General features: G+C 35.8%; 6 protein-coding genes and 1 pseudogene across 9 annotated transcripts in view; 3 read left to right on the forward strand and 4 right to left on the reverse strand.

The window, feature by feature from the left end:
* Positions 1 to 7,941: 7,941 nt before the first annotated feature.
* LOC133310923 (uncharacterized) lies at positions 7,942 to 11,133 on the forward strand. The gene is made up of 7 exons (XM_061511924.1): positions 7,942 to 8,027; positions 8,789 to 8,931; positions 9,118 to 9,165; positions 9,392 to 9,452; positions 9,549 to 9,683; positions 10,128 to 10,295; positions 10,916 to 11,133. The coding sequence occupies exons 2-7, from the start codon at positions 8,852 to 8,854 to the stop codon at positions 11,045 to 11,047; spliced, it is 624 nt and encodes a 207-aa protein (XP_061367908.1). The 5' UTR covers positions 7,942 to 8,027; positions 8,789 to 8,851; the 3' UTR covers positions 11,048 to 11,133.
* Positions 11,118 to 26,464, reverse strand: LOC133310902 (protein translocase subunit SecA, chloroplastic). 3 transcript variants are annotated; one of them, XM_061511913.1, is made up of 20 exons: positions 25,947 to 26,464; positions 25,782 to 25,854; positions 25,406 to 25,612; positions 25,095 to 25,147; positions 24,758 to 24,937; positions 23,649 to 23,867; positions 22,798 to 22,911; positions 22,584 to 22,697; positions 22,110 to 22,277; positions 21,702 to 21,877; positions 20,635 to 20,701; positions 19,602 to 19,748; positions 19,350 to 19,445; positions 19,205 to 19,273; positions 18,855 to 18,956; positions 18,529 to 18,780; positions 18,383 to 18,450; positions 11,986 to 12,103; positions 11,526 to 11,765; positions 11,118 to 11,404 (listed from the first exon to the last, which is right to left on the reverse strand). In XM_061511913.1, exons 1-20 carry the CDS (start codon positions 26,328 to 26,330, stop codon positions 11,264 to 11,266), a joined length of 2,988 nt encoding a protein of 995 aa, XP_061367897.1. In that variant the 5' UTR covers positions 26,331 to 26,464; the 3' UTR covers positions 11,118 to 11,263. The 3 variants fall into 3 exon arrangements, with proteins under 3 accessions (XP_061367897.1, XP_061367889.1, XP_061367881.1); XM_061511905.1 differs by having other exon boundaries at positions 25,044 to 25,147; XM_061511897.1 differs by having other exon boundaries at positions 25,020 to 25,147.
* A 10,113-nt stretch (positions 26,465 to 36,577) lies between these two features.
* On the reverse strand, positions 36,578 to 41,390 carry LOC133311022 (protein transport protein SEC23 A). The gene is made up of 5 exons (XM_061512035.1): positions 40,535 to 41,390; positions 38,419 to 40,239; positions 37,250 to 37,366; positions 37,064 to 37,135; positions 36,578 to 36,943 (listed from the first exon to the last, which is right to left on the reverse strand). Exons 1-5 carry the CDS (start codon positions 40,976 to 40,978, stop codon positions 36,806 to 36,808), a joined length of 2,592 nt encoding a protein of 863 aa, XP_061368019.1. The 5' UTR covers positions 40,979 to 41,390; the 3' UTR covers positions 36,578 to 36,805.
* Positions 41,391 to 41,722: 332 nt separating this feature from the next.
* Positions 41,723 to 47,608, forward strand: LOC133311001 (L-cysteine desulfhydrase). Of its 2 annotated transcripts, XR_009751517.1 has the most exons (3): positions 41,723 to 43,236; positions 44,547 to 44,644; positions 47,463 to 47,608. XR_009751517.1 is itself a non-coding variant. In XM_061512005.1 (2 exons), the coding sequence occupies exon 1, from the start codon at positions 41,828 to 41,830 to the stop codon at positions 43,217 to 43,219; it is 1,392 nt and encodes a 463-aa protein (XP_061367989.1). In that variant the 5' UTR covers positions 41,723 to 41,827; the 3' UTR covers positions 43,220 to 43,236; positions 44,547 to 44,820. The 2 variants fall into 2 exon arrangements, 1 of the variants encoding a protein (XP_061367989.1); XM_061512005.1 differs by lacking the exon at positions 47,463 to 47,608 and having other exon boundaries at positions 44,547 to 44,820.
* A 3,716-nt stretch (positions 47,609 to 51,324) lies between these two features.
* LOC133310894 (ABC transporter B family member 21-like) lies at positions 51,325 to 57,989 on the reverse strand. Its single transcript, XM_061511889.1, has 13 exons — positions 57,856 to 57,989; positions 56,571 to 56,909; positions 56,375 to 56,429; positions 56,067 to 56,242; positions 55,742 to 55,963; positions 55,384 to 55,625; positions 54,750 to 55,275; positions 54,386 to 54,659; positions 53,301 to 54,169; positions 52,946 to 53,212; positions 52,574 to 52,837; positions 52,193 to 52,486; positions 51,325 to 51,905 (listed from the first exon to the last, which is right to left on the reverse strand). The coding sequence occupies exons 2-13, from the start codon at positions 56,880 to 56,882 to the stop codon at positions 51,549 to 51,551; spliced, it is 3,858 nt and encodes a 1,285-aa protein (XP_061367873.1). The 5' UTR covers positions 56,883 to 56,909; positions 57,856 to 57,989; the 3' UTR covers positions 51,325 to 51,548.
* An 8,399-nt stretch (positions 57,990 to 66,388) lies between these two features.
* LOC133310965 (3-ketoacyl-CoA synthase 10-like) lies at positions 66,389 to 67,577 on the reverse strand (annotated as a pseudogene).
* Positions 67,578 to 71,164: 3,587 nt separating this feature from the next.
* LOC133310973 (uncharacterized) overlaps positions 71,165 to 71,359 on the forward strand; it is a 1,689-nt gene continuing 1,494 nt past the window's right edge. The window contains exon 1 of the mRNA XM_061511975.1: positions 71,165 to 71,359. This exon is cut by the window's right edge and continues 1,494 nt beyond it. Within this exon, the coding sequence (XP_061367959.1) occupies positions 71,165 to 71,359 (195 nt within the window).

Below are 71,359 nucleotides of genomic sequence, written 5' to 3' on the forward strand. Positions count from 1 at the left end.
ATTACAGAGCCCAATTTATTCTTTAGAAGAAAAAAAATTGACTCGTGGTCCATCTGAAATTCAAAATAGACCCATGTTAGTCTTTTTGAGGGACTAACGTGAATCTTCTTTAAATTTCAAAGAGACCACAATTTCGATTAACTAGGTCTATTTTGGAATTCAGAAAAAATACGAGCCGACTTTTTTTTTTTAAGAAATTAAATTAGACCCCATAATTTTTATTTTGAACCCAAAAAGTACTTTATTTTTTTTCCCAAAAATTTGTGCCTGCACTTGCAGGAAGAGTGACCATTTTGCAACACTTGGCAAAAAAATTTACCAGACTGCCACGCCAACAATAAATTTTGCCAAAATGCCACGGTGCACCCATAGCCGTAGTTGAAGAAGTCTGAAAATATAACTAATTTGCATTATCTTATCTTAACTCTTAATTATTATCAGACTTCTTCAACGACGGCTAAGGGTGCAACGTGACATTTTGACAAAATTTATTGTTGGCGTGGCAGTCTGGTAAATTTTTTTACCTGCACTTGCACAAAGTTGCACAAGTGCAGGTCCGCCCTTGGTTCGATAGCCAATCTGCACAGTAACATTGTGTTAGGGCTTTATTTGGATATTTATTTTCATTTAAAAAAATATAACAATAAGCTATAAAAAATACAATTATATGCTATTATGAACACAACAAGTGCAGTAATTATACAAATAATAAGTGATAAATAAAAATATTGTTTCCACAAGTATTAATATTTCAATCATCGATTTGTTATCTTTGCTTAAATTGGATGAATCGTATTAAAAAGATTAAATGAAAAATTAAAATGAGTTGAAATAGAAAAGCAAGAATCAATCAATCTAAAACAAGAACGCAATGAATAAACCAAAGAGATTAATATTTAATTATTGTGTGCTAATATTTAATTAGCACACAATAATTTATCCCATCTTCACTTGAGTAACCTAACTAGTTCACAAAACAATTACCCAATTTAACATGGGAAAAGTGTGTGTTATTTTAAAGAATGTAAAGTTGTGTCATTTTAAGAGAGAGAAAGAGATAGATAAAGGAGGAGAGAGAGAGTTGACAAAAAAATAAAGGTGTGGGTCCCATTTTTTTGTGAGAGTGAAAGGATATAAGTTGTGTCATTTAAAAGGATAAACACTTTTCCCATTTAACATTATCAATTTATTCATCTAATTTATTTAAAACTCAATCTCTTCATATTATAATCCTTTGATCCCTATTACATTCCTATCACGAAACATAATCCTTTATTATCTCAAAAGAGAGGTCAAGTCTTGGAGATTAGTGAATTATCAAGATTGCATGTTTGACATATCTGTATCTAAATAATATACCAAACATATTGATCTATTTATATCTGATTCATATATCAATATTCCTATTGTCATACGTCAATATTCCTATTGTCATACATGATTTTAGCATCAATCAATAAGTGACTAATTCAAATAAGCATTAAACATAAAATAAAGCACACATTATTAAAAAAGATAAATTGTATTGAAAATCAAGAATCAAGTTAAAATAAAAAATGAAGTTATATAAATTCAAAAGGATTATTCAAAAGGAATAAATCTTTGGTACTACTGTTGTACCAAAGATTCAGTGCATCTTACCAATAAAAATATTACATGTCAGTTAAAAAAAAATTCTGTCAATTTTTTTTTCTTTTCTCTGATGTGTAATGCTCTCATTGATGAGATGCACTGAATCTAAGTACAGCAGTAGTATCAAAGATTTATTTATCAAAAAGGTCCACAACACCCATTTAAAAAAGAACATTTAATGAGTGCTGCAGGGTAATACACAAGTGAATGATGTGACAATGGTAATGATAAATTAGAATAATAGTGTAATGCTAACGACTAACTTGCTAGCTACGATGTAAATTATTGATGGAAGGAACATTTATGAGTTTCTTTTTCTTTTTACTTTGGACGACGTATTAAGTTTCAATATAAGAGAAGTATGTGCTCCGAAAGACCGATGAGACGCATGAAACAAGAAGAAAATAAACAGGGATTTCAGCGTGACCCATTTACACTCCATTTGAACATTATCATTATTAAATATAATAAAACCAAGACGAGGTACTGAAACGATATCAAAACAAGTAATTAATAAGGGAAGCGGCAATAAGAATGGAGTAGATAGTTGGATCCAAAGGCTTTTGTCCCTCTCTCTTTTTTTTATTTTATCTTTTTTCCCTCTGCGCTAAAGTCTCTAGTTCATGAAATAAATGATGATAGTTCAGTTGGTATTAGGGAATTGAATAAGTGAGATAAGAGTATGTGTTTGATCATTTCTAGTATCATTCTTGAGAGGGATTTAAAATCTTAATCCTGAGACCCTTTCTGAATCGAACTAGTCACGAAACAATGAACTGATTAGAATATCTCAATAAAAAAAAAGTCTCTAGCTCACAGCTTGCTCAGTCGGAGTTCCTTTTTAATGTATCGAATTCGATACACCTATTTACTTAAAAAGAAAAAGAAAATCCCATTTTTTAAAATAATTTCATATTCTACAACATGAAAAATATTAAATCCATTAAACATTCAATCTCTTAGATTGATGGTGTCAATTCCGTCTATCCCACTGGCCAATACATTAGTCGGGCTAGACTAAATGTGAGCTATATTATACAGCGATTAGCGAGCTAAGTATAATTTAATTTGAAAAAATTGTTGTTATTTGAGTGAATAAGTTGACACGTATTTTTGTTTTACAAAAAAAAAGTTGACACATATTTTTTTATTTATATGATTGAAGTCCAAAAAAATTAATTTTAAATAATTATTTAATTATCTTGCATTAAATTTTTCAGATTGATTTATATTAAAAACTAAAATTATTTACTACTTAAAATATATGAATATTTATTTTAAATAATATCAATTAAAATTTTAAAAAATCTTAATAATTGTGATAATTAAATATAATAATTCTAAACTTACTAGCCAGTCCAACCCACGTTGGGTCAAATTAGATTAGGCTGGGTCTGATCCTTAATATATATATATATATATATGTATGGTAAATATTTTTACAACTACTATTTATAATGATGTTCTCCCAGGAGAACATAGTTACAACATTAAAGTTGCATTTTTCTCTTTCTCTCCACGTCAGCAAACAAGATATGAAAAATAATTGAGGAGAGAGAAAAAAAATAACTTTAATGTTATAACTATGTTCTTCCGGAAGAACATAGTTATAAATGGTAGCTGTAGATAACCTTATCTAAAGTGGCTGTAGAAATTTCTTATATATATATATATGTGTGTGTGTGTATGTGTGTGTGAAAAATGTTTGTCATTTTAAATGAAATAAAATTATATCATTTCAAGAAGAGATAGACACAAGAAAATATTTTTTTATTTAAAATTTAAATTAAAAAAAACCACTCAATTTCTCTGTCATGATTTTCATTCCTTGTGTCTATCTCTCTCTTAAAATGACATAACTTATGTCATTTAAAATGACAAACATCAAACTTATATATATATACAGTGTTAGGATCATTTTGCACCGGTGTAAGTTACACTCTTAATCTTAACCGTAGATCCCACTTATATCCAAGGGCTCTAACTTTTTAGTAATATGAGTCATTGTATATATTGGCTTTGTAAATTTTTTTTTTGAAATATTAAAGCATGAGTAAACAATAATATAGTTTTTTGTTTGGCAATGAAATATGAAACTTTACATAGATGAAACTTTGTTGATGAGATGTGACTAGATTTTTTTTTTGGATTTAGTTGATGGGTAAATCGATTTTGGGTTTAGAATTTTTTGAGCTATGATTGAGGAAAGGTCCAAGTGGAATTAATACATTGGATCGGTTTGGATTGGATCGGTTTGGATTGGATCGGTTTTCATCAATCAATCCGAAAACCGATCCAATCCAATTAAATTTCGCGGTTTTTTTTCGATTTTCGGTTTTCAATTTATTCGGTTATCGATTTTTGATTCGGTCACTGCGATTTGAATCGATTTTGATCGGTTGATGAAAATTCTAGTCTCTGCACGTTTTTCGGGTTATTCGACTAATCTTTCTACCTGTACTTGATTGACCAGAAGAATAAAGAAACCAATTACGTATTATTCAATGTGCATCTCAACTGGTAGCCGTAGATGACACTACGGTGCAAGCTGTATTGGAGGTTGATAATATTTTCTTCTTTTTATACGGTGCCCTTAATTTATATTATACATCCATCTAACACATTTAATTTAACAAGGCATTTTTAAGCAGATGGATGCTCTCATCAAATTATGTTTTACTCTTCTTTTTTTATTACTGGAGGCATACATTTCTGTTTTAAGTTTCCTTAATAAACAGTTTTTTTTTCTTCATATTGAAGAGTTAGATCTTCTTGCTTTCAAGAATGCGGGTCAAGATCTATCTCTTAAAAAAAAAACTAAAGAGAGAGATACACAACGAATAATAAGATGTACTCTCGTAATATCCAACTCAGTGCATCATCTTTCTATATAAAGAAATTTTTATCTTATTTCAAATGTTTTTTTGCTATTTTCCTTTAAGTCCTTATTATTTTATTTTATTTTAGAGGGATATACCATACATTTATAGCACAGAAAAAGATCTCGTGCATTAGATGTATCCAACTGAATATATCTTTTTTCATATTTAAAAAAAAAATTCATCACTTTTAAAAAAAAATTCCCATCACATTAAAAAAAAATCTCTTTTTTTAAAAAAATATATATCTAATTAAATACATGTAATGCACCAAAATTTTATTCGTATCAAGATATTTTCTTGCCCTTGATGAAGGTCTAATCTGTAGACTCTAGCTAGCTAATCACAGTAACAGTAAGTAAGTTTTTATAGTATTCAACTATTCATTCAATAATACGACACATATGAAAAATACCAAGTGGTCAATCCATGCTTAACAGGGTATCGAATAATCTGACATTATTTGCCTTACCTAATGCGTAAGAGTTGGTTTCTTAATGAATGTGTTGTCACATGGCTATGCTTTGAAGATATGGAAAATTTTTAGGAAAATTTTATGTTGCAGTAAGAAATAAATATTATGTTGTAAAAAAAAATTTAGAACATGTCATAGAGACAACTAATTGTGGGGTCTATTATTTTTAAAATAAAAAAAGTAAAAGAATTGATTGACCCACTTTTATGTCTGTGTAGGAAAATTACTTGTATCATGTAAAAGGAGAAAAACATTACCCTTGAAGATATGTTTTAGTTTCACACTTGTTTTTTCTTTCGTTTTTTGAAATTCATTATTTTGCTATTAATTTTAAGCATTTTTTTAGATAATTATCCTGTTAAAGTGCAAATGATATGGATTTAGAATTCAGAATTTAAAATGTAGAAAACTGACGATGTCTCTATTTGAATTTGTGCAATTAACTATAAGGATGAAATTAAAAATAGTGAAATATGGAGCTACAACATTTGGGAAAGAATCAAGACTTCTATTGAATCCCATTCATCTTCACTAGCTGTATCTTCCTTGCATTTTCCGATCATTTCCATTACACTTACGTGGTTAAATCTGTACTTGCGAGTAAATCTTCTAACAAATACTTTATTAGAGTTAAGCTTTCTTCCTTCACTTAAGAGATTAAATCAGACTCACTCATTGACCAAGACGAGGGTAATGAGATATGAGTCAATGGTTCAACCAAATAGTCACTGATTAAATCAGTTGATCTAGGTAAATATATACAAATTTATATTTTATGCTTAAAAATTTAATGTAAATCCAAAATAAAGTGCTTTCACATTAGTTTCTATAAGAAAGTTGCCAAATTTATTATGTATCTTACGCATCAAATTTTATAAATTGTGCAAAACTTGGGAGGTTATTTGATTCAAGACACACTATTTTGATGTAGACAAGTTATAGGATAGTAATCTTGATTGGACAAATCTACACTTGGGAATTTGGAGTTTTTAAAATGAATATTTTAAAAATATTTTATTAAAAAGCCACACCTGAATTTTCTACTATTCAAGACAAGACAAACCAAAAAAATATTTTATTAAGGATTTTATTTTTAAAATGAAATTTGGAGTTTTTCTACATAAAAGTAAGGAAAATTAAATTGAAAAAATGAAAACCATGAACACTTGGTCATAGGCATTAAAGTGGTACTTGTATACAATGCGAAGAAAGTGATAGCGTTGGAATAAGGACGAGACTAAAAATACATTATTGTGGTTGGAAACAATCTTCAAGGCGGCAAGGTGAAGAGACTCGAGTTTAGAGCTATTTGCCTTGTGGAATAAAGAGAAGATGAGAATCAACGATTGGAGAGGGGAAGTGTTGGAGCCCGTGGCGGACCCAAACAATTTTATTTATGTCTGCACATTTACAGATGGAGTTCGGTGGCAACGCCCCCAAATTTTTTTTTAAAGATAGTTTTAAATATATTAAAAAACAAAAAGAATATAAATAAAAAAGGAAAGAAAACAGGAACTTACTATAAAAATAAAGTACATTTTGAGTCCTCAACAAAAATTACGGGACCCAATTTAATCCTTAAAAAAAATTGACTCGTGATCCCTTTGAATTTCAAAATAAATTCATGTTAGTCTTTTTGAGGGACTAATGTAGGTCTTCTTTGAATTTTAGAAAAATCACAATTTCGACTAACCGGGTCTATTTTGGAATTCAGAGGGACTGAGAGTCGTCTTTTTTTCTAAGAGATTAAATTGGGCCCTGTAATTTTAATTTTTGTTGAGAACACAGAATATACTCTCTCTCTTTTTTCCCCAAAAATTTACTTGCACCAATACAGGTCCGCCCCTAGTTGAAGCAAGTGATGGAACTATCAAATATGAGTAAGGGTTTCATTTTGGAGGAGTTTTGATTTTTCAAAATTTTGGGATCAAATTGACATATTTTTTTTTAATACATTACAAGTTGATTTTTTGGTGACTCGACCACGTCACCAATTCCATTACATAACCTGTTTATTACTTTGTTTGAATCGATTAGGTCACCAATTCACTTGATTTGGATCAATCTGGCCGATTCAAGCCGAATTTAATAACATTACTTAGGAGTGCAACTGACTTATTATCATATCTAATTATTGATATTAAATTCAGTTTTAATGTTGTGCTGCACTTATTAAAGTAGTTAATGCAATTAATTCAAATGTGAAGATATCGTTATAAATATAAATTGAAATTATTTTTAAAACTTTAGTTTTGTGTTAAAAAATTGATAGAGAGATTTTTGTTGACTAATTGAATAATTAATGAATCTGTGAAAAATAAATAATAAATAAATAATAATTATTTTAAAAAATGTATGGTATAATTATATTTTCAAATTAGTTAGACTAATGAAAATTTTTAAATCAGTATTCTACCATTAGTCAAAATATTAATTTGTTTTTTATTTTCTCAATATTAACTCCTTTTCCGTCTAACTTTACATTTTGCAACTAAATTTACCAAGCAAGTAAATTGCCAAAGTTTTCTCATGTCTATTAGTTTTTGTAACCAAATAGTGACAAATACAAGATTTTCATGCGAAACGAAGTGTAAAAACCGGAAATTGCCATGATGATGACTCGAATGAAGGAAAAGAAGAGCCCATTATTGTGCCCAAAGCCCAAAACAAAAATAAAAGAAAAAGCTTGGGAAACGAATGTGAGAGAGGTCAAACCGCCATAGACCATTAGTATCATACTCGGACTTTTTCTTTTTCTTTTTTGTAAATGGGCCATAATTTGCTTTTTCCATTAGGGACCATTATTTGTGGGCCATTCTGTGTTGCCATTCAAGGCCCAAACTTAGTCGGTTAGAAATTCATGAGCCTCTCAAAATTTTACGAAGCCCAAATCTGTATCATATGAATTATGAAACGCTACAAGAATGAAAATAGGGCTCTTTCTCTTTTCCATTGCTTCGGAATTCTGAATTCAACATTGAACTTATGAACCGTGAATCCGTGATCATAGGCTTTAGTTGAAGCTCCCATCTTCGACTCTGGTACATTCAATGTTATTTTACTTATCATTTTCTTTGCCGCAAGCTTTATAAGATTGCGATATTGAAATCTTTGGTTCTGTTACCTTTTTTTTCCCCGTTTTGTTTACACTGTTTTTGTTCTCTCTCTCTCTCTCTCTTTGTCGAATCTTTTTTTTTGTTTCGATTTTGTGATTTTTTTTTCTGAAGAATTTATCGAATGCATTTTTTTTTTCTGAACAGAATTTATTGAAGGCACTTGAGTTTAAGCTTCGTTGTTCAAACGGTTGTTAATTACTATGCTGCTTTATTATTAAGTCTTCACTGTTAATTGTATTGCCTAAATGGTGAAATAGAAAGTGAATTCGATTTTATTTTACTAAAGAATAGTGTATTTAGAAGGGCCAGCTTGGCTCAGCGGTAAGCTTGCTTGCCGTGGTGTGTCAGGTCGCGGATTCGAATCAGCCTCTCTGCAAAAAGCAGGGGAAAGACTGCCTAGAGTATTCCCTTCCCCAGACACTCACGAAGTGGGTATTTGAACTGGGTCGGCCCTTTAAAGAATAGTGTATTTGCTGAAAAGAGTAACGGATTTGTTGTCAACAGGGAAGCAGAGGTAATTGCTTGGAACAACAAATTGATGCAATGAATCAGTGATACTATGTTACTTAATTTTAATGGCTAGATTTGTTGGCGTATCTAAGTTAGTTTACTTGTAGATTTATTTGTTTTTTGTGATTTTGAATAAAACACATGCTTAACTGATGTCACTGTTTAACCATAATCAGCCTGTGACCGGTTCCCTTCTTCAATTCACTCAATACTGAATCTGGCAACTTAGAGTGTAGACCATGCACAGTAGAACTACTGCCAAAGCTCCAAAGAAGCATGGAAACGACTCAAAATCAAACTTTGCTTCTCTAGAAAATAAGTATGCAGCCCCCTTGTTTCTTTATATATATGTATATATGAATTTCCTATTGTATGTGGATCAACTTGCAAGTTGTAAATTGTTTCTGGCTTTTAGTCATTGTTCTGTTATTATTGATGTTGCTTTCTTATCTTATCATCGTTTTCTTGGAGTAAACTCTTGTTTCATCTTTGTTACTCTCTGCAGCTGCTATGAAGGAGGACGTCTCATCAATCTGCTCCAATCAATCCGTAGGTAAAATACAAATTTTTCATATATTTTGCTTCATGTTTTAATCAATCTTCCAACATGTTTTGTTCCATAATACTGTTTATCAAAGCTGAAATGGGGAGGCCTTGGTGAAGATTCATTTAACAGTTTAAAGAGTGAACCAGTGAACTACTTTCTGTTCAGTTGTGGATGTAATCAATAATTGTGTAGTTTCTCTCCTGATCTTACGGATGGTTATTCTAATTAACAGGGAGATCGAATCGGCAAGACATTCAGATGGAAGTTCCTTGCCAGAAAAGATATGGTTAAAGGTTGAACTTCAACTTGATTTATGGAACTATAAAACATACGGGTAAATTTAGTAGGAAGCTTATCTAGTCTTATGACCTTTCTGTGGTTCCTTGCAGCAACAATTTTCTATTGGGGTCAATGATGTAACTCGTGTCCTTGAGCGCATGGAACCGTGCTCTGAGTTGGGAAGGTCTGCTCAACGCCTCCCTTTAATCAGAAGCAATCATAGAACATCTATAGTTAAACTTCAGGTTGATTTCCTCTATTCTGCTATGTAGAATATTTAAATCTTTAGTTATTACATATTTAGTACCTGCTCCATTTCTTTTTAGTTCATCACTTTAAGTAAATCCTTCAATTTTCTTTTTAGTACCTTTACATGATGCTGCAGATAGCCAAATGCCATTAGTTAGGCTTTTCGTTTTTGCTGACCCTTGCAAATAATAAAAGGCGATAATGCACATATTGGCAGCTGAATTGTTTTTTCTCACATTGCTCACAATAGGTTTTCGCTTGTAACATATGGACAAGTTTGTAACAAATCAGAATTCCAAAATGAATGAATTCATTGTTTATATGCAACCGTTGTTTTGTTTGTGTTTAGTAGAAGTTATGTATGCCTTCTTTTGGTGTGGGCTTGTGGCTTTGTTTTATGTAGTCCTAAAGATACATTGTTTACATCTTATGTTATGCAGGCTGTGCTTGTAGCTTCAGACTGTAACCCACGATTGCTGACAAAGCATCTGCCAAGTTTGGCTTCATCAAGAGGGGTACCCCTTATATTTGTTAGAGATAATAAAGAAGGTTCTTTGAGATTAGGCGAACTTGTTAAATTGAAAACTGCCGTTGCTATTGGGATTAAGGTAAGCTCCTGACCTCTCACTAGATGTAGTAGTTTTATTTACGCGAGAGAAATTATTTGGCGAAATCAGAATAGCCTTCCTCGAGGAATGACCAATTTACATGGATTACTGTCCTAATTTTCAATATTACAATCAATGCTACTCTTGCTATTGAACTTACATTTCAAATTTCTTATTGTAGAATAATCATACTGGATTTGGATCCTCTCATGTGAAAAAAAATATGACACAATCATGTGGAGAATCATAACCATACAAAAGTGAATCAATAATAATAAAGGAAGAGAGAAAAAAAATATTATAATAAGTACTTACAAAATCATAATTGTTGATTTATCTTTTTATGGTTGTAATATTTCTGTGTGATCATATCATATTTTTGTTCCACATAGAGAATCTATTTCCAATCATACTTGAGGACATTTAATGGCAATTTCCCACAGGTTTGTAATGTAATAATAAATAGGAAGAGAACTTGTTGCATTGTTGGAAACAGGCAAGAAATCCATGTTAATTTGTCCCGGTCTCATATGTCTGTATTCTCTTTAAGTTATTTTGGGTTTACCTTACTCTCTTTTTTTTAAAGGATTTTAAAGTTATTCATTTTTCAATGAATGCAGGTCAAAGGAAACACCATTAATAAAATTGTGGAGGATATTATTCTAGGCGATGAATTTAAACCTGGACTTGATGGGCCTAATTCAGCTCGAATATCTGACGTGCAAAATTATTGTCATGACACTGACAGATAAAGTAACATACTGGATGTAATTTAATCTTGGCATCGCATTTTACTGGCGCTGTTCTCATTCCTTCTATTTATTTATTTATTTATTTATTTTGGTGGTGTGCAAAAATGATGTAGTTCTTTATTGTTGGCTGCCTTTACATTTTTAAATTTCTACGCATCTTGAGCATCATAATTACTGTTACAACCCCGGTCATATATATTCGCAACAATCGCTGTATTAGGAACTAGAACTTGATGTCGAAGGCTCAACAGTGCCAACCGGATTTGGGTTGCTATTAACCCGAGTGCGCGCATTACGTTTTTCCGACTTCTGATTTTCCTTTTTATCCTGATCTTGCTTTACAAGCACTGGTTGGAACTGCCAAAAGTTCAATTGCAAAGAAAAGAAAGAAAGAGGGAGGGGTTAAGACGAATGGAAATATCATATGCGGCCACCACAAAAATTATAACAATAGACAAGAATTAAGAATAATGCAAACCTGATATATAGAATATATAACATTTCTTCTTATTTGTGCCATCATCTCCAAGAAAAGATTATAGCCTTCAAGCTTATATTCGATAAGTGGATCCCGCTGTGCATATCCCCGTAAACCCACAGCTTGCTGGACAAATTTTATTGCTTGCAGATGTTCTTTCCACAGACGATCGATATTGCTCAATATCAGGAACCGCTCTGCTTCTTTCATCAAGCCAGGTGCTTGTTGCTCCACAATATCCTATGGCAGCATTTGGTAAGGAAAAATCAGAAGAAATAAATGGAAAAGAAAATTATGTGAAGACTCACAGCCACTGAACCAATTCATGGCAGATACTAAAAGATCAAACATTAGATTGCACGACAGTTATAAATAAGTAAAAGTTTGATCCTTCAACATCCCTCCCCACCTCCCAACCTAAAAAAATGTTAATCAAATATTAAGTGACTCCCAAACTGACCCTTTTCTGCAGATAGGCTTCATAACCGCGTTCACGGAGATAATTTCGCAATTCTCCATATTCTGAACACTTGCTCCTCAGCAATTCAGGGTTTAGATCATTCAACATGTAACAATATCTGAAAGATAAAACAAATATCTTATGTCAGCAAAATTATTAGATCGAGACATCAAACGACAACATGCACTAGTTAATATCAAGTACAGAAAAGGGAAACCACATCATCAACAACCCCCCAAGCACAATTTAAAAATCCAGACCAAATATTCAAGAGATTGGCATAGGGCTTACGGAGGCATGCTTCTCATTTTGACTAGTTTGGACTTAGGACCTGCATTTAGGGAAATTAATTCCTTAATTTCCCTAAATGCATCAGGATTGGGTGAAGGCTGTGTTCTTAATTGATTGAGGAAAAACTTAATAAAAATAACCCGCCATCCCATTTAATACCAAATATAATTAAAGAAAAAAAGCTTACATCGAATTGGGAAGGCTTCCGGATCAGAATATGACCTATTCAACTTATTAAACTGATGGTCTAATTGGATATTTTCAAACGAAAAAAATTAAATAAAAATAAACATGCAAGGCATTCTTTCTTTTTTTCTTTTTTAATATGGATAGGTTTATTACATTATTTATAGGGAAATCAAAGTCTCCTCTTGGAGTAATCTTAATTTTTCTCCTGCTCTCACCATAAAAAACCGTGTATCCCTTTTTTTCTTGTTTTTATATTTAGGTGGGCTCCACCGTTTTTTCTATCTACGTGAGAAAAATGGTCTCTGTCTCTTCCTATCACCCATTAACCCCTTATTTATATAAATAAATTTGAAGATATTTTGATTTTTATAAATAATCTAGTATTCATAAATGCAAAAAATGTATTTTAAAACAGTTTTCAATAACGTTAAACCAACGAAGTTGTAGGTTCTCTTGGTTGGCTGTTCGCCTTGTAATTAGTGAGCTGCTATAATAGTTTGTTGGATTTCTTTTTTCAATGCTAAGCTCAAGCCCATTGAAGAGTTTCCTAAAAACCCTAAACCTTAAACTCTAGATCTCACCTCTTCTATATATTCATTAGTTGTGGGTGGCGGCTAGGTTAGAGAGAAAAATTTGAGAGAATTTTTTTTGAGAGATTTGAAAGCAAAGCTTCAAGCTTTGTATTTAAGAGATCTCTAGAGAGAGTTTGAGTGAAACATCTCTAGGGTAGTTTGATTATCACCATTGTTGGAGAGGTTGTGTTAACCACCACATTGGTGTATTTTGATTCTCTGTATTCATTATTTTCATAGTGGACGTTTGATCTGGACTAGGTCCCGTGAGTTTTTACTTCTTCATTAGAGAAGGTTTTCTCACATTAAAATCTGTTTGTGTTCTCCTTCTCTCTCTCTCTCCTGTTTGTGTTTTTGTTTTCCGGTGCGCTGCCCGACCTGGTGAAGTTCAGGCCGAGGTAATTGCCGAGATTCGAGATCCAGGATCTCATTGACTGACTTCTGCAAAGGCTGTTTAGCCGACTTGAGGGAATCGAGTTCCCAACAGTGGTATCAGAGCCCGAGTTCGACGGGTTCTGAGGGAGACGAGATGGAGACTAGTGGCATAACCCATGATGGAGACATGTTCAAGCAGACCGCAGACAATTTCACCTATTGGAGACCGACGATGGAAGATCATCTCTACTGCAAAGATTTACATGAGCCCATTATCCTTGATGAGAGATCGGCAAGCAAGACCGATAAGGAGTGGGAGATCCAGAGTCGTAAGGCAGTAGCTACAATTAGAAAATATATAGACAAGAGTCTCTTTGAGCACGTGTCCGAGTTCACGGACGTGTACGAGTTGTGGACGAAGCTAGAGTCCATGATTCAGAAGAAGACTCCCAGGAATAAAGCACACCTGGTTCGTCGACTTGTCAAGCAGGAATACAAGGACGACATGAGCATGATTTAACACCTCAACACCTACAAAAGTACTGTGAATCAGCTGTCAAAGGCTGAGATGAAAATTGATGACGAGATGCAGGCTTTGCTGCTGTTGAGCTCGCTGCCAGAAAGCTGGGATACTCTGGTGGTGACCTTGAGTAATTCGACTCCAGATGGAAAATTGAAGATGGATGTCGTGACAGACAACCTCCTGAACGAAGAAGCCAGGAGAAGAGAACGAGGTGTTTCAAGCAACGTTTGAAGCCAACATTGCTGAGAACAGAAGAAAATCCTACTCTCAGGGTAGAAGCAAAAGTCGGGGTCGAGATTGTGATAGAAGAGGAAAGTCCATAGGTCGGTCAAAGCCGAAATATGAGTTAAAATGCTTCTACATTGGAAAGACAGGTCATAAGGAGCCAGACTGCTGGACTTTGCAGAATGACGAGAAGAACGGCTCTGTGAAGCCGGATCAGATTATTCCCAAGAAGAGGGAAGACAAGAGCACCACTGCGGTGGCTGCCAACCCAGATGCCGAGATATTCCTCCTACGTGAGGATAATTATTTGAATGTTGCATATGATGACTGCACCTGGATTGTTGACTCTGATGCCTCCTTCCACATTACTCCACACAAAGGTTTTTTCTCCTCTTACTGAGGCGGTGATTTTGGAGTCGTGAAGATGGAAAATCAAGTGACCAACAAGATTGTTGGTGTCGATGATGTAACCCTGATCACAGATATCGGATGCTGACTTGTGTTGAAGGATGTGAGGCATGTACCTGACATGCGTTTGAACCTAGGTAGGCAAGCTTGATGATGCCGGGTTAGTGAACTACTTTGGTAGTGTTAGATGGAAGCTGGCCAAGGGAAACTTGGTCGTGGCCTGAGGTAAGAAGGAAGGCTCTTTGTACGTGATACAAGGAAAGATCAATGGCGAAGAAGCCAATTCTGTCCAAGATGGACCTAGCTTGGAGCTATGGCACAAGCGCCTCAGCCACATGAGCGAGAAAAGGGCTCCAAATCCTAAACAAGAAAGGATTACTGACCGGATTGAAAGGCCAAACGTTGGAGAGTTGCACGCACTGCCTAGCTGGAAAGCAGCACCGGGTTTCTTTCGTGAAACCAGATCAACCCAGAAGACGCAGGTATATTCTTGACCTTGTCCATACTGATGTTTGCTCCATGTCGGAGAGATCTCTTGGAGGAGCTCGGTATTTTGTTTCATTCGTCTAAAAACCAGGTACTCCAATCCTTTAAAGAATTTCATGCTATGGTTGAAAGGGAGACTAGCAAGAAATTGAAAGTGGTCCGATCTGACAATGGTGGTGAGTATTGCGACCTTTTTGATGCATGCTGCAGAGTGGCCGGGATCCGACTTGAGAAGACGCCCCCCAAGACTCCACAGTTGAATGGACTGGCTGAGAAGATGAACCAAACTATTGTAGAGAAGGTACGAAGCATGTTATCCATTGTCGAGTTACCGAAATCATTCCGGGGAGAAGCCGTCAGAACTGTTGTTGACTTAATCAACCTCTCACCATCACGGCCACTTGAAGGAGAAATTCCACAAGAAGTCTGGACAGGTCGGAAAGCAGCCTATAATCAATTGAAGGTGTTTGGATGCCGAGCTTTCGTGCATATCCCTAAAGATGAAGGGACAAAACTTGATGCGAAGACAAAAGACTGCATCTATCTTGGTTCGCCGAGATGTAAGTTCAGGTTCCGACTTTGGGATCCAATCAATAAGAAGATGGTGAGAAGTCGAGATGTGATTTTTCATGAAGATGAGACTATTCATGACATCTCGAAGCTCAAAGTCCGGGTTATTGTTAGACGTGAAGAACCCGTTCCTCCTGTCCGAGCTGAAGCATGGGGAGAAAATCAAGAAAATCAAGAAATTGATGACCATCAACAAGCTGGTGATGACCAAGATACTGAGGTCCGAGTTGATGATGAAATTCAGGATGAGAATGATGAACCTGGTTCTCAAACTGAAGAACAACCGAGATATCCAACTCGAGAAAGAAGACCCTCTACAAGATACCCATCTGATGAATACACCGTTGTAGCTGAAGACGGTGAGCCTCAGAGTTATGGTGAGGCAGTGACGAGATCAGAGAAAGAAGAATGGAAAAAGGCAATGCAAGACGAGATGAAGTCTCTGCACGAGAATCAGACTTATGAGCTGACCGAGTTGCCAAAAGGAAGACGAGCCCTGAAAAATAAATGGATCTACAAGATTAAGAATGAAGAGAACGGGCAGAAGCTGAGATACAAAGCCCAGATTGTAGTGAAAGGCTGCAATCAGAAGAAAGGAGTAGACTTTGAGGAGATCTTTTCTCCTGTGGTAAAAATGACCTCGGTCCGAACAGTGTCAGTCATGGCAGCTTCAATGGACCTCGAGGTAGAACAAATGGACGTGAAGACGACATTTATTCACGGTGATTTAGAAGAAGAAATATATATGGAGCAACCTGAGGGGTTCCGAGCTCCAGACAAAGAAAACTTGGTATGTCGGTTGAAGAAGAGTCTCTATGGCTTGAAGCAAGCACCTCGGCAGTGGTACAAGAAGTTTGAATCATTCATGACTGATCACAAGTTTGAGAAAACAGAGGCCGACCACTGCGTATTTGAGAAGAGGTATGAAGCCGAATATTTTTGGATATTTTTGTTATATGTTGACGACATGCTTATTGTAGGGAAAGACAAATCGAGGATAGCCACTCTGAAAAAGGCGTTGAGCTCGTCCTTTGCAACGAAGGACCTCGACCCTGCAAAGCAGATTCTCGGAATCAAGATTATCCGAGATAGACAAAAGAAGCTATTGTGGCTGAGTCAAGAGAAGTATATTGAGAAAATTCTACAGAGATTCAGCATGGACAAAGCCAAAACAGTGAACACCCCCCTAGCCGGACACATAAAGCTGAACCAGAAGCAATGTCTGAAATCTGATGAAGACAAAGATGAGATGCTGAAGATCCCGTACCAATCCGCCGTCGGAAGCTTGATGTACGCAATGGTTTGCACTAGACACGACTTGGCGTATGCTGTTGGAATGGTAAGCCGGTATCTATCAAACCCCGACAAAAAGCACTGGGAAGCAGTGAAGTGGATCTTCAAGTACCTCCGAGGTACAACCAATTTATGCCTCCGATTTGGAGAAGGCAAAACCGAGTTGCAAGGTTACTTGGATTCTGATTTAAGGGGACATTCCGACTCGAGGAAGTTGACGACGGGATACATGATGAGATTTGCCGGAGGAGCTGTCTCTTGGCAATCAAGACTTCAGAAGTGTGTTGCACTATCGACAACTGAGGCTGAGTACATTGCCGCGACTGAGGCAAGCAAAGAGATGTTGTGGATGAAGAAGTTCCTCATGGAACTCGGCCATGATCAAGACAAGTACGAGCTGGGTTGTGACAATCAAAGTGCAATCCATCTTGCGAAGAATTCGACCTATCACTCCCGCACTAAGCATATTGATGTGAGGTATCACTGGATCCGGGATGTGGTAGAAGGTGGAGAGCTCGAACTCGTCAAAGTGCACACTGACCAAAATTGTTCCGACATGATGACAAAGCCGGTTCCAGCAAGAAAATTTGAAGACTGCTGTGAAGCCAACACATTGAAGTCGGAGGAGGAAATTTGTTGGGCTTCCTCCCTCAATGCTAAGCCCAAGCCCATTGAGGGGTTTCCTAAAAACCCTAAATCTTAAACCCTATATCTCACCTCCTCTATATTCATTAGTTGTGGGTGGAGGCTAGGTTAAAGAGAAAAAATTGAGAGATTTTTTTTTGAGAGATTTGAGAGCAAAGCTTTAAGCTTTGTATTTGAGAGATCTCTAGAGAGAGTTTGAGTGAAACATCTCTAGGGTAGCTTGATTATCACTATTGTTGGAGAGATTGTATTAACCACCACATTGGTGTATTTTGATTCTCTATATCCATTATTTTCATAATGGACGTTTGATCTGGACTAGGTCCCGTGGGTTTTTACTTCTTCATTGGAGAAGGTTTTCCCACGTTAAAATCTGTTTGTGTTCTCCTTCTCTTTCTCCTGTTTGTGTTTTTGTTTTCCGCTGCGCTGCCCGACCTGGTGAAGTTCAGGCCGAGGTAATTGCCGAGATCCGAGATCCAGGATCTCATTGACTGACTTCCGCAAAGGCTGTTTAGCCGACTTGAGGGAACTGAGTTCCCAACACTGTTATCCCACCAAACCAGCACAAGTTCTGCCAGTTCAATGCAAACCACATAGTTTTTGGCAATTCAACCCAGTTCTATGTAGTCAGACATCAAAGAGACTGAAAAAATGACTGGTTGATAGACGAAGAGGCTGGTTGGCAGGTCCAGATTTTAAAAGTGTCTATAAAGAGAATATAGAGATCATGCATGACTGCACTACAGGAACAAAATCAAGTTTCAGCATATAACTAAAGCAAACAAGGAATCAAGCACCAGGATCAAAAGATTCCACTTACTGCTGAATTTTAGCAATTAGTTTTTCAAGATCCCAGCTGTCTTTTGGAGCATCAGAACCAATGTTCGCCTAATTCAGCATAAGATTGATTATTATGTTACACAATGAAGCAAGGTACAAAAGGAACTAAATTTTAGCCAGACTTACCTCTAAAATGTCATCCATTGTCAATTCAGCATATTCAATAAGAAGAGACTGAAGATTGTCAGATTCAAGGGCTCTTCTTCTCTCTGTATAAACACGATCTCTTTGGCTGTTAAGTACTTCATCATACTCAAACAATTGCTTCCGAATGTCAAAGAAATAGTTCTCCACTTTTCTCTGGGCTTCATCTAATGCTTTGGTCAATATCTTGGACTCAATAGGTAGGTCTTCAACTCTGAAAGCTCGCATTAAGCCCTACATATCACAATATTAACCATGTTTCAGGCAATCAAATTCCAAGTGCAGCAAAAACACCAAAAACGTATTACCTGAATTCGGTCTCCACCAAAAATCCGAAATATGTTATCTTCTAGACTTAAAAAAAAGCGTGAGCTTCCAGGATCCCCTTGTCTGCCACTTCGACCACGCAGCTTTATGGATAGAAATTGAAGTTTCAAGTTCAAATACTCATTTAACAATACTATATATATATATATATATATATATATATATATATATATTTGAAAGGGTAGAAGGAGTGGTAGAAAGGGGCTATGATAGCTGTGAGAAAATAACAGAGTACGAGTATGCGGATGTGCAAGGCTGCAAGCTATTCCGTCCCCGGTCCCTTCCCTCATCCTTTCAACCCAACAAAGAAATGGAGAGAGAAAAAGAAAACCTGATTATCAATTCGCCGTGATTCATGACGCTCTGTGCCCACCACATGTAGACCACCAGCTGCTACAACCTGAAGTCATGATGATTATTAAGAATGTATCAACAGCAATAGATAAAGGTAAGTATTCGTCAGGAAAAATATTGACCTTCTTCCTCTCTTCCTCAGTAAAGATTTTATACTCCTTGACAATTTCCAGAAATGCATTTCTCAACTCGGCAATGACTTCATCTTGAGCAGGGCCCTATATATAAATACATAATGACAATTTGATAATACAGGATGCAAAAATCACAAGTTTTATATATCAAAAAAAAAAAAACTTAAAAAGTAATTATTCAAGCATTCTAATTTCTGGCATTAATTACACTAAAAAAATACATAATCATCAAATTGTCACCTTTTCACAGGAATAGGATAGGCGCTCCTCTGCTTCAAGCTCAGTTAAAGATCTCTGACCCCATGTTTTAACAGCTAATTGCATGGCCTTCTCAGCCAACTCAACATTTTCATTTGATAGTTGGCATGGAAACAACTTCTCATTCACCTGGATAATGATATACGTAGAACACAGTTTTGTAAACAGGTGTTTTTGTGTGTGTATATATACACTTTGCAAAGCCAAAAAAAGAAGAAGGGAATTTTCCTTTCTAACGCCATGTAAATTTGCAGGTATGTTTGTAATATAATATTTAAAAAATAGATTCTGAATCCAACTTTCTTTCTTCCTCCACCAGACTTATAGATCTCTCTCCCTCTTCACCATTCTTTCTTCTGCGTTCGCAGAAAGATTCATCTTTCAAAACTTAATTCCATTTATAACGCAAACCCATGTTCTTCCCTCTTTCAAGTTTCACCATAAATGCAACTCTTTCATGGTCAAAGATTTTCTCCCATTGTTGAAGAAAAAGCCAGGGTTCAAGAACAACATTCTTTCTTATACGTACTGTTCGGTATTGTAAACCGGTAATGTTGGAAAATGCAAAAGTACTATATGGGTTTAATGGTGTCTAATAATTGCTGTCCAGTACTTCCAAGTGTGGCAATTTTATTAACCATTGATTCATTCTAATAAAAATGATCGATTGCAATTTGACTTTTTTATGTTTATCTGTAAGTGGGATCTTTTTCTTCAAGTCAAAGCATATTTAAAGTGATCAAAAGTAGGAAGAGATAGATAAAGAACGAGAAAAAAGAAGTAAGTAATTAATGAATTTAAAATTTCAAAAGCTATCTTAGTAAAATGCCTTAAATATCCTTATTTGCTTTTGCTATTCAGAAATAATAAATGGGACATTTAGGACTAAAAGAAGGTGTGAGTCTTTCAAAAAGTGGGAGGATGTTAGCAATCCCTACATGTATACACTACACAAACACACACATAACAATATTATTTACATAAAGCAATATTTATATCAAGAAAAGTAATATACCTTCCATATCTTACTGGGAGGAGGTTTCTTAATTGATACAAAGACTCCTTCGGCAGGCTTAACAACTCTGCAATCATATATCATTTTAATACCAATAGTTATTGGATCCCGTACTCTTGAGAAAGAGAATTATCCTTGTATATGCATCATATTTGTATAATTTTGCATGAAGCATCAAAAAGAGATTTTTTGCACAAAAGTCATTCTTCTATGAAACCATGTGAACAAGGCTCCAAAAGTCAAGTTATGTTTCTTCTATTGCCAGACAAGTCACATCAGACATACCAAAGTACATCCTCTCTCTCTCTCTCTCTCTGGTCACTGTGGGGACTACTTGAAAATCCTAAGGTAGTGTTTGGTTGAAGGTTTATTTTAGGATTGATGGGAAAGTGTAGGTGGATATTGGAAAATACCACGTTTGGTTCAGGTTTTTTCAAGAAATACCAGGCAAATAGGATAGATGGAAAAATGACTTTTGTGTTGATTTTTTGATGAAATTCACTGTTACAGAATACCACTTGAGATGTGGTATTTTGAGATGACTGGGGAAGTGAAAAAACAGGTGCAAAGTTTCTCCCGAACATAGATTTTGCATATTTAAATAAATTTCCCTGGTAATATTTGGGTCAACCAAACAACATTTTTTACATTTTCCTATCAAACTCACTTTCCAACCACTTTTCTATCAATTACATTTCCCTAGTAAAATTTTTTTTCTCCCGAACCAAACACTATCTAAGTGACTCCACTATTACTACCTTTCTCTTTCATTGAGGACAAACAATTTTCACAGGCGCATACACAGAGACTGCCAATTAAGCATTTATTTTTAACATGCAGTGAGCATCTCACTCATTAAAAACCACCCATGGCAGTATCTCTCTTTAAGCATGCTCACCTCCATCCATCTACTAAACTAAACCTTGCCTATTTTCTTCCCCAAGGCACTACTTGACCTCTAGAAGAACACAGATTAAACACAAATTTTAATAATACTTATAAGGAAACAAGTATATGGAAGGGGAAAGTCTCCATAAAAATACTAGTCAATTAAAGCTGCATAATACCTTGGCATTAGTATCTCACGAAGCTTCAACCGTGCCATAAATTCAGCATTACCACCAAGGATTATATCTGTCCCACGACCAGCCATATTGGTAGCAATAGTCACTGCCCCAAGACGACCACTCTGTGCTACAATCTCTGCTTCCCTCTCAACATTTTCTGGTTTTGCATTAAGAACCTTAAAACAATACATATTTCATTATATTTATACCCAAAAAAAAAAAACCCAAAGGTTCTTAGATGAAGCTTAATTCTCATTCTTTCGAGCAGTTGGCCAGGGTTAACAGCATTTGGTCTAAGCAAGGAATAGGATGTGCTCTTTAGAAACCAAAATTATTTGAAACAGGTATCATTAAGAACATATTGTATTCTCAAATTCTGTCCATTCCCATTAAGACAAGAAACTTTACCTCATGCGGAATTCCAGCTTCTTTCAATTGTTCTGACAAAGAATCACTCTGTTCAACACTGGTCGTGCCAACAAGCACTGGGCGACCAGTTTTGTACATTCTAGAGATTTCCACTACAACTGCACGCCATTTCCCTGTAGTTGCCCTGAAAACTACATCAGATTCATCCTGAGAAAATTAAAAACACCATTAGGAACTAGAAAAACATCAAATAATTCACAAAAATTGTTTTATAATGTACCAAACAAATCTATTAAGATGAATAATAAAGCGTGCAAACTTTGCTTTTAACATAAATAATCCACCAGCACTACCTCTTATGGAATTATAATAATTTACCCATACATTGCACATCTAAACATAGTAAATATATTAACCATTCTTCCCATCTGGGAATTGATACGTAGGTTTCACATAGCAAAGAAATCATCAGTTCATCAAAGTGTTGCATATGAATGACAAGCAAGAAGAAACCTTTCTTATCATAGGTTTGTTTGTTGGCACAATTGTAACTTTAAGCTTGTAAATGCTCTCAAATTCTATGCTTTCTGTTGCAGCAGTGCCAGTCATACCACAAAGTTTGGGGAACTGTAAAAGTGCAGAATTAAAAGCATCAATTTGATTTCTAAGGCAAATGAAATTCTGAAATGAAGATTCACTTAATCAGCTCAGATGTAACATTTCAAACCTGCAGAAAGAAATTCTGGTAACTAATAGAAGCCAGTGTCACAGTTTCATTTTGAATAGGCAACCCTTCCTTTGCTTCAACTGCTTGGTGAAGTCCATCACTCCACCTTCTCCCCTATCAGTAAGGAAAAAGTACACAAAAATTACTTGTGCCCTGATGTATCAACAGATTTTAACTCTGAGAAATTTGAGGATTCTAGATGCTTTTTTTCACGTAAGTCATCCTTTGTTCTCTAGGTAGAAGTGGTGGTAAGTGCCAGTAATACGTAAGATTTTGCTATTGGCTAGACAGGTACTACAACAAATTAGATAGTAATGTAAACACAATGGTCTTGGCATAGTATTCACAAGCAGGACATGTTAAAAAAAATCCATATATATGCTTGCTCACCACATGCTGGATTCTCTGTTAACACCTATTTTGCATTTCAGAGAGGGAGGTAAATCATTGTCCAGGTGAAGACTGTAGACTAATGTAAATAGTTTCTGTGTTGAACCTTCAATCCAAATCTAGTGGACTTTAGTTACGACTATTCTTACAGTATCAATAATTAAATTATAATGAATAACTTGTTGAAGAACTGTCACAAGTGAGCCAGTAGAGGACGATATATTAAGTCATAATTTAAATACATCTGTCAGCCATAATCTGCAGCAAAGCTTTGCCATAATCTAAATAGAGTTCCAGATAATAAAAATTAGTACATACAGAAACTTGAGACTGTAGTTATTATAAGAGTTAAATCAAATGCCTGCCCAAGCAACAGCTACAGGTGCTACCATATTTATTCTCTATGCCTCTGTCAGTTAAAAGAGTTAATTGCCAAAAAGTCAAGTATAATCTTGAAATACCTGCATAACTCGACCAGTAAACTCATCCACAATCAGGACCTCTTTTCCACGAATTATGTAGTTTACATCTCCAAGAAATAGTTCTTTTGCTTTTATTGCATTTAGGACATACGAAGCCCACTGTTCTCGTGGATCATATAAATCTTTGACCCCTAAAATTTCTTCAGCATCTTCATAACCCTGTTCAGAAAGTAGAACTGTTTTTTGTTTTTCTTCCACCTGCAATGACATTTTCAGTAAGAAGAATAAGATTGAAAGATCTACTTTAATTTTAATAAATTAAGCATCTACTCCTATCAGGAGAGATAATACAAGTTATACTCCTGATGAAAATCAACAACCATCGACCATTCACAATGCATATGCAAAACTTTCATAATTGTGTTTTTTAGTCAATTTTACATATATTTTTTTAGGTTTAATGTTTCTTATATTGTAGGAGATAAAATTATCTCCTACACACACATAAAAGTGGATGGGGTCCATGTTTTCTTTTTCTCTCTCTTTTCCTCACATGGCCCCACACTTTTATGTGTGTGTAAGAGATAATTTTATCTTCTACAACATGAGAAACATTAAACCCTCCTTTTTTTTTATTTTGGTTTTCATGCTTATTGGCATCATAACCTATCCATCCATATGTAAAATCTCATGAAAACGACCATATATCCGAAAAAATGTCAAAGGTCCTCCTTCACCTAATTTTCACATTCTACATTTTTAAGAATAGGAAGACGACGTTGTCCATGTATTACAAACCTAGCAAATGAAGATCTACTCTCTTCAAGTATCACCCCTTAAGGGAAAGAAATATTAATCACAAATGAACTTCACTTACCATTTTCATGTTCTCATCAGGGGAAAAAATATTAACCAATGATTTAAGCAGTCCCACTTTATTATTATTTTTTACCATATTCTAATGTAAGAATTATAAGCCGATATCAATACACACAGTTTCTAACCCTTGCAAACCCAAAACAGAATACAGACTCCCCTTCAGATGATAATATTGCTTATTAGACAAAACCTACAATGTGAGCTGAGCAGGTACAGAGAGATTAACACTACTTTAATTTCAAAATGTAAACATAGTTTAGCAGACTTACAGTGTAATGTATGTCTCGTTCAAAGGCTTCTGCTATCTTTGCAGCCTTATAATATCGATCACTGGGTTTCTCCGCAGGTCCGGATATAATGAGTGGAGTTCTAGCTTCATCAATAAGGATTGAATCAACCTCATCAATAATACAGTAATTGAAACCTCTTATGACAAGCTCCTCAACACTCTGTACATTCCACAGTTTGGAGTTCAGTGTCATATTAGAAGGACAAATGAACTATTTACAAAGCATATATTAAATGCAAGACATAAGTAAAGGAAGAATTACTTTCCGTGGCAAGATTGTCTCTTAAGTAATCAAAACCCAGCTCACTATTAGTGACATACGTTATGTCACATAAGTAATTTTCCCTTCTTAGCTCACTTGTCATATTCTCTGCCATCAAATGCCATTATTTGTTAGACTGCAACAAAGGAATAGGTTTGAAACATGATGCATATTAAAGAAGAAAAGTTAATAATGAAAAGAGATGAAGAAAAGAAACATAAAAAGCCCCAAATTAAAAACCAAGAACAAGCTTAAAAAACAACCAACGCCAAACTGACTAACAGTGGATGAACATAGATTTTAAAAGATATAGACACAGAATAAAAAAAAAAAGGGGAGGGGGCAGGAATGAAGTATGAGACATACGCTGGATGAGGCCAACCTTCAATCCAAGAAAGCGAGGAACTTGACCAACCCACTCACAATCCCGCCGAGCCAGATAATCGTTGACAGTAACAACATGAACTCCCTTCCCACTTAATGCATTTAAATAAGCTGGCAAAACAGCAACCAGGGTCTTCCCTTCTCCAGTCCTCATTTCAGCTATTTCTCCCTTATGAAGAACCATGCCCCCTACAAAACCCCGATTAACAATATTGATAAATTTTCCCCTTATGCACACATATATACAAAATTACAAAACAAATAGCACGAGCTAGAGCTAAAAACACGCTACGACATGTATAATATAAAGTGACAAATTCCAATTCCAACAACAACAAAACACAGACGATAGACTTACCTATCAGCTGGACATCAAATGGACGAAGGCCTAGAACCCTCTTCGAAGCTTCTCTTACAACAGCAAACGCCTCCTGCAATACACACACACACACACACAATCAAAAGCAACTTCATTTGAGAAAATAAATTAAAAAATGCATAAAATGAAAATTTCCAGACTCACAGGCAAGAGAGAATCCAAAGTCTGGCCCTGTTGCGCGCGTTCTCGGAGTGCAAAAGTCTTGTCCCTGAGCTCCGAATCCGACAATGCAGAAATCTCCGATTCCAAACCATTGATGAGGTTAACGGTTGCCGCATACTGCTTCCTCGTGGCTTCTCCGGTATCGGCGCCTTTGAAGATGCCGCCTAACAAACCTCCGAGCGAGGCTACCGCACCCGATCGGCGCCTCCTAGTTTTGGCACTGCGAGTGGAAAACGACACTGGTTGAAGCTGAAGGTCTCCGTGAAGAAAAGAGGAACCAGTTAGGGTTAGGGTTTTGTGGTGATAAGGTCTCTGCGGATTCCAAGTTTTGGAGGTAAAAGAGGAACAGAGTGAGGAAGCTGCCATGCTTTGATTTTAGAATAGTGAAGGAAATTTGAAGAAATAATTTATAGTGAGAATTTTGGTTTGCACTACGAAGCTACGTTTCATGGGAAACAATAACTACTAACAAGTGATAGTGATGCACCCAACGGAGACAAGTGAGTTCTACGACTGAATTCTAATGGATAGCATTAGGAGCCAGGAAGATCGATAAGATAAGGAGAATCTATTATTGTATAGGCAAGCCTACGAGGAGTACGGGTGCAACTGTCTCCAGAAACACGTGCATTACTTGACTTAATTTTTTTTTTAAAAAAATGGAAAAACTCGGACTTTTTGACCCTTTTGCCCCTCATTAATTAATTAATAACCAATTTGCCCCTGATCAAGAACTATCCACCAACCTGCCCCCTTTTAGTCGACTACCTTGCTGTTTTAGTCGAGCAAATGGTCAATCTTCATAAAGTGGACTACCGCAAATTTAGTCGACTAAAAAATCATCTTAATCGACTACATTTTTGGGATATTTAGTCGACTAAGTATCAATATTTAGTCGACTAAATGTCGACTGAAACCCTATATTTTCCATGTTTTCGGTCTCATTTCGATTGTTGTTGTTGTGTAAACCTAAATAGCTCCCTTTGTTCATGTGTAATCCTCTCAATCCGATTGTATTTCATCCCACCATCTCTACAGACCTAATATTGTGAAATCATTGTCATTGCCCAATTCCAAACCCCAAAATCCGAACCCAAACCCCCGATTTCAGAACCCAAGTCCCAATTTCGTGAGGAAGATGAGCACAAGTCCAAACATGTATGTGACAATGATCTACTATGATGGAAAGCATTATGAAGGCCCCAATGGTGTTCAATTTGAAGGAAAAACGAAAATGTTGAAAATCAAACGGGGCACTACATACAATGAGTTAAAGGAGAGAATTCAGCAAAAATTGGGTTTGCAAGGCAGCCAATGCGTTCAACGGATGATTGCCAAGGTAGAGACAACAGTTGGTAAGGATGCTATTTACTACATTGGTAACGATATATGTGATGATGAAGATGTCGAATGTGTCATAGATGCAATTGTTGACCGAAAATTTCAAAATTTTATTGAGATATATGTTGAATTAGATTGTGGTCAATCTTCACCTGCACCCATGCATACAGGAAGTGAACCGTATTTTGGTCATGAAGAAAGAGTAGTCGATTTATCTGCACCTGCACATGTCATAAGTCAGATAACACTGCGGGAAATAGATGAGGATGAACAGGATGCCGATATGGACAGCGATGAGGACGGTGAACCTGAGAGTGTTATTCCACTAGGTGACACGTCAGATACTGACGTAGAGGGTGATTTCGACGCTGACACAAGCTCACCATCCCCGGGTTCGCAGGTTACGAGACCACTTCGTGTTGACCCTGTTAGCAGTGGTAAGATTTGTTTTTTAAAGATTTAATTTAGCAATTATTTTTTTTGTTATGAATGGTATTGACGGTGGCATTATAATGCATCCGTAGGTTCTGAGGTCGAGCCATTTTGGAATGAAAGCTCACATTATACCTTCATTAATTGGGCCCACCCTAATGATGAGACGGAGATATTGTATGGTGACGATGATGATCACGGTGGCTGGCAATTAGGGGATCCTTTATATTTGTATCAGGAGTTTCGTAGCAAATCTGAAATGCAACATGCAGTCAAATTATATTGTATGAAGGCTCACCGTACTGCCGTTGTGGCAAAAAGTGATGACCATAGATTTGTGATGAAGTGTCGACACCATAATGATGGATGTCCCTGGTATGTGAGGGCATTGTTGCCGAAGAATGGAAATACTTGGGTGGTTAGTAAATGGGTTAAAGAACACACCTGCCTAAACCAAGGTCTTACCCGGGATCATAGACAGTTGGATTCTGATGTGATATGTGCAACCATTATCAGTATGTATTATTCGATATATCTAACTTCCTAAGGTATGTTAACGTTAATCAGTTTGTATTCTGACTGTTGGCCGGTGTTTTTTTTTATATAGGTATGTTAAAAGAAGATCCATCATTGAAGCCAGTTCTTATTCAAGAGAGGGTACAACGTTTGTATGGATACAACATATCTTACAGGAAAGCTTGGAAGGCTAAAATGAAAGCCATTGTCAAGTTATTTGGCGACTGGGATAAATCGTATGCATTCTTGCCTGGTTGGCTGACATACATGACGCAGGTTAATGTGGGTTCTGTGTTCAAGATTGATACAGACCAATGTGTTGATGAACGTCGAGTGTATACGGATAAGGCTGTCTTTCACCGAGTATTTTGGACCTTTCACCAGTGCATTGAGGCCTTCAAATATTGTAAACCCATAATCCAAATTGATGGCACGCATTTGTACGGTAAATACAAAGGAACTCTTTTGATTGCAACTTCACAAGATGGAGATGGTTACATTCTCCCTATTGCATTTGCTATTGTTCCTCCTGGTGAGAGATTGGATGATTGGTCGTGGTTTCTTAGCCTCATGCGTTTTCACGTCACGCATAAGCATGGCATTTGTCTAATATCCGATCGTCATCCCAGCATCATCAGGGCTGTAAGAGATCATGCCGGTTGGCAGCCACCATTTGCGTATCATGTGTTTTGTCTACGCCACATCGGAAGCAACTTTAACACTAAGTTCAGAGATGTGGAATTAAAGAAAACCCTGATGAAGCTAGGTACAATCTTCTTTTTAATATGTACAAATTGTATATAATTCATCCTTTTGTATCTAACGCATCATTTTGTATTTCAGGGTACTTGAGTTCAAAGATTCATTTTGATATCAGATTCCAGGATTTTATCGACAGTAACCCTCAAGTAGCTTCATGGATAGATCAGATTCCCAAAGAAAAATGGTGCAGGTCTTACGATGAGGACGGTCGGAGGTTTGGTCACATGACGACTAACTTATCTGAGTGTGTGAATAAGGTCCTGAGGGGTGCACGTAATTTGCCTATAACAGCATTGGTGAAGATGACTCAAAGTAGACTTGTTGAGTATTTCGTCAAGAGACGTGAAAAGATCCAAAAGGCAAAGGCAAAGGGTTGGAGAATTGCAAAAAAAGTTGAGGATATCATCCAAAAAAATGATCAATTAACAGTGAGCCTCCGTGTGCGGGTTTTTGATAGGGACCTGCAGCTATTTGAAGTTGAGGATGCCTACAATCAATCAACTCATGATGCAGGTGACATAATGAGGGTGGACTTGCTCAATCGCAAATGTCAATGTGGACGGTTCACATCTAGAAGATTCCCTTGCAGTCATGTCTTAGCGGTGTGCAAGGTAGAAAAGTTGAACCACTATGATTATGTTGATCCTGTGTTCTCAATTGCACAAATTGATAAGGTATATGCTGCTCATTGGTATCCAATGGGCAATGAGTTGTTGATTCCACAAATTGATGGCCCAACCATTATCCCAAATGCATCTTTGGTACGTGCACAAGGAAGACCCAAATCGTCAAGGATACAGAATGAGATGGATTGGGTTGAGTCTCAACCGACAAGCAGTCAGAGTAGATGTAGCCTGTGTAAGCAAATTGGTCACAACAAACGTACATGTCCTATGAGGATTCCCAATACAAGATGAATTGCGGAGGAAGCAGGGGAAGGGCTTAATGTTTTGATGGTTTAACATTATAGGCATTTATGGTTTTATATGCTTGTATTTGATGTCATGATGTTTGTATTTGAATGTAATGACGGTGCTATGTTTGTATTTGATCTCATGATGTTTGTGCTATGTTTGTATTTGATGTCATGATGTTTGTATTTGAATGTAATGACGGTGCTATGTTTGTATTTGATGTCATGATATTTGTATTTGACTCATCTTAGTTTTTTGACTCGGAAATTATGCTCCCTAAGTCACACTCCCTTAGTGGATCAGTGTAGAGTGGAAACCTAGGGCAAAAAACATGTGTAATTCGGATTTGGGGTCCTAAACCAACAATTTAGTCGATTAACCTGTACTGGTTTAGTCGACTAACCTAGTCGATTAAACCAGTACAGGTTAATCGACTAAATTGTTGGTTTAGGACCCCAAATCCGAATTACACATGTTTTTTGCCCTAGGTTTCCACTCTACACTGATCCACTAAGGGAGTGTGACTTAGGGAGCATAATTTCCGAGTCAAAAAACCCATGTGGACATTAAATTCCTAAAACCAAGTCGTATGTTGTCATAACGTTTGTTTACGGTTAACAATACAAGATGTAGCCTTTTTGAACACATGTACTGATTTGCTGTGATGTGTTATGGACGAATGTGACCTGTTCAATATTGTTTTGTGCCGTGATGATCAAATTGCTAAAAAGGTTCCATTCATAAGTTATACAATATTGAAATGGAATTAAATTCATTACACAACATAACATAGATCCAAAAAACATAACAATTCTGCATTCATTAAAAAAAGTTACATTACATCAACGACTTAAAGGAAATACATGAACAAAACACAATAACATGATGTACACCCTAAATCTACTCGTCATCCCCGTCTGTGTCCGTCTCCGAGTCGTCCTCATCTGACACATGACCCCCATCCCTTGCTGCCTCAGCTACCTGACCACCTCTTGCAAGCTCCAGACGAGCAAGCCTGTCTTCCACACCCTTAAACCTTCCCTGTATGTGTCTAAACCTTTCATTCCCTTTCTTTCTCCATTTTTTATGTGCCAGCGCCATCTTTCCTATCTTCTTTGTCATTGCATTTATGCCCTTCATGACATCACGCAGTGAAAATCCACCTTCAGGTTCAGCTATCTCCTCAACCTCAGCCACATCCTCCTCCTCCTCCTCCTCCACATCTGGCTCAACAATATGGTCATCTGGGGCAACATAAGGAACCTCAACCTGGGGCATACCACTAAACTCCCACACACCCGATCTCGTGTTCTTAGTAATCTTGCACTGCTCCAATAGACGCTTTCCGAACTTGCAATTATAGCCCGTGGTCTTCTTCAACAGCTCAGTCTCCATGGGAACACCAAAGTGAACCAATATCCTCTGTACCAGACAGGCGTATGGAAGATGACCCTTATGTTTGGCCTTAAACATAAACCAACAGATATAGTGCCTCCAGTTCACCATCTGGGCATGTCGGATAGCCCACATAATGGGAATGTCATGTTCCAACACCCTGGAATGATTAAAAGATCGCGGAAACAGAACGTGGGTGAGGACATAGTGTAGTATACGGGACTCCACAGAAAGCAACCCCACCGTATAGTGCAAGTGTTCCCCACGGACTCTTCTCTGCTCCTGCACGGCATCCTCTCGTACATATCCTGGAAGTACTACACCACTATCAGCGTCATACACCACAGTCTGAGAAGAGTCAAAATCATAGCCGAGTATCTCCAACCATGCAGGTGCCGTCATGATGATCTCTATTCCACAGACCCTCGACCTCAGCTCGCCCTGTACGTAGCTGAGGTTATGGTAGAAGGCCCGCACCATAAGCTCTGAATACGGACATAGGGTCTCGGCCAACACCCTCAGATGTGCCGCCTCCAACACCCCCACAATTTCAAATCCCTCCTTATCAAAAAAGGCTGTATCCAAAGATTTTGGAGCACATAACGGCCGGTTCAAATGGTCACGTACGAATGAAGCGTGGACGGCAGGGTCGTCCTCAAACAGATACCCATACGGGAGGTCAACAGTATCAGGCTCTTCGTCTTGTCGCCTTGACGAAGAAGGCCGCTCTTGCCTATGCTTGGTGCGTCTCTCAAGTGACTCATTGCCCTCATCGCTTGGTCTTCTGCGGCTCGTCATTTGTTTAGGGTACCTACAATGAAACATGTCAGCATTTAACTATATGAAACATGTCATGATGGTAATGAAAACTTGCAACATAAGCGCTGTAAACCAAAAGCAAACTTTTGCCCCATACAAACTTTTCAAACAAAAAAATTCACACAATGCAAAAAAATAAACCTTAGTAGATTAGGGTTACAAAACCTACAACAAACGCTTTGATTAGAGTTCACAAATTCGGACAACAAACAAATACAAAAAATTCCTAAACCTAAAACACAATGCAAGTTAAGAAACCTTACCTATCCTTCAGATTTCACGATTTGGACCAAATTTGGGGGCAATCCACACGCCTAAAGGAAGGGTTTGGGGCGTTCTTCAGCTGCTCCTGCGGATTTGGGGTTTGGGCCGCCTCCTTAGTCGATTAGGTCATCCCTACTCCCCCTCTGCCGAATGGGGGGTTTTTAAAAAACAAATCCGTCGATATTTAGTCGACTAAATATCGATACTTAGTCGACTAAATATCCCAAAAATGTAGTCGATTAAGATGATTTTTTTAGTCGACTAAATTTGCGGTAGTCCACTTTCTGAAGATTGACCATTTGCTCGACTAAAACAGCAAGGTAGTCGACTAAAAGGGGGCAGGTTGGTGGATAGTTCTTGATCAGGGGCAAATTGGTTATTAATTAATTAATGAGGGGCAAAAGGGTCAAAAAGCCGAAAAACTCGTATATGTTTTAATTGAAAAAATATATTTAATAATACAAAAATTAAAATTATAAAGCATGAATTTTATCAATCTAATATAATTTCATGCAATTTAAAAACTCCTGTAAGGTTGATTAAGTTTGCAAAATTTTATATAATTTAAAAAATAATTGTTACTTTATCATATCATTTTATTTTAATGCATAACATGATTATTAAAATATAAATAAATATCAATTATTCATCCTTTTGTATTTATATTATTTAAATTAATTATGCATATAGACCATTTTTTATAATTTTAATTTTCTTTAAACATTTCTTAATTTATATTTTTTAGTTTTACCAAAATTTTAAAATACCCGTATAGATATTATATTACATAGATACGAAGGTCTAATTCTTTTAAACATTATCATTTAATGATTTGATTAGTTATTACATTTTATGAGAATTTGGGACACAAGTGTTCATTACCTATGATGCACTGACACTAACACGGGATACGACACTTCGACACGTTAATTTTAAAAAATGCTAAATTTCAACACGTTGGGACACATTTTTATATTAAATAATATTTTTAATATATATAATATAGTTTACATTTAATACATATAGCAACTCATAATAAATCATATAACTAATCAAATATTCAAATTCCATAACATAAACATTAAGCACAAATAATAGAACATCCCAAGAATGTAGAGTGTAGATCACTCACAAGTTCAATTATTTTCATCTCCATCTTGAATAATCATGGCCTCTATCTCTGGCTCATCAAGGGAAAGACTAGCAAATTGAAGATCTCCAACATCATCAAGTGAACCGAATGTATCTCCAGCAATATTCCATATTTGATTTTCTCCTTGTGCATAACTAGGAGTCTTTCTTGATAAGAGTCGAAGATTGCTATGCATATAAACCAAGTCTTCAGCACGTTTTGGAGTGATTTTATTCCTCTTGATGGAATGCACAAAAGAATAAGTACTCCAATTGCGTTCGGCACGTGATGAAGAGGAGGGTTGTTGCACAAGTCTCAATGCTATTTTTTGAAGCATCGGTATAAAGTACCAAAAAGTAGCCACCAAGATTTCGGATCCATAGTGTATTCAGTAAGGATGGCATCAAAATCGCCAAAGGTTCCACTATTGCTAATAAAATCTGCATACTCCAAACTAATCCGACTTCGGACCTCCATGCCAGGAAAGAATCTCCTTAAACAATTTTGTCGCTCTTGAGTAAGCTCTAAATCCATGTGTGGAGGAACTCGACTAGAATCTTCCTGAAGCCATTGTTGACTATAGTATCTAAAACAGAAGCAAAAAAAAAAAAAAACAAATTGTCAAATTATATTAAGAGGAGTATTAATTTTAAACTGAATCATATTTAAAAACTTACTTGGGATTCAAAGCATGTGCCAAACAGTGTAGTGGAGTTGAATTTTTTGTCCAACGATCCACAAGAATGCGATGCACCACATCATAAAAAGAGGAGCTCGCTTCCATCATCTTCCCATCTTTATGGTATATAGCTTTCTTCACTTTCACAATCATTGAATCCCACATATCATATATCAAGTGAAGACAAGCTCTATCAGTGTCACAAGCTCTGATCATATCATAAATAGGAGCAGTGAAGACAAGTATGTAATCAACTGAATCCCAAAAACAATCATCCAATAATTTTTCCTTCACAAGTCTGGCCCTCCCAAGATTAGCATCTCTATAAATATTCCATTTTAGCATTGGTTGAGAACGCTATGAAATTGATACGTTTCAGAATCTCTCAGCAGAAAAAAGAAAAAGTACGATAATCATAATATTGTCCATATATCATAAGAAAGAACAAAAGGAAGAGCATGAGACAGAATACTGCAGAAACTAGTTGCAAGAGAGACAACAACTATGTCCAGGAGATAATTTACATGCCTTAGTACCAGGGAGAGAAGAGTGCAGACGATAATTACACAGTTGAGAACAATAAATTTGAGGGGTTGGTTGAGAACGAAGAACACACCTGGAAACTAGCACTGACGAACGACTAGGTGAGGGACGGAGAACGATGGAAGTGAGGAAGTGAGTTTGAGTGGTATGATTTAGGGCTCAAAATATTTGACCAATTTATTTTATTTTAAAATTATTTTAATTTTATAAAAATGTCAAAAAAATTACATTGGTACTCTTTGACCGTGTCAAACATGGTCAAAATCGCGCATCGGGATAGTCAATGTGTCGAAAAAAGTTGATTACGTGTCGGTGTCCGACACGCTTTTTTCCTCAAGAATCACGTATCGGTGCTTTGTAGTTCATGACTAATCCTTTTAAATGGAGCTTCACCCAATATCTAAACCTTATTAAATGTGTGTGAGAGGAAGAGATCCATTTATATTGTGTGTAAATGTTAAAATCAGTGTTGTTAAACCCAACCCGGTCGGGATACTGGGTCACTGGTCGGTCCGATTGACTCGGATATATATAGATATATAAGAATATATATAAATATGAACATATAAATTCAATTATATTTTCCATATTTAAAATGAATTAAACAAGATTCACTAAATAAGCTAAAAAAACATGAAGTATAAATAAATAAAAATGCATGCTATTACTATGTCAATTTAAATTGCAACTCAGAATCACCATAAATATATCTCTCAATGACACTGAACTCATATTTTTCAAATTCAATTACATTATAATGACATATGTCACATTCTCTAATTTATTATTTCACAAATTACTTCAATACTGGAAACTAAGAGGTCATTGTAGAAGAATATACTAGCAAATAAAATTACAAAAAAATTTTAAAATGAGTTTTACATTTTTTTTTGATAAGATGAAAGAGTTTTGATTTTTTTTTAAATGCATGACCCGACCGGGTCGCCGGGTCACTGGGTTTGTCCGGGTTTTGACCAGTTTGACCGGATCGATGCATGATCAGTTCAATGCTTGATCTGAACCGGTCCGATGACCGATTCGTCGGATTTCGGGTCGGGCCAGGTTTTACAACAGTGGTTAAAACTCATACTAATCATTTGACTATCAATTTTATTTTAATCTAATAATTCTATATTACCAAATTTAAAATAAACATAATAATAGTGATAAACTATTTATTTAGGAAAGAAAATAATCAAACATGATTTTAATGATGAGAATTATTAATAAAATATATGAATTTACCATGTTATTAAAAGTACCTTTTAACATTTTAATACAATTATGAAAACGCAAAAGAATTTTATTCTTCTTGTTAAATAACACCCAAGTTGACCAAACGATGATAACTCAATTGGCTAAGCAAGTAGCAGCGAGAGCATATGCTCCATCCTCTCCAATATCAAAACAATGAACCAATTGCAATATCTCCAAAATAAAAATAAAAAATAACACGAGTTGTGGATAAATTTTTGGGCAAAATATTGATCTCGATACAAAACATGCTTAAATAATTTTGTGTTTACATCACCTTGTCTTTTATTTAACTCACTTACTGTTTAAATGATTATCTTGATGACCACGAGAACATATTTTTGTCCCAATAACGCTCATTCTAACGCAACCTTCGGAACAGTAGCTCCCTTCCAAAATTAATCTCAACAATGAGAAGTACTGTCAGCTAAACTTTCAGCTCTTGGATTTAAGCTTCGTCAACTTACGGAGATTAAAGAAAATCATTAGCAATCTAACAACTGTTACAAATACAAATGTAAGAGAAACCTTTATTGCTCTATGATAACATCTTAACAGCCGTCCTGTACACTGTGACGAATTCTTTTCATTTGTGCCACAGTTTAAAAAACAAAACAAAAAAACTAAAATTAATGGAAAAATAAAATAAAAATCAATAGGAAGCACTGAAGCGAGTGTTTAGGGGACAAACGCAAGAACATTGTATTACACAAATCACACAAAAAAAGAATAAGAAACGAGTCCCCTGGTGCTTGAAAGATGCAGCTCCCAATACACGTGAGGGTAAAAATCAGGTTGGTTCTGGTGGTACCACTTTTAAACTTCGCATCCACTCACAGAAGCTAGGATCATCGAAGTGAAGGAAACTGCATTTTAGCTTTGTTCGTTGTTCTGATGTCAACCACCTAAGTTGTGGGAATCTTGCCTCCTGCAAAGGTTTTATCGTTCAATTAGTATCCATAATACATAGGGAACTTGTTGGCAGTACAATCATTGTTAAATTTTTTTTTTCACAGTTTCACAAAAGAAAACATGATGTGTTGCTCACCTGCTCATAAGGAGGATCCTTGTGTGCAGGTATGAGTCGAGAAACAAAATATCGAGCCTGTGAGCTACCCTCCTGTTTCAAATGTACATGTCTGTTAAAAATTAAAATTTAAGTTCCAAGAAGGAGATGGAACAATGAAATATGCAGATCAAAACATGCAGGGTGTGAATAGTAAAGAAAATAAACCTTAAATGAAAGGATACGAGGAGCTGGAAAACGGAATTCAGTAAGCTCTTCAGCCAATGTCCGGCAAGCAGCTAAAGCAGCAGAACTTCTTGCTTCATCAGCTGCAAGTTCAGCACCCTAAGATCCAACAATCAATAGAAAAGAAGTTTTAAAATATTATGAGAAAAAGGAAAAAGAGCAAGAAAGTGAAACTAACAGTGAAAGGAACCACAAACACAAGGAACCATATTTAATTCACTATGGTTCTCACACATCAAGGTTCTGAGTGTCAAAATAACTTGTATACAAGCTAGAAGAAAATGAATACTATTTTTATGAATGCAAAGTAGACTTTTGGTCTACTTAACTTTATTGAAGTTAAATTTCTGTATCGCTAGTCTTATTTTTTTTTATAACACTGTTGCTTGCCTGCATAATTTATTAGTAAGCAATTGACGTAGAACTCTAATTGCTGATGTGACACACTTTTGCGACAAGGCATTGTATCACTTTATCTCCAGCAAAGTCAACAAAAAAGAGTGTCATCTGAATCACATCATCAAATTTAATGCCACATCAGCAATAGAGGGATTTATCATGTCAGCAAAGGTGGATCAACATCGACAGCAAATTCACAAGTGGACTTGATCGTATAAATTTGAAAAATATAAGGGTAACAATATTTTAACTGAAAACTGGCGCCAAAATCAAATTATGGTAAAGCTAAGACGACCAAAAGTATAATTAAGCTTGAAGTATGAATTACTGTTGTGAAGACAGACCTTAAAATAAAAGGTAAAACATAAGAAAGATGACTCAACCTTCCATTATAGTAAGGGAGCAATGCCTATCGGCAAAAAAAGCCACTCCACCAGACTCAATATGGTTTCTAAATTTCAAAATACAATGTTTCAAGTCTATTAAGATTCAAGCTACTTCTTTCTTCTATTAATTACTATACATGGCAGTAATATGGTATGTATGATAATTTGCTATAGTAACTTAAAGGCTTGATGGGAGGAGTGCAGTAACTAAAATAGGTTTCAGTTAGCACCATAATCCCCCAAAAGGAGGAGAGAAAAAAACAGAAAGATAATAAGTAATTTATCTGCAACAACATAGTCCATAGTCCAACTAAGATGCCATGCGAGAAGCCTAGAGCAGAAAGAGGATATTCAAAAGTGGCATACCAACCAAATGAAGACATCAGTGCCATGGTCGAGAATAACAGCAGCATCAGACTGCATAGCAAGATCATAAGCTGGTAGCTCCTCAAAAGTACCCCCTTCCCGGTGCATAAGACACCGAGGAGCCACCATTCGAAGTGATAGATCAAAGGATGCATTCAGAAACAGATTCCGCAGCACAGACCTCTCATCTTCATGGCCAACAATGCTTCCCAATAGTGGTCCTCTTTTGAGGTGGAAAAGGAGCTCCGATAAGAGAGAAAGCTCCTTTGGAAAGCAGTGAAGTTTTGATTTGGGTAATTGGGACCCAAATTTTAGAGCAACATCCTTGATTCTTTCATCTATTGTTGTTCGCATGTCAATTGCATCAGAACGGTTTTTCGCTTGTAATAGAGTCCTCTTTGCAATGAAGACAGCAGCCACTTCATCTCGAATACTCTCAAGATAAGCCGAAATACTATCTACAGTTGGCAGTCTAACAGTAATGACCCTCGATACATCAGCTTGATATACATTTGAATATTGAATTGCAAACTGGAAAAATACACAATCATTTTTTATATCTCTTTTAGTTTCCATGGAGAGAGAGAAGCTCTGTGTCTCTTCAACACTCACCATTTCAATATAAAGAGCAGTGTCATTTTTAAACGTCTCATGGGTGTCTACATGTGCCTCTTCACCAGGACCAACAACTTGAGTTATGAGAATATCGTCTGACATGCGTAATTCTAACAAACCATGAGAGCCTGCTGATCTGGCAGCTGCCCTTTGCAAATTAACGCCAAAGGCTTCCCCAAAATCATCATGGAGAACCAAAACCCCACCTGATGCTTTTGCAAGAGGCTGTAAAATAGGAACTCTTACAGGGCATGTTCCAGCACATAAAATGTCAACTACAGTGTTCTGACGATGAGCCTCACGACCCAGATTCTCCATCCATTTTAATGCTGTCTTTTCCATATAAGGATAATTAGGGTGATTAAAGGAATGGGGAACAGACCCATGCCCATACGTGTTTGGTCCACCAGCACAGACAATAATTCTGCTATTGCCACCAGAACTTTTGACCACCTCTCGGGACAGATCTGCAGATGGTCCCTGAATTATAGCAAGAGCAACCTCAACAGCAGTTCCTAGGCACCGATCTCTGGAAGCTTCTGGTATGTTCAACTTGTATGGCCTCAATGATGAAAATATGGCATGGGCTACAGGCAGTGAAGCATGCATTGGTGACAAGTATATGCCGGTACCATAAATCAATCCTCTCAAAGATTCTTGAGATAGTGATTTGTCCCCAGGAAGCACATCAGCAGATGCAATTGACTCCTCTAAAAAGTCATAAACTGATATGGTACGGCCATATTGTACAATTCCTATCCTTGTTGTTGGAGGGAGAGAATCAACAAACGCATGCAAAGAACTCTGTAAATGATGCAAGTGAGGTTCATCTAAACATTCATCTATCACAAGAACAATTGGTGCAGACATTCTTGAATCTGAAACTGGTACAAAACCAGGTCTCTTGTTCCCAGTTTGAACATAGTCAACCATGGGTGAGGATAGTTCTGGGAACCTGCGAAGGTCTTCCTTGCTGGGAGCAATGTACTCGCCATCACTTCCATTCAGTTTGTGACATATTACACACTGCCACTGGCCTGATCCTAGCAGTATGTTGCAATAGATATTTGCATAAGCTCCACAGCTTTTGCAGCGATGTGGATCACGCTGTATTACTTGAGGACCTGCTGAGACTTCCCTCCCAGGAGAGACCAATGCCCCAAAACCCAAACTGGGTACATTAGCTTGTTTCTTCTGTTTCAAGACCTAGTTATTAAATGGAAAGGGGAAGGTAAAAACACGATGCATTTCAAAAAGAATTGAACATACAGTATCCTGTATTCGAAAGACAATTAACAAAGCTATGTGAATAATGTGCCAATTACTAGTGATATAAAATCCTATGCATGATTAGAAATTTGGATAAACAAATCATTTAGCAAGACAAATTAAATTTCACTAGGTACAGCAAATTCAGGTACTTAACGAAAAAGAACAATACAATAAACAAATATAAAAGCAAGCATTAACTAGGAACTAAAATAAACAAGGAAGAAAATACCTTATGAGCTGAAAAAAGAACAAAGTTTGATTCCCCAACAGGAACATGGTCCTCCATACCATCAGAAACTTGGTGCTGCAACTCAAAAGATCCATTTGAAAATTGCGGCGGTGATGATGTTGGTAAAGATGAATCCGTATAAAAAGCAAGTGGCTGAGGCGATGCAGGTGAGGTGCGAAAAGGAACAGAAGCTGGAAGGACAGGCGAAGTAAAAATAGGAGGTCCAGGAGGGGTGCTCAAGTGAGGAATGGAGCTGCTGCCACCATTGGCTGGTGATAAAACGTTTGGGGTATTAATGGAAGAGGAAGATGATTGATCTTGTTGTAACTTTGATGGAAGAAATCTAGGTGCTGCTGCAAAACTTGAAGGAGGACTCTGTCTGTCTGGGTTTGAAGGGGTGACAGTGAGGGAGGACCCAACATTAGGTTGTGCTTGGTTAGCCATTCAAGTACTGAGTATCCACAAACTACCAGCCAACAAAATTATCATCAATACATTATTGGATTTGACAAAAACCCAGTCATCAGCCACCTCAATTGAAGCTTCTCAGACATTCTCTCTGCAGCTAATGAAAAAGACCAAAATCTGGAATATGTAAATTGATGCATTCAAATGATCTAGGGTTTTCCAATGCACGGGAGAGAGCGATTTCCCCCTGTATCGAACAGACAACACGGAATTGGGATTTACAAACCTGAGAGAAATCCGGGGAATTCATAAAGAAAAGAGAAAGACCAAGTATCCGAACGTTGACTACTGTGCACTCTCACTGTTATTCCCGAACACTAGCAACAAGTGGAGAATGCTATCTCTATGCTACCTACGATAAGTGGTGAAAGTGAAACATGCACTCCACTCTCACCTTGTACTGTGCTCCTCGTAATAGACGACACGACAGTTTGTACTTTGCAGAGTTTTGACACGTGAGCTCAACGGAGCTTGGTAGAGTTTTGAATTTGCTGGATCGCGAAGCCTCAATCTCACGGGTCAGGCCCATCCATGATCCATGGTCGAGTTTCCTACAAACAAGAAGACTAAAACAGTAAAAAAGTAAACGTCGTCGTCTCTTTGTCTGCTTAAAAAGTTATATAAAAAGGGAATTCAATATAACAACTTACAACTACAAGTCAAAAAAATAATAATAAAAAAAGAAAGAAATAGACGTTTTTCCCAAACCGATAACTGAGTAACGACAGCATAATTCTCATTCTTTCCCTAATCTCACTACTCCAGTTCCTCACCTGACATCGGCATTCACTGAGTGTCCTTACCTCACATTTCCCTATTCTACAAATGATAACTCTTCCTAAAAACCCTAATTTCCAAACTCTAACCATGGACAACGACGACCCTCGAAACGGCGCCGTTGAGGCCACCGAACACACCGCAAAGAAACAGAGGCTGACCCGCCCCATTTCCGAACCCGAGATCCGCCAGGAGTTCTCCCACCATCAACACGGCGTCGCCCGGATCAACAACGGCAGCTTCGGCAGCTGCCCCCGCTCCGTCCTCGCCGCCCAGAACACCTGGCAGCTCCGCTTCCTCCAGCAACCCGATGACTTCTTCTTCAACACGCTCCGAAACGGAATTCTCGATTCACGCGCCGTCATCAAAGACATCATAAATGCCGACCACGTCGACGACGTCTCCCTCGTCGACAACGCCACCACCGCTGCCGCCATCGTTCTTCAGCAGATCGGCCGCCTTTTCGCTCACGGCAACTTCCGCAAAAACGACACCGTTATATTGTTCCACTGCGCGTACCAAGCCGTTAAGAAATCCATCGAAGCCTACGTCACCCCGGTCGGTGGCTCAATCGTCGAGGTTCAGCTACCGTTTCCTGTTCATTCCGACGAAGAAATCATAGCAGAGTTCAAAAAAGGGCTCGAGCAAGGTAAACTTAACGGCGGAAGAGTTAGGTTAGCGATAATCGATCACATAACGTCGATGCCTTCCGTTGTTCTCCCCGTTCGCGAATTGATCAGTGTTTGCAGAGAGCAAGAGGTGGACCAGGTTTTCGTCGACGGAGCTCACGCCATTGGAAGCTTGCGCATCGATGTGGAAGAAATTGGGGCTGATTTTTACGTCAGCAATTTGTACAAATGGTTCTTTTCTCCGCCTTCGGTGGCTTTTTTGCACTGTAAAAAATCAAGTGATATGCACCACCCTGTGGTTTCTCATGAATACGGGAAGGGGTTACCGGTTGAGAGTGCGTGGGTTGGAATGCGAGACTATAGCCCCCAGCTTGTGGTGCCGTCGATTTTGGAGTTTGTGAATCGGTTTGAAGGTGGAATTGAGGGGATTATGAGGAGGAATCATGATGGGGTTGTTAAAATGGGGACTATGTTGGCGGAGTCTTGGGGAACGAATCTGGGGTCGCCTCCTGAAATGTGTGCTAGCATGATTATGGTGGGTTTGCCTTCTAGGCTCTGTGTGACGAGTGATGATGATGCATTGAGGTTAAGGTCATACCTCAGGGTCTATCATGCTATTGAAGTTCCTGTATATTACCAGGCTTTGAGAAATGGCAACAGGGATCCAAGGGACAAGGATGGGTTTATAACTGGTTATGTCCGGATATCTCATCAGGTTTATAACACTGATGATGATTATTATAGGCTTAAGACTGCAATTAATCAGCTTTTGGATGATAGGAAAATTTGCAGCGGGCTTACTAAGGAGTGATTGTAAAAAGAAAAGAGGTATAGGTTTTGCCTCACTCCTGGCCTGCTTTTGAACTAGCTTTAGCTTCAGCTGCACATTTTATGTGTATGCCCATTTTTGTTGTTCTGCATCGTCTAGCTTTTGTGAAACAAAATGAGCTTAGTCGGATTTTCTTTGAAATTCTTAAAATGATGTAGTGAAAAGATAAAAACAACTAAAATTGTAGATGGTGCTTTAAATGAGCAGAAGGTGATGTTCATGGCCGAAACATATAATATGATGTGGAGCAGGGTGGTAAGTTTTTTATTATTTTTGTTCATAAAGAGGCAATAAGCATCCATTCAAAACCATGTTTGGTCTTTTCTTTATTGTTTTGAGATATTCCAATAGGTTCATCATTTTGCGATTACCGGGTTCCGATATTAAAACTTTAAATCCCTCCCACTCCCAAAGACAATAGGATCAAATACATGTTCTCATCTCCACCTGCTCAGTTTTATGATGCCAACTGAGCTACCATCATTTGGTTTGGTCTTTTCTTTGAAACTATGGAGTTATAGCCCTCTACAAAAGAAGATTCTAAATTATGTTCATAGCCCTAGCAATAACTTTTTTTTTCTGTTTTTTCATTTTTTGAAGGGAGGGGATATTAATACTAAAAGGTGTAATTTTTTTATTGCTTGAAATTGTGTCCTATCCAGGCGGCTGTTTATCTTTTAATCCTTGATTTAGCTTTATCATTAGCTTTACTTGTATGAACAGAATGTAAGTATTTGAAGCATTTCTTCTTGACTCTGTGGTATGATTACTGAAAGCTTTTTGATATTAATAAGAGAGGCAATGGAAAATGGTGAACTGTTAGAGCCCTCATGGAGTAACCTATACAAGGTTAACTGTGTATGCTGGTTCTCATAATTATTAAAGAATAAAAGGGAAAGGGAATCTTACTAGATTGCGCCACAGGGCTTACTTGGGATTCGGCATCTTCTTAATAAAATTAAGAGAGCTGATGTTCGTGAGGCATTTTTTATACTTCTGCCTATTCGGACCGTGAGAATATATATATATTAATCAGCGTTCTTTGTTCTTTTAATTGGTTTCAACTGAGTTCCATTCTTTTGATTGTTACCTGGTCTACTCAATCCTTGGCCACTGGTTTGTATGTTGAGGTTTGCTTCTTGATAAGTTTGCGGCAGAGCTTGTTTGAATCCTGTCTTGGATGCTGAAAAATAAAAGAATACTCTGTAAGAAGGTCTAAGACATGGCTGTAGTGTAGACATATTTGTTCACTACTCAATCCTTTATCATTCGTTAACCATAATAGAATATTTTCCATGTTGAAATGTAGTCTCAGGAGTTTCCACTTTCCAGTGCGTGAGGTTAAAAGAATTGCCAGTCCAACATTGTGCATGAAAAAGAAAGAGCAACCCCTTACTCGTGGCCCAGGTTGGTATCGATGAATTTTATTCTACATCATTCCCATTTTTTGTACTTTAAAAGGTGTAATAATATGAACATTGCTATACAATGTTGTCTTAGTTGCTCCTGATTTCCTGATTTCAATTTGTCCCTTTCTACTTAATGGGTCATGTTTGTCTATTGTCTGGACTTGTTGTTCTTTTTTAGAACTGGAAATATCATATTAATTAGATCATCCAAGTACATCAAGAAAAGCAATATTATTCACAACATAAGGTGCTTCTATCCAAATAGCAGAAGGGCTTGGTAAAGTGGAAGCAAGCTTCGCTAGTGCATGAGCCTCATCATTCCCACCTCGCCAACATGCTGCCAAGCGCAATATCTAAACTCAAAGGCCAATTGCTTGCAATCTTCCAGGATCATTCCAAAGTATGAAAATCAAAGGACCCTCTTTGCAAAGAAGTAATATAATTCTGGCAATCAGATTCAGCAAAAATGTGAAAGAAACTATAGTCCCTCAATAAAGTAGCCCCAACCGCAAGCCAGCTGCTTTAGCAACTGAGACCTCCATATTTTCAGTGAGCTTCCATGATGCATCGGCCCTAATAAGACCTCTTTCATCTTTTGATATAGCAGCGTCTGTATTTAGCTTGTACCATCTGTACTGCGGGTGTTGCCAGACTTGAGGGAAACCATTATTTGGAGTATCTGATCTCAACTAATGGCCAGCTACCTTAGAACTTTCCTGTTGATATTCTTAGAGTAATCTCATAGACTCGTTAACAATTTTGTCGGAAGAGTATTTTATTCTTAAAGTAGATGGCATTACGTGCAAGCCAGGTGCCATTCATGATCATCATAACCATTTCAGCAATTTCGAATGGCCAAGATTCAATTATCAGTTGTACCCATTCAGCTAGCGACACTGTTGCAGCATTATCAAACCTCAGCCGGCTAGGGATAGAAACCAAATTTGCTGCACCTAAATCCAATCCTTAAGAGCATTTTATGTAGACTCTATTTCATAGTGACACCTTGGACACCAAATTAAACATGCAACTCCAGCCTAACCAAGTTCGCACTGATTGAAGCCCATTATGCAGAATTCTCCAAATAAACTTCTCCAGCCTAGCCAAGCACTCCAAATTTAAAACCAATACTATAAGGGCAACCAATAGAGGTCTAAATAAGTTAGGCTAGTTTAGGTTTTAGCTTAAATAAATTAGACTTGTGTAAAAAATATTGGATTTAGTCTGGCCTGTTAGCCTGTGTAGGTTTCAAATTACAAATCTAGTTTGACTTATATTGAAAAAATAAAAGCTTTGGCCTAAGCCTGTTAGCCTGTTTAAGCCTATTAAATATTCAACAATTAAAAGAATAATTAAAATAATATTACTTTATTATTTAAAATTATTAAAATAATGATTTTATTTAAAATAAATAATATAATATAGCCTGTAGGCTTATTGGTCCGACATGCATAAAAAAAAGCTTATGACCTATTTTTTAAATAGGATTTTTTAAAATCTTAGGTCTGCTCTATTTTATTATTTGTAATAAGCCACTTCTGACTTAATATAGGCTAAGCTGTAAGTCTCCGTAGGCCTGCCTAATCCATTTATATTCCTAACCAGTAACAACCAGTCGCCTATCCTCAAACAGTGCCCATCTCCTATGAGGCAATAACATCACTTCTCAATGATTATTTTTGCCTTTAATATACTTCGCCAAGTATAACTAAGCGAGTTTGGTAGCTTAGAATGAAAAACATGCTTCCTAGGAAAATATTTCCCTCCAGGAACACAAGCCATGAGTAAACTCAGGAAATTTTACAATCCTCCGAACCTGTTTTTCAAGAAACGCCATATTAAAAGTGTTAAAGCTCCTAAATCACAATCCTCCTTCCGATTTTGAGGAATACAAAGTATCCCATTTGACGGTGAATTTTTCGCTCCTCCTCCTTTCTACCCCTGATTCAATGTGATCGCACAAAGATTGAGGCAAAATGAAGCAATCCATGAAATAAAGAAGAAATAGCTTGTGCAACTAAATAAGAACCTCACAACCTGTTTGGGAGAGATACCTTTCTTTCCAACTCTTCGATTTTTTTCCGCCCTCTGACTTGCAAAAATCAAACACCTGCTTCTCAGATCTGCAACAAAAGTTGGAACGTTCTAATGGATAACCTGAGAAGGGATGTGGAAGGGGTACCTATACTTCCATTTACAAAATTTATTTCAAATGTTACAGTTTGATGAATAAAAGTTACAAACTGAGATATAAAATTTTTAGACTCATAAAAGTTACAGATTTTTATTACTCAATTGGTAACTTTTATTTCTCAGTCTATAATTTTGAAATAAAGTATTACAGTACATATAAATGTAATTTGTGAGTTATTGAAGTCAACATGGTGTCAGACCACCATAGTGCATGTATTTTAAAACAAAAGCTCTCTTGTGAGATTTTATGACTTAATAAACACTTGCCGTGTCAGTCAATGGGATAAATACTGGCTTCAGAATATTACAAAACGGGTAACAGTTTACCACTACCTAGAAATGGGGTATTTCTGTTTCATGAACTGATTCAAATTGATGGGAAAGGAATAGATATGGTGTTTATACTTAATTCGTGAAGTTGCAGAATATTCTGTTGTATTGCATTTGTGGGTTTTGAAATATAAACCGAAGCAACAAATAGTTAAATACCTTGTCATATAATTAGTTTTCTGCTCTGAGATCCCACTAGGTGAGAAAACTAGTGCCTTTGTTTTTTAAGAACGTTTAATAACTATGATATACTTTTGGAAACCACTAAATTAAGAAACTGCTTTCACCTGTAGATTTTGCTTTGCCTCCATGGCCTTGCCTTGCTGGTTTTCCATTCTGCTTAGATGCTTTCGCATTAATGGCTATCAACACCAACCAACTGTTTGCTGCTGATTGATTTCCCAGCCAGCCTAAGTCTTTAGTGCTTTGCTTTAGGAGTTGCCGATAGTTCGTACTATGCAAGAATATTTACCCTTTTTTTTATTGTATGCCAAACCCAAAGGCCGAAGAGTTGGGAGATAAAATCCATTTAACTTGTGTTTGTTGTATATGTTTCAGTATGATTGTTCTTTACCAATATTAGTTGAGAACAATAACATGCTGTGATGATTGATGAAGCTGAATAGGCCTTGCTAAAAAAACTTTACCAGTTAAACTTGATTTAATTTCAATATTGAAGTCAAGCCGCAAGCTTCTTAGCTTTAGAAACGGGCACTATACTCCTGACGTTGATAATCAAGTCTTTAGACACAGCTCAACCATTGAAGTGATGATGACTTACCAACAATTATTGCTTTTAAGTGATAAGAAGTTTCTTTCCTTTTGAGTTCGAATCCAAGAAACAAAAAAAAAAATAGTATAGGGAGAGCCATCCAAATATAGGTCAGACTACACTCAAACATGATCAAAACAGATTCAATTAAATAAAAATAAAAATAAAAATAAAATATGATGACTTGCACTTGGATGTTTATGTTTTAACAAGTTACATTTTTCGATTAATTTTCTGGTGTAGCCTTTATGTTCTTTTTGTGTAGCACCCTCGCACCTTCATGCATGTATTTAGGAAACCACCACGTCCAGTGTGGCACTAATTAAGGTATCATTATCACATTCAAATTGAGTGTATGCATACTTCTCTAACGCAGAAGATTGAGCATATCAATTTTAGAAATAAACGACCACGTAATGTTGCAATGCTTGAGTTTTTATTAAAATCTTTCAAACCTATAAATGAAAAGGTACTTTTCCAATCTTGATGTTATTACTTTAGTGCTGTAAATCAACTGTAAAGAACCATTCAAACTGATTACTTAAATTTATCGTGGTTATAATATGTATCACTTAATTTTCCTATATAAAAAAATGACATTATTATATGAAATGTCAAAAATATTTTTAATAAACAAAACACTATTTTAAAATAGAAATGTAAAAAACACCTTTAATTAAAAATAAAATCCTAAAATATCTTATTATATGAATCACAGAATTATGAATTGAACCAAAATGTGTACTAGTATGTTAGGCTATGCCCCCTGAAAATTACAGCTCGACACAATTTTCCTTTAGTTGGCATCATGATTCAATCATGCATGACATTTTCGTCTAATTGCTTAGGAGATCCATCTTTAATGGCGTGATCCTTGCTGCTTCAGATAGAATCTTGACAAGGAAAATCATGCGCTGATGTACTAGTATAGTACTATAGTAGTATGGTAGGATATGCCTTCAGTATCTCTTGGTTTTAAAGTCAAATATTAGGATGTTTATTAAATGAAATAAGACAACTATTAAACGTATATTGTGATATTGAACGGCTCAGTCAAATATTGTGGCTGAAGTTCACGTGTGGCTCATTAACGATGCGTGTGAATCTCACACAAATTCCAAATTTTCAATGCTGAATTTTTTTTCGTAGGGGCTTTTAATTTCCTTTTCTTATGTGGGAAAATGACTACTGAAGCGTCACATCACAAATAGTCCCCTATGAATGATTGAAATTATAAAAGAAATTCCGAATACTTTTGCTTTGTTTGATTTCGTGCTATCTTATTTATTTATTTCTTTTTTTGGAAAATATAAAGATTATGTTGCAGAAAAAAAAAATCAATTTTCTGCACTCACTTTGATTTCAGCATCACACTTCTTTTTAAATAAGGGGCTCACCATTTTGTGTCTGCAAGAATTTTCTACTTTTTTCTTGTAACACAACGGAATCAAAAGTCTTACAAGTTATTTATTTATATATTAGGTTTGCCACTTCTTCTATTGTGGTAGATGAAAATTTTTATAACAAATACAATGAATTCTAGTATAAGTATATTTGATGTAAAATTTCTCATATGCAAGAACAACAAAAAGTATTAAAGCCTTATTTATTTCTTTATTCTTGGTCATATCATATGAATTATGAGCAAACTTTTGGTTTAATTAATTTGAAAGTAATATTGTATTGTATGTCCCTTCTGTTTTCCCTTCGGTATTGAGCTATGTAAAGTAATTCATTAGATTCCACATAAAGTTTATGGTGTCGCTGTCTTCTAGAATTCAACTCATTAATCCATGTGGGTGCCGTTCCACTGGATTTGTCTTTATAGACTAATCCCACTATTTTTTAGTTTCTATTCTTTCAATGAACATGTTCAGTTAGCGGCAAGCATTGAGCCTACTTAACATTAACAACAGGCGATACTTGGATTTGGTAGGTTAACTTCCACCTTTTTAGTTATTATAATAATACAAACTTCGTCATGCATGACGTTCGCCATTGAATTTGTTGTTCTTCATCATTATGGTTCTCACGGGAAGGCAATAGAAAATTGAGAAAGCTATGCTGACCGCTGTTTTTCACATTATTTTTTCAACCACTTATATTTTACATATATAAAAAATATAAATATAATCATTATGTTACATAACACAAGTTACATTATATTCTAGAGATAAAATTAGTGAAGTCCATTGTTTAATTTATTTTTTATTTAAATAGTGGATCACATTAACTTTGTCTTTACAACATGATATAACTTGTGTCATGTAATAGGATCAAATGCACTTTCATAAAAAAATTATAATTTAATTACTCATACTAATTTTTATTTTATTTTATTTTTAAAAAAAATCCAAATTGTGTAATTCAGATTCTTCTTACTATTTAACGTATACTGACATCTAAAAATCCATTACCCTTTTAAAGAAATGTAAAGTCAGGTTAGTCAGGTTTGGCATAACATTGTACTTTTTTTATCTGTCGGCTCTACATTGGACTTAACGTTTTAATTATAAAATGACTGAATACATAGAGACAGAAATATTCCTAGCAAAACTGAAATTATAAAAGGGTAATATGTTGGTCATGTAACATAAAAAAAACTAAAAGTGTCCTGCACAAACAACAATTGATATGAGGCTCATTATATTTTATTTCTCTCTTCTTATATTTCTTTCTCTTTCTCAATTGTTTTTTGTGCAGGAAAGTTTTTGATTTTCATGTTACATAACCGAATATATTTCTATTATAAAAATTGAAAATCATACACACAAGAAAAAGTTTACTTAATTTGGTGGGTATCAAATCTTCGCACATATATATTTAATGTATGCGAGATCAATAAATTTCATAAATAATTAAATTAAGATATAAAAAGAGATATGATATATTTATAACTTATTTTCATTTACAATCACATCTTAACTGTTGATTTTCGTCAATCTAACAATTATAATTTATTGAGAATTAATAAATATGACTTAATAAATTATAACTGTTAAATTGACGAAAGTCAACAATTAAGATATAGTTATAAGAGGTTATAAATGAAAATAGGTTGTAAGTATAAATGAAAATCATATAACTTTTCTTAAATAATTATGACTTTTAAATATTTTTAATCTTAAACATCTATACAAAATCATATGGTCAAAATTTAGTACTTTTACATTTTATAATAAATCACTATTTTACTATTATTCTAAAATTTTATAAACTTAATTTATGGCTGGTATCAAGAACACTAATCATATAATACATTGAGGATGACGTGGGAATAACTTTATTCCATAACTATTACCCTTGAGATCTTTAAGCCAAAATGGATGCAAGAAAGAAAGGGAATGATGGGTAAAGTGATCCTAGTGGTAAAATTTGCTATATTTCAAGAAGGCATGTAGGCAATTACATCGTTTTTTTACATATTTTTAGTGACCCATTGAGAATTACATTGATGACAAGAAGAATCAACTTTCTTACATGAGAAGGGAAATAAAGATTAGGTATTAATCTTCTATTGAACTCCTCAAAATTTAGTAAAAGACGAAGAAAGAAAACAAAAGGGAGAATAGAGTACAAAAAAAAAAAACAAAGGTGGTGGCAAAACTCATACAGTTGAAGCAGTTGTGTGAAGTTGGATTAAGGAAGCATAAAATCCATCCTTGATGTTAATGAGCGTTTCATGCCTTCCTTTCTCCACTATAACTCCATTTTTCACAACAGCAATCACATCTGCATTTTTTATTGTAGATAGACGATGTGCCACAACCACAGTGGTCCTATTCACCATGACCCTGTCTAATGCATCTTGAACAACTCTCTCTGACTCTGCGTCTAATGCACTTGTGGCCTCATCTAGTAACAATATCTTTGGACTTTTAATTATAGCACGTGCAATGGCTACCCGTTGCTTCTGCCCACCAGATAATTGAGTTCCCCTCTCTCCCACTATAGTATCATAACCCTGTAATTGGAAAAAATAAAAAGTGAAGTCAAGCACATTTGCCATTGTGAACACTTAACCCAATAAGACACTAGAATACCTGAAACTACTGCAAATACACAAGGAAAAGGTTATAATTACAAATTTTTTGTTTACAAACTATATTATATCTGACTGGTAATACACGCTTGAGTAGAGTATTACCGGTTAAACATAGTGTAGTTTGTAAATTTGTAAAAAAAAAAGTTTATCAATAAAACACTACTCAATACAAAAATGTTTGGCAGTGTTTATATTTTTATTTTTACCTGTTGTAAGCCACTAATGAACTTATGGGCATTGGCCAGTTCTGCTGCAGCTATGATTTCAGCTTCAGTTGCATCACCTCCCTTTCCATAAGCAATATTGGCACGGATAGTGTCATTGAACAATACTGGCTCTTGGCTTACAAGGCCCATTTGCTGCCTTAACCACTTGAGCTGTAACTGCCGAATTTCAATCCCATCAAGTGTGATTTCACCTGAATCAGGATTATAAAATCTTTGCAACAAGGCAATCACTGTGGATTTCCCACTTCCACTTTCACCAACAAGTGCCACAGTCTGGAACAACAATTTTCATTTAGTAACCATTAGTTGCAACATACATGCATGCATGCTTAAAAAAAAAAAAAAAACTCAAAACTTTACCTTGCCAGAATGGATAGCCAAGTTTAGGTCTCGGAAAATCTGTACATCAGGCCTAGATGGATACTTGAAGCTCACATGACGAAGTTCAATTTCTCCCTTAACGCTGTCTAGTGTGGTTCCAGACTCATCACTCGGATTTATCTTTGACTTCTTATCAATTATTCCAAATATGGAAGCAGTAGCTGACTTGGCTTTGCTAGAGTCAGGAGAAAAGGAGCTTGATTGGGAAACCCCAATAGCTGCCATAGTTAAAGCAAAGAAAACCTGAAAAACATGAAAAATATCTGCATTGTTAATAAAGGAAAAAACCAAGTGTTGGAATGTAATACCCTTATTATAATGAATGTTAGACAAGTATAAAGGAGTCAGTACCCGGAAAACATCAGAGAATGTAGCCTTCCCAGCCTGCACGAGTCTAGCTCCGGCATAGAAACTGGTTGCATAGACACTAAACAGTAAGAAAAATGAAACCCCAAACCCTGATCCACTAATCAACCCTTGTCGTATCCCTGTTTTCATAGGGCCTTCACATTTCTTCCTGTATAGTTCCATAACCTTATCTTCAGCACAGAAAGAAGACACCGTTCTTATGCTTCCAACTGCATCATTAGCAACTTGGCTTGCTTCCTCGTACATCATCTGCAGCAATATTATGTCTCTCGTGATATAATATTATGCAGTTAGTTAACTATGTAACTTTGTATAGCAATTGAAAAATATAAATCACCTTTGCATCTGCGCTGAATCCCTTCATGAATTTCATTTGAACATATCCATTTACTCCAATCAGGGGAAGCAATACAAGAATAATTAACGCCAGTTCCCAGCTTGCAACAAAAGCAATAATCAAACCTGCCAATGCAGATGCTAAATTTTGAACTAGTAGTCCCAACGCATCACCAACAAGGGCACGCACGGATGCAGCATCTGCTGAGAGCCTTGCACCAACTGCACCACTTGAGTTCTCAGGCTCATCAAACCAACCAATCTCCATGTTGACCACTTTCTCAAAACATAGTATCCTGATACGTTCTATCAACTTACATCCAGCCACAGAAAAAAAGTATGATCGGGCTGGAATCACCAGTAATGATGCAAGACCAAGGATCATAAACATTAATGCCCAAAACTTGGAGTCCTTTTTCATCTCATCAAATGGTTCATAAAATGTTTTGATGACACTGGAAATCAACAACCCAAATATTGGAAGTATAACACCATTTCCTATGGCAGCTAGAGTTCCAATCACAAGAATTGGAATCTCTGGCTTGTTGAGGGAAGCAAGGCGGCTGAGTGGAACCTCTGGTGCTTCTTCTTTGGGTTGTAAGTTTTCATGTTCAGGATCAACGACGTTAACTCCTGTGGGTAAACCAAACGAAACTGAAAATGAGTGGCGGCTACTATTCCCTGCAGATGAACCCCGACTAATAGATCTTTGAAGTGACCTCCTTTGACTCGATTGTCTAAAGGATTCTACGGAAAGTTCACTCTTGTTATGATGATCTGCACTTTCTTCTGATTCCTTGTTTACTTCTTGTAAGCGTATAAGTTGAAAGTAAGCTCCCTCAGGATCCTTGAGTAATTCTGAGTGTGTTCCTGGTTAATTAATAAACACGTCAAGTTAGAGTTAGATGCATACAAACAAAATTGTGATAATTTGAATTCTACTTTCTTCTATGCATGAATTGCATCAGAATTAATCATCTACTAAGAAGTTATTGGATTGTTTCAAATATATGATGATGTAGATAATAATATGTTAAAAAGAGTATCACAAAGAGAAACCATGTTTTCACTAAACTTATGTGGTACCTTTCTCAACCATCTTCCCTCTATGAATTACAGCAATCATATCAGCATTCCTCACTGTGCTCAAGCGATGTGCCACAACAACAGTAGTTCTGTTCACCATGATTCTGTCTAGAGCCTCTTGCACTACCCTTTCAGACTCTGCATCAAGTGCACTTGTAGCTTCATCCAGGAGTAGAATTCTTGGATCTTTCAGGATTGCTCTTGCAATGGCAATGCGCTGCTTCTGTCCACCAGAAAGCTGAGTTCCATGCTCACCAACCATTGTGTCCAATCCCTGAATGCAAAGGTAAAAAATCTCGAGGTTACTTAACAAGTTCCAAGATTAGAACCTAGAAATTGAAGTATTATGGTTAGAACCTAGAACCTGTGGCAGTTTATCAATGAATTTAGCAGCATTTGCAAGTTCAGATGCAGATCTTATCTCTTCAATTGTGGCTCCCTCCTTTCCATATGCAATGTTATCCTTAATGCTAGATGCAAACAACACCGGTTCCTGGCTGACAAGGCCAATTTTTCCTCTAATCCACTTTAGCTGAAACTCTTTCAGGTTAATGCCATCAATAAGAACTTCACCTGCCTGTGGATCATAGAATCTTTCCACCAAACTAATAACCGTAGACTTTCCACTTCCACTTTGTCCAACTAATGCTGCAGTTGTACCGCTAGATATATGAAGAGAGAATCCATTGAATATCAACTCCTCAGGTCTGGCTGGATAACTGAAATAAACATCCCTTAACTCTATTTCACCTTGAATATCCTCTAATACTTTTCCACTTGGATCATAAGCATCTATCTCTGGCTTCCTCTCAATTGTCTCAAACATTTTGTAAGCTGCAGCCTGACCCGCAGCAAATGCACTCATGCTAGGGGATGCCTGGCCAAGAGACCTAAGATATACATCCGTGTGAAAAGAATCATGTAAATAAGTTGAGGTATGAACATATTTATCTATTCAAACAGGGGAAATACATATACATAAAAATGAAGTTACTTACATAGAAGCAGTTAACACAGCAATAATCACATTAATCACCGTGCCCCCATTATATCCTTTTTCTTCCATTATCATCTTTGCGCCAAACCATACAGCCAATGCATAACCACAGAAAATAACAAACATAACTGTGCCAAGGCCAATTCCAGATATGAAACCTTCATGAACTCCTGATTTGTAAGCATCTACAAGAAATTTGCTATAACTAGATATTGCTTGCTTTTCCCCAGTAAAGGATTGAACCTGGAAATATAAACAGAAAGAAAAATATTATTAATCATAGACTGTCAGACGCAAGCAAACTTAACTGAAAAATATAGAATTCCCCAGATATCTACTTAGGTTTTACAACCACATACGGTTCTTATTGAGCCAATTGTCTGTTCAACTACATGTGCAGCTTTTGCATAAGCAGTTTGACCTCGAGAAGCCATCTTGCCAATGACGACGGCCATAAAAGCACCTGACAAAACAAGAAGTGGGAGAGTGGACAACATGACAATTGTAAGAAGCCACCCTTTGACAAATGCTATGGCAAAGCCCCCAATGAATGTTGCTATCAGCTGCAGAAATTTCCCAACCTGTTTAAAAAAAAGAAGCAAAGGTTTAGTAAATTCAAAGTGGTTTTTTGGATCCTATTTTACATTCAAATCTACAATTTAACTCTTGCAGCATATATAATACCTTCTCACCCATGGCGTCTTGTATGAGAACCGTGTCACCTGACATTCTCCCTACAACTTCACCTGTGTTTGTTTCCTTATCAAAGAAAGCAACATCTTGTCTTAATATTGTTTTCAAATACAATCCCCTTATTCGTGCAGCCTGTCTTTCCCCCGTTACCATCCAACAAGCCACCTCTGAAAAATGAAACGTTTCTCTCAAGTTCAGTGTCTTTTTTCTCTTTATGTCCAAAAGACACGATTTAAATTTCAAGTTTATTAAGGAAAGGAAAAAAAACCGCAGTGATCTTAATTACAAATTATACTTACGAAGGAATGCTGCCACCCCAGATCCTACTGCTAAGTACACAAATTTCAGGGAGACCTGCAATTTTATCACACAACCAAAGATTGTCATAACTGAATAACTCTAAACAGAGGTTGAAAAAGCATAGTTACAAAATAAAGACAAATCTCACTCAGAAACAAAGACAGAGTTCATTATTGTTCGTTCCCAGGTTTTTACCTTGGATACTTCTTTCACTACGTCGGGGTTTTGCTGGTTACTTCCAAAGCTATTAATCATTTGACCGAAAAGTAATGTCATGAGAGGCAAGCCCATACCGTTTCCAATGGCACCAACGGTTCCAACGACCATTAACAGAACATCAGTGGAGTCTGCAAAGGAGAATAGCTTGTGAAATGGAACTGTCTCAGGTTTTTCTTTTTGTTTGCTATTTTCTTCCTTTTCCCCGTTTGTGGTGGTGCTGGTTTCTGCACGATTCTCTGATGAGGTTGCCTCATCATGTTTTTTCTCATCACTATTCTCAACACCCATGTCAGATCAGTGACTTCAATGTTCCAACTATACAAAAACAAAATTAATACAATAAATTAACAACATCAAAGGATCACAAATACAGATTAAAGAATCAGAGTCAGGTTGAAACAGAGCTAAGCAGCCCACTAGAAAAAAATTCAAATTTTTCTTTCTTGGGTGAAGCCGAATTCGTACCGAAAAGGAAAATTGGTATGGGATGTTTTTTTAAAGTTAATCAAGTTTCAGGACCCAGTTGGCATGTTATAGTTTCACCGAACGTGTGACCGAATGTGAAACTCCAAGAACTCGGAAACGTGAAGCAACAAATAGCAGATTAATAAACAAAAACGTGTGCTACCAAGTGCTTCCAAATCAAGATTCGTTCACAACGATCGTATGAGCTGGATTTCTTGCTCGACAGTTGGATTTATCCCAAACAGAGCAACAAATAAGTGTTGTGTCAAACACTCATACAAAAAAAAAAAAAAAAACTATCTAACCAAAAATGTAATGATTTTGTGGAGAAATAAGAGCACGCGCTTGAATTAAGAAATTCAGACAAGAAAGGAAAGAAGGTAAACATGTTTCATTTTGTCACCTACCACACCGCAAAAAGAAGGAACAAAAGAAAAGAAGAAAAAGGAATGGCATTCATTAGTATAATGATAGTAATAACAGTAGAAAGGAAGAAAAATGGTGCACTTCTTAAATGTCAAAGTTTCAAACCAGTTGCTTAGAAAAAAAGAACAAAAGAAGAAACTATTCTCTACCAGCTTTGTGGAAACTATTAACGGAATAAAAATGTCCACGGAATCATAAATGAACATCAATATGAACAAACCTATGTAACGCGCAGAAAGAAGGAAAAAAAACAAGACAGATAAATCAGGGAGAGGAAGTTGACAAAGGTTTATTCAAAGCAGAGAGTGAAAAGCGGAAAAGATAAGTACAGAAATTTTTTATTTTTTTCGAAGGGTGTGAAAAAGGGTACCTGAAACTGAAAGGCTGGAACTATCAGTTTCTGGGATCTAATTCTCTGGGTGAGGTGAGAGGGCTGAACTCTTTGTTAGTTCTGTTTTGCAGATTCTGTGGAAATGCTCCAACACGTTATATGCCCTTAGTGATTGCTTAAAGCGCAAGCATCTTCTTCTTCCATGATGGGTGACTACTAATAGTCAAATACAATAATTTTATAATTTTGGAGAAAAAGATGTTTTTTTTATGATATACAATTCAACGTTTGCTATAATATTAGAATTATTATTGAAGAAAAAATAATCATATCACATGAATTTTAGGTGATGTGAATAAAAAGGGAAAGAAAATCGGTACTTGAGAATATCTGTATTTTATGATAAAATAAAGCAGAAAATATAATGCCCACAGCTGTTCCTTTGGTACGGTGTTCCCATCTGAAATTTTAGTCAAAGCAATCACCAATTTTTTAATGGCGACCATTCTGCAGCTTTCTTCTTTTTATAAATCAAAATAAATTTATAGTCGAACATATCTCCTTGATAAGAGAAACTGCAATTCATTTGTGCTAAATTAATGAGGATAAAAAATAGCAAAGGAAACTTCGTGGTGAATTCTTTGACCTGTCCTCCAAGTTTCACTGACAAGTGTTTCTCCTTCACCAAGATTTTTTTATTATTATTCATACACAGAGAAGTTAAGGGTCTATATTTTATTGTGTTGTTTTTAAAAAAAAAATTATTTTATAAAATATTATGGAAACAGGTGTTCTTAATATTTTGAAAGTTAAAACTAAAACACAAAATAAAAATAATTTAGAAATATTTTTTAGATTTGTTCTAAAAACAAAAAATAATTATTGTTACAAAATGGATGACTTTTTGTATTTTGAAACAACAATTCAAATTCTGATAGTAGTTGAAATTTAGCCCTCAATTTACAATTGTTTAATGGGATTTGATTTTCTCATGTTAAATGAGAATTTAATTATTATGTTATAGAGATAAAAAATATGTGGGACCCATATGTTAGAAAAAATTATATGTAGGACCCATGTCAACACGGAAATCGAAGGGTGTGTAGGAAAATTTGAATTCTCATGTTAAATGAGAATTATAAAACCCTTGTTTAATACCTAGCAATTATATTTTTTAATTTTTTTACAAAATAAACCTTATTAAAATCAGTATTCAAACAATGCTTAAGTTTTTGTGGCCGAGATATCGGGAGTTTAAACATAGGAGTGTTTGATAAGGGGATTTTATTTTATTGCCCTAGGAAAGTGGGGATGGAATTTAAAGGATACCATATTTGGGGATTTGGAAAAAATTTGTGTAAGAAACTTATTTACATAAGAATGTGATTTGTGTATAAAATTGAAGGTATTCTCATTTTGGTGGCAAACCAAAAATTTGGATGTGAAAATGTGGGCAAAAATATCTTTCAAGAGTTACTTTCATAATTTTAACTCATTTTTTCAGCAATATTTTACCTTCAACCAAATATAGACTCGGAAAACTTAAAATAATTTTTTCAGTAATATTTCAGCCTACTAAACAATATTTCTTTAACTTTCCCAAAAAACTCACATTCCCATTATATTCTCAGTAATTGTGATTCATTGATAAAAAAAAAAATTTCTCTTATCATACAGCCTTTTAATCCCACTGCCACTTAAATTTAGAACGCGCAAATATTTGGGAAGAGTGACCATTTTGTCACACTTGGCAAAAAAAATTACCAGACTGTCACGCCAACAGTAAATTTTGCCAAAATACCACGTGACATATTTCGCTACACTGTGTAGCGAAATATGTTTGCAAGTAATTCGCTACACAGTATAGCGAAATATGCCACGTCAAAATGCACAATCAGCAAAAAATGACACGTGTCAAGCAAGCAGAAATTCGCTACACTGTGTAGCTAATTATACTTGAATTCTGCCTGCTTGACACGTGGCATTTTTAGATCTGAGCATTCTGACGTGGCATATTTCGCTACACTGTGTAGCGAATTACTTGCAAACATATTTCGCTACACAGTGTAGCGAAATATGTCGCGTGACATTTTGGCAAAATTTACTGTTAGCATGATAGTTTGGTAAAAAAATTTGCCAAACGTGACAAAATGGTCACTATTCCAAATATTTGAATTCTGAAAACTAATTAGCTGGGCCTTCTCCAATGTAACTTATTAAGGCCGGGAGTATTCCATTCTTACCTTCAGCACATTCCACAGTTCACTCTCTTTCACATATAACCTTTCCCTTACATCTCCTGACAATCTCTTTTTCCAATTGGCATAAGCTTTTGCTCACATTCTTCCCCACGAATAAAAGCCCTTTGCTTAGCAATCTTCATCAGATACACCCTTTAAATAATAAGGAGAAACTGTACCCATTATTGAAATAACCTTTTCAATTCGGGTAGTTACTATAATTGTTGGATAAATTTAAGTAGTAGAAATATCAACTTCTCATCTATCTAAAAGTCAATATAGGTTCTTATATTCCAAATTTTCTACACTTCGAAAATTGTTGTATGACTTAAAGATCGTTTGGATGAATTTTATTTCCTCTAAGAAGCTATTTTTTTTTTCGAAACAAAAATATTTTTCATTTCATGTATGTCTTTGGATTTGGATGGAATTTTTTGGGGGAAAAAAAGTCAGGAAAAAAGCCAAAGAGCTGAATATTTTAGAAACCAAGATTTTTTTTATTAAATACTGCTTTAATATAAAAGTTCTTTTTAAATTTTGATTCAAAGACAAAATAACTTTGACTTTTTCCAAATTTTTTTTTTTAAAATATAATGCATAATGTTTTTTAAAAGTCCATCTAAATGGTCTTTACCCACGATAACATGGTAATAATGAGTTGATTATTAATTAATAACATATTTAGATTAATTCCTTGAACTTTACTAATAAGTAGTTAAAATTTTGTGGCTGAAGGATCGGGAGTTTAAACATCAGTTCTTATAATTTTAGTTTCACACAGGTGAAATTTTTTATCCGAGTTAATGATAATGATGAGTTAGTTATTAGTTGTTAATAACATCTACAGATTTTTTTTTTTTTTTTTTTTTTTGGTAAACATAACATATACAGATTTTTTTTTTTTTTTTTTGGTAAATTATACAGATTAATTCCTTGGACTGAAATCATCAATAAAAATATTTTTTTGCAAGTTTAAATCTCTTAAAGAAATGCCTCTTTTTCATTTTGTATTCTCCTTTTACCTTCTTGGCCTTTTAGTAAAGATCCTTCAAACACAATTTTAGTGGTGGGTCTCTCCTAAATCCTAACAAGGTTTAATGCCAACAGAAAAAAATGTATTTTAATTGATTGAGCAACTAATAAATTAGTTTTTATCTTTTAAATGATTAAATGAATATATTATTAATTAGTTAACTAAAAAATAAACATTTTAAAATATTAGTTAGTTTATAATTATCAAGTGTAGAATTTCGAGTGTAAGAAGAAGTATTTTCCTTTAAACATATAGTGCAGGTATTTTTTGGTAATACCGCAAGGCATTATTTACATATTTTTGTGTGCAAAACTATTTCGTTTAGAAGTCAGCTTAGTCAAAGCCACAAATTATTTTCGGTAGTTCCAAACCTTTTCAATGCATGTAAAACATACTCACATGAAGTTCGGTGTTATCAAGTTATCAACTCTGTCACATATTATGATTGTTGTCGGTGCATATGTTAACAAGAAGTGATTTTTATTTTTATTATACTAACATGATATTTCGTATTATCAACTCATGAGCCACATATTATTATTGTTGTGGGTGCATATTTTTACAAGAAGTGGTTTTTATTATTTTTTTGGTAATCGATTTTTATTATTTTTATTTATGCATATATTGGATTTCGAATAATATTTAAATTTGAGGCATGTACAATATAAGGTTGCATCTTGAAGCAAGTGTATAGTCACTTCATTAATCAACAAGACACCACATTAAGACACTATAGTGGACCATATTAAGGCACGTAAAGCATGTTGTAGCGCCTAATTCCAAACTTCATGTCTTCATCTTCCGAGTAGTTGAAGAGTAGACCCCCGTTAATGTCAAAAATAAGGTGCATGACGATTGTTATTTTAATCATAAATAAGGTACATGATTGAGTATCCTATTTATTGTGATTTGAACATTTATTTCCTTAAAGTTAGTCATTTGCATATATATATATATATATATATATATATATATATATATATATATATATATATATATATATATGGGCTTATCATTTCTCAAGCTACCGGAGATAACTTTATCTTCGGCTACTAAATTATAATCATACAAAGATAAATCAATAGTAATAAAGGAAGAGAGAGAAACAGAGAATCATAACCATTCAAAGGTGAATTAATTAATATAAGAAAATAAATAAATAAAACGACATCATTTTGGGATAGCCGGAGATAAACTTATCTCAAGCTGCTTGAGAAATGTTTTTCCCTATATATATATATATATATATATATATATATATATATATGGGTTTATCGTTTCTCAAGCTGCTTGAGATAATTTTATCTCCGACTACTAAATCATAACCGTACAAAGATGGATCAATGGTGATAAAAAAAAGAGAAAAAAAGAGAATCATAATTATTCAAAGTGAATCAATTAATATAAGGAAATAAATAAACAAAACGAAGTAGTTTTGGGGAGGCGAGAGATAAACTTATCTCAAGTTGCCGGAGAAATATTTTTCCCTATTTTATATATATATATATATATATATATATATATATATGATCATAATCATTTTACACCAGTGTAAGACTAATAAGTCTTACACCACATCTCAAACATTGATTTTTCGTCCATCCAACGATTATAATTTAAGAAATCATATAAATTAATTAATCATTAATTATACTACAAATACCAACTGATGATTTTCGTCCATTAACGATTGAGATGTGGTGTAAGACTTGTTAGTCTTACACTAGTGTAAAAAGAACTTGCCCTATATATATATATATATATATATATATATATATATATATATATATATATGGGTTATGTTTATCTCATTTTACATGAGATAAACATCTCTCCTACACACACAAAAAGGGTTGGGTCCCACCACTTTTTTTTTCTCTCTCCTCTTACATGTGGGTCCCACTTATACTTTTATTTCTACAACATGAGGTAATTCTTTTCCTACAACATAAGAAAAATATATCCCTATATATATATATATATATATATATATATATATATATATATATATATATATATATATATATATATATACACACAAACTATTTCTCCTTTTATTGCCAAAAGAGTTTCATGCTACACACAGTATACTTTCCGGAGTACTTAGGCAAATGATTTTTTTTGCTTGCATAGTTGCATTGGTAGGTCCCACTTTTTAAAAAAAGAATGTTTATACACCAGACATTACTTCTCTACCACACACACGTGTATATATATATATATATATATATAATAAGAGATTAATGTTTCATACGTTATAGAAGATATAAAATTATCTTCTATACACACATACAAATGTGAAACTTTTTTTTTATCTCTTTTCTCCTCACATGGTCTCGCATACATTTTTATGTATGTAAAAAATAAAATAATCTCATATAATATCAGAAATATTAATCCCATATAATAAACTAGGATTATGGCCCAATTTAAGGTCCATTTTCCCGGTATCTATCATAAACTATGCCATACACATGCATTATTCACCTCATTGCCTTGCACTATTCACCTCATCACGAAGAATCAGCTAGCCTAACACATGCAGGTGGGGTTAATTGGGTGACGATTTTGAGGTCACACTTTGTAACCCAAAGGAATTTTCCACCCATAGATATATCTCTTTCTTCCTCTCCGAAAAGGGAACTACACACTGCCTGACCATACCTATCGAGCTCTTACGCTAAATCCTCAAAAACTGGCCCAACAATACACAAACTTCTCCTCTACTTAGCCTAGTACATGAGACAGATAGCAAAGCTCTTGTCTTTCATACTTGAGCATCTTTAGCCTACTGCGTATAGAGCATTTCATCTCCTCTTGTGGATTGACATCATAGTTCTAGACCCACTTCAAATCATATATGTCAGCGGGTCTAGGGAAGTATGTGGCGGGGGACCACCATCAGTGGACTGAATTACTCCAACCGTAGCAAGTGGATTTGACATCATGTCACAACTCAAAACCTTAAGGTATTGGGTTCATGGGTCCTTCCACTTATATAATTTTCACTTAACCCATTATCAACCAATGTGGGACTCATCAAACTTAAATATATCAACAATCTCCCCTCAAGTGTGAAATCCAACATTTGTATGCTCTCACTCAACCGAGTACCCCAGAGCCTAAGTACTCAACCCGCCTCCTAGCCAATCACCAGACTAGCTCGAGCCCAACCCGACTCTGATACCACTGTCAGGCGAGTCCAGGGGAAGTTCGTAGCGGGGGACCACCACCAATGGACTAAGCTACTCCAACCGTAGCAAGTGGATCCGACATCATGTCACAACCCAAAACCTTAAGGCATTAAGTTCACGGATCCTTCCACTTACATACTTTTCACTTGGCCCATTATAAACCAATATGGGACTCATCACACTTGAATATCTCAACAATATACCTAGTAATTAATCTCAATAATTGATCTTCTCCTATTTAATGATAATTATTCTTATTAGGCTAATTTCAATTAAGAGTCTATTTCTTCAATGAATCATTCGTTTAATAAGAATAAATTAGGAAAAAATATTTCTGCTATTGCTGTCGAAAAAATCTCTTATTATAAATTAGGCCCACTAATCTTTTTTCTTTTTTCTCTTTGTAAAAGTGAATGAGTCCCATTATAAAGAGAAAAAAGAAAAAATATTAGTGGACCCACTCACTATTATGTGAATATGGCATAGGAATTTTTTCTGCATCAAAAACAAAAACATTAATCCCAATAAATTATTACCACATTTATCTTTTATTACCATGTAACATAAGTATTTAACATATTCAATCTATCAAATATAATTTTTTTAATTTAACTCGCTTCGACCCCTATTGAACCTATATTGGAGGCGATTCTCCTAAAACTATTATATATATATATATATATATATATATATATATATATATATATATATATATATATATATATATATATATATATGTCTAACACATAGTGAGAGATCCAAGATCTTTTATTATGATAGGTGGAAACAAAATATCAAAGTTATAAATATTATTGTGACTAATAAAATAACTAACTATTACAAATATTTTTTAGGGAGGAGCTAATTATTAAAACTAATAGTTTATTATTATAACAAAAATAATATTTTATACTTACAATAATAAAAATTCAAAGTCTAGGGAGGGATAACTGCCAGTGTAACGCTCAGCTACTTGCAGGATTAATGACTATCCCCACAAATCAACACGAGACATTTCAGCATGCTTTGTTCTCACTCACACATTCCTGAGAAACTTTCCCGTAGGTCACCCAACCCATGATTGCTCCAAGTCAAGAACACTTAACCATGAAGTCCTTAAGTTATAGATTACAGAAAAGTAGATGCATCTTCTTAGTATAAGTAATACATATTAATTCCTTTAAGTCATCCTCAAATGTATAATCTCATACCTACACAGCCTCTGAATCCCTCTTGTTCGGTTGTTGATTCGATTCATTCATGTACCCTTCCCGCTAGAAGTCTGCTAGGAGCTTATTGTCACAGCCTTCCTACCTTAGTGGGTCTGGACTCCAGGTACTAGGATTTTCGACTGATAATACATTCCAACCCACATGTCAAATGACTATCTACTCCTCGCCCTCGTCAGCGTCTAGGATGTTACAACCAACTCATGCCTCTCTCTTGGGTCCGTCTTTGCTAACAACCCCTAATGTAATAGCCCTTGACTTGAAGTGTGGGTAATATATGGATCCCATTTTTGGTTTATCTTGTTTTGATTTTAACTTATTTTTTTATAGGAATGTTATATTTGTAAACTTTTTTGTTTACAAACTTAACTATGTACTAAGGGTAGTACATAAATCAACCCATGTACTATCACTAGTACATAGTTAAATTTAGAGTAAATACCCCTTTTCATCCCTTACAATTTTCACGCGGCACATTTTAGTACCGAATAATAAAAAAGGCTTATTTTAGTCCCTAATCTTTGAAAAAAAGGGCCACGTTCGTCCTTCCGTTAGTTGGCATTTGATGGCCCAACTAACGGAGCACACGTGGACCGTTACTTTGCTGAGTCACCATTAAGTATGCTAGCGTGGAAGTAATACGATGTCGTTTTATGTCTTCTTGGAGTTTTGGACAGCTGACCCTAGCATCGAAGGCCCTATTTGGTCCCTGACAAATTTATCGAGGCCCCATTTGGTCCCTGACAAAATTATCGAGGCCCTATTTAGTCCTTAACACCACAAACCTTTCTCTATCTATTTTATTTATTTAATTGATGTAATTTTTCCATTGCTCATAATATGGAAATGTAGGACCCCTAAAGGGTTCTTTGCTAGCTAGGTGGTGCAGCACTCATCCTCAATCCAAGGACTTTGCTTGGGTCTCCCAACATTCCTGAGGGCCTTCCAAACAACACTGTTACACATGAACCCAGCACCAAAAGCTATCTGACAAACCCAATCACCCCTCTTGATCCATGAGTTAAACTCAAGGTATGCCAGTTCATACCAGATGCTGCTGCTAGATGTGTTGCCAAATCGTTCCAATGTCTTTCTTGATGCTTCCATGTACTCCTCTGTGAGCTCCAAATTCTTCTGAATCTCATCCAACACTTTCTTACTTGTTGCCAGAATGCATACATGCTCAAAAGCCAACTTGTAATCCGGAATGTATGGCTTTGTTTTCTTTTTCTTGAAGAGCAAATTGGTGAAGAAGTGAAGCTGTTCTGAAACTGGTAGGACTAGTGGACCTAATGTTGTAATATTGGCCTTTAATGCATGGCCTCCAACCTGACATCTTTGCTTACAGAAAGTTCCTTCCTCCCTTCACTATCTTCCCTTTGGTCTATTATCATTGATGAGAGTGATGGGGTGGTGTTTAATATTCCTTTGGTTTTACTTTTGTGACAGCAAGAAGGTCCTTAATTGCCCCAAACATCACCGTGGATACCTCTTGTCCTTAATTGTCTCATTCAATGCATGCAAAAAATTGAATATATATACATAAATAGGCTTACATTCCCTTAAACATATTGGCAAAGAATTATACAATCTCAAATAATGAAGACTTAAATCTCATCCACACTTAAATATGTGAAGAGTGATAAATAGTTAACAAAAAAGTGTTGTTTACCTTGTATTCATCTGAAGGGAAAAAACATGAAAAATCAAGCAAATAGGTAGACCGGGGTGTAGATTCAATATAAAAATATAGCATTAAGAACAAAAGTGCTGATATAAATAGAGCCTCAGTGAGGTCATGTTTGTCATAGAGATCTTTCCAAGTGAACTTTCCAATATGAGCAATCAAGGTTGCAAGAAGAGGTGGTTCCAGCAACAAATACAAACGATGGCTAATGAAGTAACCGTAACCGAATTTCACATATTTTAGATTAACTGAACTAAGGAAATCTGGCAGTTTAGGCCATACTTTAATTGAGAAGTTAAGAGTGCCTGAATTTGGGTCAGAGTTCTCAACACCCCTTTGCAGAATCTCCGTGAAAAATTGCTCATTTTCTTTTGACATGGGGGGAAAATTCACTTGCAGAAAACTATGTTGATTGAAGAAAGAGTTGGGGAAAAAACATTTAACGCAGTTTGAGGTGCATGCAGATAGAGAAAGGTTTGTAGTGTTAAGAACCAAATAGGGCCTCGATAAATTTTTCAAGGACCAAATAGGGCCTCGATAAATTTGTCAGCTGTCCAAAACTCCAAGAAGACATAAAACGACGTCGTATTACTTCCACGCTGACATACTTAACGGTGACTCAGCAAAGTAACGGTCCACGTGTGCTCCGTTAGTTGGGCCGTCAAATGCCATCTAACGGAAGGACGAACGTGGCCCTTTTTTTCAAATATTAAGGACTAAGATGAGCCTTTTTTATTATTCGGGACTAAAATGTGGCTCGTGAAAATTGTAAGGGACAAAAATGGGTATTTACTCAATTTTCATTATACAATTAATACTTATTATTACTTAATTTTATAATTTAAAAAATGTAATATGACCCTTTTTGTTTTTAGATAAAATTTTGCTCTTTCATTGGTGTTCTGGCTTCTACGCCAAAAGTGAGGTTCTTTTGGGGATAAAACTGAGCATCAAAAAAGGCTTGTCTCCCAAGTATCGGAACATTATAGGCTGTTTTATATTCATTGTAAATATAATGTGAATCTCCTTTTTATATTAAAAAATGTAAAGCAAAAAGATCATAATAACTTCTCTTTTTTTATAAACAATAAATTAACTTTAAAAAGGGGTAAAATGGCGCACTTAATCATATGTTAAATAGTGATTGTCATGTTAACGGGAGTTATGTACATTCATTGAACGGACTGATAAGTCCATTATTTGTGACTTAGAACATGTGATTTGATATTAAAATGGGAGTGAAAAGAATATCTTTGTTAATAAAAAAACCCCAAAGATTGCATTGAAGTGAATTTTTCTGATTTTGATATTAATGGGCTGATTTTATATGTTCAGGCCCAATTGGTGTTAATTCTCCATGCAGAAAAAGAGTGAAGAAAAATTGGGCAAATGCTTTGATCAGAAGCCCAAAATGAGAAAGCAAATCAGAAAAGAAGAGAATGGACCAGAGGAATTAAAACCCAATCAGTGGCCCAAAAGAAAAGAAAAGAAGGGGAGAGAAAGAAGTCAGAATCGTGCGTCTTCTGAAAGAGAAAAAAAACCCTAGCATAGACCGTCTAAGTGAACCTACTCCATCTCAAGCTCTCCATCACGGTTCCTTCTCTGAATCGAGCAAGTAAACCAAAAACATCCTATGATTTTCAACCTAGATATAGAACCATCACCTTCCACCACGGTTCAGTTTTTGAATCGGACCAACCTACACAAACCCTAACGCCTTTTCTCTCTAACCGAACCCTAACCCTCATACAACCCATCTCCATCGTTTGCACCCTTTCTACCCGATTGACGCACCAAACCGCACAATTTCGCAAACAACCAGAACCTAGCCACTATTTTGAGTTAGAAAAAGGACAAAGGAAAACCGTTACTGAGTGGTGAGCTAGATACTTTTCGAGAGTGAGGCTGAGCGATTTTTGGGCACAAGGTTACGTACGGGTTGAAGGAGCAACAATCCATTCAGATTGTCTGAGGAGGGAGCTGCGGGGACCACCTGCCTGTAACGCACAAGGAGCGCGTGGGTACCTGCTGAGCTGGAGAGGAAAATCGTGCAAAGAAGGAAAGGAGCCCTATAAAAAGGGACTGAGGAGTGAGTCATGGTGGCACTCCTGATTCTGATTTATCGTTTTTTTTAGTTCTTGCTTTTTGAACAATTTTTATTTTCTTTTAATTTCTATTTTGTAATGAGATTCTGGTTCATCTGATGAACTCGATACATGTATTTACAGCACTGAAATTGCTGGTTGTTAGGCTAGTGCTGTAAATTATTTTCTAGCATTTCTCTTTTGTAATTTCTTTAGTTCTGTTACTGTGTGTAAGCCTCATCCATATGGATAGTGGCTAACTTTTTAGAGGTTGGGTTTCGGTGATACCCAAACCTCAGTGCTTGTTAAATGTTTGATTTTATGGTTTTAATTTTTATATCTCAGTTGTTTAATGCTTTTTTCTAATGTTTAAAATTATCTGCATTTTGGCCGAATGTCAGAGGTTTGGTTAGGATTTAGTTGTTGAGAAACAACTAATTCTAGATTCTGCATTAGACACATGGACTTAGATGAGAAATCATCTAAGGGATCTCAATTCAGAAATGAATGAGTCCTCATGTAATATTGGACCTGAGTCTCAAGAGTCCTAATCCCACTTGGCATAGAGATATGAAAGTGGGCAACTTTGGGATAAAATAATTTTTAAGAGATTAAAATTAACAATACAGTTCTGTTAACTGAGAATCTTAGGATGAGCTTTTTGTTAATCAAATTGTTTTTCAAGCACTGTGGGGAAGGAGAGCCAAAACTCAACCCACCTTTTTAAACCTCTTTATCAATTCAGATTTTCCAATTTCCTTTGTTATTTCATATTTCAATCTCTATTCTGTTTTCAAAATTTTTGTCACATCTTTCATTTAAGTTGCTTCATTCTTCATTCTTATTTTATAACTTAGGAAAGTAATTCGAAAATTTTAAAAGAAAAGTGAACAGTAGTGTTTTAGGTCCATTCTAGATTATTTTTTACTTTACAATTTTATTTCTTCTATTTTCAAATAGTAAATCAGTTTTAAGCAATTACAAATTTTAGTCAATTCAAAACGCCAACGATCCTTGTGGGAACGATAACTGGGACTTATAACAGCCCTATATTACTTGTTGTCGCGTATACTTGCGCGCATTACTTGCACAACTGTTAGCAAGGCAACAAGTTTTTGGCGCCGTTGCCGGGGATCGAGGCGTATATGATCAGATTTCTGTGTGATTGCTATTCTTGAACTGCTTCTGTTTGCTGTTTTTAGTGTAGCTCATTTGAATTCTGTTTCAGTTTGTTTAGTTATTAGTTCTATAGTATCTTGAATATTGGTAGTTTAAAATCTGTTCTGTTCATATTCTGTTTATTGTATGTCATTTAATTTTTTTTTAGTTTCATTTTTATTTTAATTATTAGTTCCACCCTGTGTGAGGGTGAGTTGTTACTGCCTTATAAAGCCGTCAGGCTGTGAACTGTCTTGGGACTTTTCTGCTTGCAGGTTCTTGTGTGTTTATTTTTTGCTTGTTCTGCATAAAAGTTGGTTAGTAATCTAGGTGTTTTAGTTAAGTCAGGTTTACCTGTTTTAGTTAAAAGGGGTGCATGAGTGCAACTCCACACCCGTTCATATATTCAATTGACCCTGAACCTGAGAGGACATTTAGAGTTAGGAGAAGAGCCCAGAAAGCACATAGACAAATTCCACTTCTAGAAATTAAAGAAATGGAGGATTTAGGAAGTGTAAATGGAAATGATGGGGTAGGAGGACCTGTAAGGATAAGGGACCCACCTGTCATAAATGATAATGATAGGTCCATGATGGACTTCATCATACCTGTGTTGGATGAGTTAGATCCAAGCATCGCCCAACCTGTGAATGGAGTGCCCTTCAAATTAGAACCGGTGATGTTCACCATGCTTCAAAACATGGGCAGTTTCATGGGTTGTTGATGGAAGACCCACATAAGCACCTTAGAAATTTCATAGAAGTGGCCAACACTTTTAGGAATCCTAACATCTCGGATGATGTGTTAAGATTGAAGCTCTTCCCTCATTCACTGGCTGACAAAGCCAAAGAATGGTTGAACTCCTTTCCATCCAACTCTATAACCAATTGGCACACCCTTGCTGAGAAATTCATTATG

Source organism: Gastrolobium bilobum, unplaced genomic scaffold (genome assembly GCF_033153095.1).
Source record: "Gastrolobium bilobum isolate Gb01-03AN ecotype WA unplaced genomic scaffold, APGP_CSIRO_Gbil_v1 utg22866, whole genome shotgun sequence".
Taxonomy (NCBI): domain Eukaryota; kingdom Viridiplantae; phylum Streptophyta; class Magnoliopsida; order Fabales; family Fabaceae; genus Gastrolobium; species Gastrolobium bilobum.

What these genes read in the sequence shown, in the direction of transcription:
- LOC133310923 (XM_061511924.1), top strand. Translation starts at nt 8,852, where the DNA reads ATGCACAGTAGAACTACTGCCAAAGCTCCAAAGAAGCATGGAAACGAC. An exon ending in CAGAAAAGATATGGTTAAAG is followed by an intron (nt 9,453 to 9,548) that starts GTTGAACTTCAA and finishes GGTTCCTTGCAG; the next exon opens with CAACAATTTTCTATTGGGGT. An exon ending in CATCTATAGTTAAACTTCAG is followed by an intron (nt 9,684 to 10,127) that starts GTTGATTTCCTC and finishes TATGTTATGCAG; the next exon opens with GCTGTGCTTGTAGCTTCAGA.
- LOC133310902 (XM_061511897.1), bottom strand. Translation starts at nt 26,330, where the DNA reads ATGGCAGCTTCCTCACTCTGTTCCTCTTTTACCTCCAAAACTTGGAAT. An exon ending in TTGGTGGAGACCGAATTCAG is followed by an intron (nt 18,781 to 18,854) that starts GTAATACGTTTT and finishes TGTGATATGTAG; the next exon opens with GGCTTAATGCGAGCTTTCAG. An exon ending in CAATGGATGACATTTTAGAG is followed by an intron (nt 18,451 to 18,528) that starts GTAAGTCTGGCT and finishes ATGCTGAATTAG; the next exon opens with GCGAACATTGGTTCTGATGC.
- LOC133311022 (XM_061512035.1), bottom strand. Translation starts at nt 40,978, where the DNA reads ATGGCTAACCAAGCACAACCTAATGTTGGGTCCTCCCTCACTGTCACC. An exon ending in TTCTTTTTTCAGCTCATAAG is followed by an intron (nt 40,240 to 40,534) that starts GTATTTTCTTCC and finishes TTTAATAACTAG; the next exon opens with GTCTTGAAACAGAAGAAACA. An exon ending in CTGATGTCTTCATTTGGTTG is followed by an intron (nt 37,367 to 38,418) that starts GTATGCCACTTT and finishes GTTGGATCTTAG; the next exon opens with GGTGCTGAACTTGCAGCTGA.
- LOC133311001 (XM_061512005.1), top strand. Translation starts at nt 41,828, where the DNA reads ATGATAACTCTTCCTAAAAACCCTAATTTCCAAACTCTAACCATGGAC.
- LOC133310894 (XM_061511889.1), bottom strand. Translation starts at nt 56,882, where the DNA reads ATGGGTGTTGAGAATAGTGATGAGAAAAAACATGATGAGGCAACCTCA. An exon ending in TAGTGAAAGAAGTATCCAAG is followed by an intron (nt 56,430 to 56,570) that starts GTAAAAACCTGG and finishes ATAAAATTGCAG; the next exon opens with GTCTCCCTGAAATTTGTGTA. An exon ending in TCATTGATAAACTGCCACAG is followed by an intron (nt 54,660 to 54,749) that starts GTTCTAGGTTCT and finishes CTTTGCATTCAG; the next exon opens with GGATTGGACACAATGGTTGG.